General features: G+C 33.8%; 1 protein-coding gene across 1 annotated transcript; it reads left to right on the plus strand.

Annotated features, from left to right (window-relative positions):
* The first annotated feature begins 30613 nt into the window (after positions 1-30613).
* On the plus strand, positions 30614-47112 carry LOC8281226 (protein CHROMATIN REMODELING 24). The gene is made up of 22 exons (XM_015717518.3): positions 30614-31014; positions 31120-31254; positions 31358-32448; positions 32535-32665; positions 32750-32804; positions 33414-33542; positions 34436-34543; positions 34650-34705; positions 34790-34880; positions 36728-36862; positions 36959-37036; positions 37922-38128; positions 38226-38297; positions 41462-41542; positions 41633-41751; positions 43802-43913; positions 44364-44432; positions 44528-44622; positions 44798-44926; positions 45322-45384; positions 45477-45609; positions 46682-47112. The coding sequence occupies exons 1-22, from the start codon at positions 30906-30908 to the stop codon at positions 46841-46843; spliced, it is 3360 nt and encodes a 1119-aa protein (XP_015573004.2). The 5' UTR covers positions 30614-30905; the 3' UTR covers positions 46844-47112.
* The last annotated feature ends 24977 nt before the right edge of the window (positions 47113-72089 follow it).

Genomic DNA, 72089 nt, shown 5'->3' on the forward strand with positions numbered 1-72089 from the left:
TTGGCTTCTAGATCCATATTTGGATTTATGATGTAAGCTTCCTTATGGAGTCGAGAAACGTCACTCATTAGTAAAAGTGTCCCGGTGAATTACCTAGTTAGCGATTCACATCTCTGCGCTAGTTTTTGTGACTAGTTAGCGTGTTCCCGGTTAGGTTGAAAAACCTTACAGTGCCTAGTTGCTAAAGACACTTGGGTGGCACACCTGAAACTGTCGCCCACAGTGGCGACTCCATTGGGAATAAGAGAAGTTAATTTCAATAGATGTTTGTCTTTAATTTTATCATTTAAAAATTGGTTCTTACATCAGTACACTATTATTACACATTGTGCACTTTGGTCTCTATAGCCTCAATGGCGTCGGTTAGTGGTTCTTTGGTTCCACTCGTACCTTGCAATTGTGACACTGGCCAACCATCACCTACGAGTAATGAGTGAATTTTCTTCATCACATGGAGTCTTAAGTAGGGAGATGAGACAAGAAAGAATACTTTTTCCTTGTGGGAGCCTTTTATTCTTACTAAAGACTCAGCTCACGCTAATGACAGTAACAATATCTCTTAAGAACCCTATTGCTTGCTATTTGAGATGTTTCTCCTTATAAATACCCAAAGCCTACATATTGGACAGCCTCGGCCTAAGAATATGTACAATCAGGCCCTATATCTAAAATATGCAAGCTTCATACTTATACTAAGAAACATTGCATTGTCTGTTTTATTTTGCTTTGAGAGTTTATGGCATGCGCGTCGAGCCTACTATTCATACTATTAGAAAGCCCAAACCTAAAATTCTAGGAAGAAAGAATCACCACGAACTCTGTGCGGGAGTAATAAGGTTGGAAGGATGCTTTGTATATTAATGTGTGTGTTAACCCTTTTCTCTTTTGTCTTTGTGCATAGCACGTGCATTATGCATCTCATGCATTGTATGCGTCATACTAACCCTTTTATTTTTAGACATATAGATATTCCTTTGGGTTGGAGAAGATAAGATAGTGGAAGGCTGGAGAGGATACCAATCTCATCGAGAATCCAAATTGTGTTAGAGCTCCTTGAAAAGCATAGAGAATTTCATAAGCGAGACTAAAGCTACATCTGCATAGCCAACGAAAGAGCTAACAAACAGGATGTTGAGATTTTTAAGAATGTCGCCATTGATAATTTGATAAGTATGATTCGAGAGAAACTTCAATAGCTTTTAGATCAGATGGTTGCAAATCAAGCCCCACAAGTTGCTCTGATTACACCAATTAATCCCCCTGCTGCTATTGACCCAATTGTAATTGTAACTGAAATTGCTACTACAACAGTTATCGCCACTGCTATTGCTCTCAATGCTAATGCCGAAGACCCTCCTAAAAGGAGAATGCCTTGGAATTTTTAGGATTTTGATGAGTATATAATGGACCAAGCTAAAAGAGAGACAACCCTTGCAACTAATGAAGCTATAAGTGGTTTGAGCACCAAGCTTGACGAGATGTAAGGTATGCTGGGAATTAAAAGATTAGACCCGATCTATGATTTTAAGGAATTAGTATGACATGTGAAGACAAGTTGCCTGCAAAGTTCAGGATGCTCGAGATGAACAAGTTCAACGAGAATGGTGATCTGAAGGTTCATCTAAAGCAATTTATATTGTCAAACTATTTATATTGTCACTAGAAGGACTTGCTATAAAGTGGTATCATGGTATGGAAAAATTTTGCCAAAGTTGAATGATGTGATTTATATAACTCATTTTTAAGCCATATGACTATAATACTTAGTTACAAGTCTCAATTAGCTCATAAAGAACCTTCACAGAGCTGGGGGCACCACTATCCATGGTGTTCCATCACCTAAAATGGAGCAGGAAACTCAAGCCCCAATCACCTAAGAATAGTCATAAACCTCACAATGGTAAGCATTGTGATTATCACAAGGCTTTCGGGCATGTGACAGACCAGTCCAACCATCTCAAGATGAGATTCAGGACTTGATTGATTGTAGGGAATGGCAAATTGAGCAACTTCCTTGGTATGGATGTGAAGATCTATTGGGACAGCCTTCAAGCAAATTTTATTTTAAGGTCCGCTATTTAAAGCCTCATTTGACTAACATCTAAATTGAGGATCTTATGCCAAGTGGTTGAGGGTTAGATGATGATTAAGCGGCTTATGAGCCTTGTCTTCTAGAGGTTTGGAAGGAAGGAGAAAAGAAGTTGGTCATGGCCATAGACATCTAGTACAGTTCTTGAGATAAGTGTAAGGACCAAGATGTTAGGGTAAAGGATATTTAGGCAGAAAGTCACTCAGATAAAGAAACTGAGTCAGTGGGTAAAAATACAAGGGTTCAAGAACTTAAGTAGGTCGAGAAAGCTCTTGAAGGGAATAATGGATTATTATAGCAATTGAAGAAAGAAAAAAGACAGTCCACATCTGGAAGCTGCTGATGCACTCATCGAATCATAGAAAGGCTTTAATCGAAGCCTTGTCTATTATAAGCATTAGCACAGTGGCTGCCCTTGAGGAAATTATCAAAACGGTAATTGACAAGACCACCAGGATGATCATTTTTCGGATGAGGACTTACCACTCGAGGAAAGAGACAACAATAAAGCTCTCTATATATTAGTAGAGGTCAAAGGGAAGGGGACTAAATATATGATGGTAGATGATGGGCTAGCCATCAATGTGTGTCAAACTTACATACTCCTTAAGCTAGGGCTGAACAAATATGGTGATAAGAGCTTATGACGAGACAAAGAGAGACATGGAAGGAACATTCTTAACACTAGTAAAGACGGGTCTTGTAGAATCCTAGATGGAATTCACTGTCTTGGACATCCTAGTAACTTTTGTACTATTATTGGGAAGGCCATGGTTCCATGCTCTAAGAGGAGTTCCTTCCTCTATGCATCAAAAGATCAAGTTCCCTCATGAAGGTGAATAATAACCATTAACGTCGAAGGTGGTAAGATTGTCTCGGCCATTCAAGAAGTTTTGAAGGAGCTAGAAGCCCTTACCAGATTCCAAGTTATCATTCTACGAGGACTATATGGATCCTAAAGCAACCAGCATGTTCAAAAAGATAGATTTCATGTCTGGACTAGGACTAAGAAAGAACTAGCAAGGTATTACAGAGTTGCCAGAATTCAAAGGTTAGAAAACTCAGCACGGGCTAGATTACTATAAGGATGAAGATGAGGGCAAACTAAAGGGTGAGACTCTAAAAAACGTATTTATCCAAGAGTATAAGACTTACTTTAAGGAGCTCGAACCTATTACAATAGCTGGGACTAAGGTGCAGGGATTTAAGATATTTAAAAATCTGATTGTCGACAAGATGGTCTAGTTAAGCATCAAGAAAGTCCATGAGAATGTCACCACCAAGATTGAGGAGCTGAAGCTGGAAGAATTCACCGCTCTGCCTGAGAAGCTGAATCAATAAGAGCTAGCTGCCCTGATAGAGGAGCATATCATTGATGTATTTTATGATTATATAATAATGTCCGATCTTTATGAGGATGATGTTTTTTATTCCTAAGATCAATTGTATGAATAATAACAATGCTTACTTGTGCAATGTTTTTCCTTATGGTAGTGTGCATTTTGATAATCATGACATGTGTATGTTTAATATCAATTCCATACAAAATTGATTCATTTAATTTAGGCACAAATGAAAATCCAAGGAGCATTGCGATAACTCATGATATAACTCCTGAATAAATGAGAGAATTAGAAAAAAAAGAGGTATTTGCTTGGTCCTACGACGACATGTCAAGGTTGTATAGAAAGATAGCAGAGCACCAGATCCTAATCTATCCACACATCAAGCCAATCAAGTATAAAATAAGAAGACTAAGGCCAGAATAGGCAAAGAGAATTTGAGAAAAAGTTATTAAATAGGTAAAAAGCTAATTTTCTCGACGTAGTTGACTATCCAGAATGGTTGGGGAATATCATCCCAGTCCCAAAGAAGGATGGTAAAGTTAGAATGTGTCTAGATTATCAAGACTTAAACAAGGCATGCCCTAACGATGATTTTTCTCTTCCTCAAATAGACGTGATAATTGACAGTGTCGCTTCAAGTACAGTGCATTTCTTCTCTGATGGTTTCTTTAGGTACAACCACATCATGATGGTTGTTATCACCGAACTTTTCAAGTTAAAATTTTTTATAAGCCTAATAATGAGACATTTTAGTTGATGAATGCTCTTGAATAAATAACGCGCTTCAAACTTATGGAAACCGCCTCGAGGATCACCCTTAAAGCCCTATGACCCAAAAAAACTACACTTTTAGAAAGCTGCCAGGCTAAGCTCACGCGCGCTCAGACTTAAGCTCGTGCGCGCTCAAGCCTAAGCTTGCGCGTGCTCAGGCTAAGCTAGCGTGAGTCGGGCCAAACCTATATAAACCCCTCTCCATCTGCACTTTCAATAAATTTTCCACATATCCAAACCCCGAACTATCTCTCTAATCCCCTCATCTCTTCCTAACCTCTCTTTACACATACTTTACACACCAAAATCTTTCTCTCTCTTTACACATAAAAAAAGCTCTCTCTATGCTCCTCCTCCAAATACAAAAAATCAACCTAACTCTATTTACTTCTAAAAAGGTCCTAGAAAGTATTTTCAAAGGTTTTACACTCATTTTTTTATTTAAAAATAATCATTTTGATTTTACATTCAACTCCATCACTTGAGGGTCAAATTTAATTTTATTTGATACTCGGTATATATTTAGTTTTTTTAAATTTTGCTCTCCACTTTTACAAGTGCAAGACTAATTTGCTCTCCTCTTTGTAAATTGAACACGCTTGGGCTCAACTCTATACTCGTGCGGGTTCAACCTAAACCCTTCGGATCTAAATCATTATCATAAAACACAATCGTTTTGGCACTCTTAGGCTTTTAGAAGCTTGAACCCGCTCGGGCTTAGCCCATGCTAGCGCGGGTTTGACTTTAATAGTCTTGTGCATCATTATTTTTTATTTTATAATTACATACTTTATTTATTATTTTTAGCTCTTTATTCAACTGTTTTGAGGCCCTAAAGGCGATGGTTTGTAAAAAATTTCCTTAAGCGCTCTCATCTCTCTAATCTCTTTCTATGTATGTTTAATTTTATGCTTATGATCACCTTATGATGTGCGTAAAATATACACATCTAAGTGGGGTTTTTAAGATTGATTTTATGGACATTTGGATTTGAATTGGTCCCAACACTCACCCTATGCGTCTGTTTGTGTGCATTAGGTTCAAAAGAAGTCAAAGAATGATAAAGGGAAGAATTGGAGCATAATTGGACATCAAAGCTGCCAAAATAAGCTAAGTATGCGCATGAGGAAGCTGAACATGGCCGTGTTGGTTTCAACACTGGACGTGTTCCCAACATGGGCACCAACACGGCCGTGTTGGGTGCATCAAACATAAAAGAAAAAGAAGTTTTTAGGGAGCATGGCCATAGAGAGTAACACGGGCATAAACACCAGCCCGTGTTGGGAACATGTGAATGAACACGGCCGTGTTGGAGGCGACAGGGGGAATTAATTAAAAGAAAGAAGAGAGGAAAGAAAGAAAAGAGAGCGGGGGAGAACGTCCCAAACCCTAATATTTCTCTCTCTAAGGGTTTTCTGAGCTGGAACCAAGGGAAAAGGAGACTTGGATTAAGGTTTTAATCGGATTCCCTTCAAAGATTGAAGACTAGGCGAGGTTCGTTGATTGGTTTTCAAATCGTGCAAGAGGAACAAGAATCGATTCAATTCGAGCAAGAGGAATTGGAGCTGTTTACTCTCATCAAAGGGTGTAATCAGGTTTCTCTACCTTTACTTATTGTTGTAATTGAATTCTTGTAGATTTTGATAATGAACATGATTAGCTAGATTGATTAAATCCATTGGGATTTCTTTATTATGTTGGCTTGATATTATATTATTGGATTGTTTGGGTTAGTTTTATATTCTTCTTGCTTTCAGTACTAATAAGATAATACATTATTCATGAGACGTTGTGAATTGTGTGTTCAGATTGCTTTATGTGATTGAGAAGTCTATTTGGCAATTGGAATTTTGAAAAGCAATAACTGATTAATAATCCCTTAAAGATAAGGATAATTAACTAGTCGGATTAAGAATTAACAAAGCTTAATAGAGGCGGATTAAAGCTTAATGCTAATTTAAGAATCAATCGTTAGGAAGACATTCCAACTTTAGGTTATTAGATTTAGGAATTCGGTTATCTCAAGAGAGAAACTAAATTCGGTTAAGAATTCGTCCACGAGTAGCATAATTAGACTCATCAATCCTTTATCATTTGTTTGATTGCCAACTAGTTTAGGTTCCTTTTGGGTTTGCTTTCTTGTCTTGGTTATCAACAGGAATGCACAGTTGATGATGCTAAGTTACAGTTAGAGGAATTTTTGGTGGATTTTCCACAAGTCCCTTCGACCATAGAAGATGAGCATGAGTTATCCAATGAAGAAGTCTTGGAGGAGCTCGAGCTTCTTCTAGCAAGTGAACCAAGCCAAGGACTGGAGAAAACCATCGACGTTCCTGAAGAAATTGTCCAACCGTCGATCCTTCCAATTGGTGAAACTTCAGCTTTCAAATTGGAAGAGCCCCTAGAGCATCATGACTACGTGCAATTATACGAGGAGCGAGTTTTGCCCATCATACTGGCAGCTTGCTTGATAGTCGGTAAGAGGAAATTGACGATTATCCCTTTAAGCGGATACTTGAAGACATTTTCTTGAAAGAAGGATGGATGGTCATCAATCTCCACCGTTTGCTTTTCACCATGAGTCCAACTAAGAAGACTCATCACATCAAAAAGAAGCGCTTTTGGGAGGCACCCCAAATTCTATTTTTCAATTTTAATACTTTACCCTTTCATTGTGAACTTAGTTTGATTAGATTTTACAGTTTGTTTTTATTAAGTTTTATTTATGTTGAGTGTATGAGTTGAGGACTTATTGGTTGTGCAGGTGAGAAAGAGTGAGAAAGTGCTGAGAATCGCAAGTTTTGCATTTTTTTGGAGTGCAACACATGCGTGTTCAAGACCGTGTTCATTAATATGGACCGTGTTCTAATTGAAGAAAATCAAATTAAGATGAAGACGTTCACGGAAGGAAACACGGGCATTTATGCCCGACCGTGTCCCCAACACGTTCCCGTGTTCCAGAAACACGGGCGTGTTCTAAGAAGTTAGTAAGTCAGCACGTTTAAATCTGCTTAACACGGCCCGATATCCATACCGTGTTCATGAACACAGCCCCTATTTGTGAACACGGGCGTGTTCCGTACACTACTTATATATACCACTTCATTTCGAAATGGCCAAAAATCTTGCTCTCTCCCTTTAGAATTGCTATTTCACTTCTTATTTCTCATCTTGAAGGCTTTGGATATTGCGTTTGTCAAGTAAGTACCCTCCAATTTCATTTTCCATTTTTTTTATTTTGATATTAGTTCGAATTTATGTTTTCTTTGTGTTCGAATTTGTGTTTCAATTTTTTTAGTTTATTTCCTTATTTTATTATTTGGTGCATGCATTTACATTCATGTTTGTGCTTAATTTTCTTTTGTTTTCTTTAATTTAGTTTATATACCTAACTTGCTCATATTTTCCGTTTTTCTTTTCTACCATTATTCATGATTGTGATTAATTCTTTATTTTCCTCTTTATTATTATTGTTGGCAGCTAAACAATAGGCTTTGTCATATATAGTCGACTCTGTTGTATCTGTTTTATATTAGCATGTTGGTTTGCCTTGTGATGGTTTATGGCGAAGTTAAACTCCATGTGGATGAATTGAAAATTTAATTGGTTAGGATTAGTTAGTAGTGTTGTGGATTGAATTTTCTTTACAGGACATTAAGCGATTTAATTTTATCAAGTTAAATCGTTCGGTTTGTCCATTTTATGCCGTTATGTTGCCAGAATTTCGTTAATCCTTAGTACTAAAAATTTCTTTTTTAAGTACCATGTCCACCAGACGAGGATCATGAGTTTACAAAAGAAGGCGGACCGATGGTTCCTCTTCCTCTCGATCGTCAAGCACTGCGCCGACTAGTTCAGGCCAAATTAGACCACCACAGCGCCATCGATTCCTACTTTTCCAAGGGTAGCCCACCTTTGAGCAGAGATATCAATCAATGAGGCACACAGATTTGGGAAAGGGGCGAGAATAGGATCGGCCAAGACTGGAGACCGCTTGACTTGCACCGCAATCACCGATATCTTCGAGACGCCCCATTTCAAAGATTTCTTTGAGATAGTTGAACCAACATATAAGGAGTTGACTGTGGAGTTTGCCAAGACTTTCTTTCTGCAGAGCGCTATGGACTTCTAACAACCGGATGCGATCGCCAGACTAGCAGAGGACTTTCACAATGAGTGTGCAGTTTAGGGTACACTTGGGCTTATGGTCCGACGAGGGTGCGGCTAGGAGGTTTACAGTCAGATACACACTGGTGTGTCATATCGCCAGATGTGGTCGAGATTCGATGACACCGAGGGTACAAAGGCCACCTCCAAGGCATCTAACTTGCCTAAGGGACTACTTGCATGCATTCTTTGGCTAGGACCATCATTGGCGGGGGAGATAGCGGTGGTGTAGTTACCCAACCGGACTGTTTATACTTTGCATGAGATATTTGTTGGCTAGACAGATCAATGCCTTCTGCAACAACTCAAAGAAGGTATTTTTCTGTTTTGGGACTTAGATTACTCGACTGGCTAGGAGCTTAGGAGTTTTGGAGGAGGCAATACCACATTTGACAGAGCTGGGGGTGATGGAGACTTTGGGACATCCCCAATTGATTAGTATGGGGATGGTGACTCGTAGGCAGGGTCCGCTAGGACCAGAGTATAGATTGAGGAATGCTCTCTTGGTAGCACTCAGAGAGGAGCGACTGCCCCACGAGCCCATAGTACACAGGATGTCCCACCTTCTTCTGATATTCCGGAGTCTTCTGATGTGTGCTAATTGTGTTAGCTACAATCTAAGGCAGTGTACCTATCGATGCAGTCTAGTACTAATGGCGAGTATCAATGTCGTATTCCTCGAGAAAGTGAAAGCCCAAAGTTACTCCTTTATTCTTTGTTATATTAACCTCAAATTAGTGATGAATAATTTCTAAACTAACTAATAGCTACAAGCTAAGTTCTAAGGGAGATGCATGAGTAATTGATAACTAAAATAACCAAGACAAGAAAGCAAACCCAAAGGGAACCTAAACTAGTTGGCAATCAAACAAATGATAAAGGATTGGTGGGTCTAATTATGCTACCCGTGGATGAATTCTTAACCGAATTCGGTTTCTCTCTCGAGATAAACGAATTCTTAAACCTAATAACCTAAAGTTGGAATCTCTTCCTAACGATTGATTCTTAAATTAGCATTAAGCTTTAATCCACCTCTATTAAGCTTTGTTAATTCTTAATCCGGCTAGTTAATTATCCTTATCTCTAAGCGATTATTAACCAGTTCTTGCTATTCAAAATTCCAATTGCCAAATGGACTTCACAATCACACAAAGCAATCTAAACACACAATTCACAACGTCTCATAAACAATGCATTATCTTATTAATACTGAAAGCAAGAAGAATACAAAACTAACCCAAACAATCCAACAATATAATACTAAGCCAACATAGTAAAGAAATCCCGATGGATTTAATCAATCTAGCTAATCATGTTCATTATCAAAATCCACAAGAATTCAATTATGATGCAACCAAAGATGCATCTAAGTCAACTAGCATGGATCCACTAGCCTATGGAGGACCGATGACACGAGCAAGGAGTAAAAGGTTCAAGCAAGCCTTAAATTCTTACTTGGAGCATGTTTTGAAGATGGCTAATGATGGTGCTTTTAATGAAGATAACAACGCCTTGAAGATAGTGACATTAATTGCTATTAATGAAGCTTAAACTTCTGGTCATGGAACAAGGTCAAGGTCAAAGATCAGGGATCAAAGTCAACAGGCTTTCCTAGGGTTTCTAGAAGCATTGGGCCGCACATTAGGGTTTCTAGAAGCATTGGGCCGCACATTAGGGTTTCTAGAAGCATTGGAGGTCTCACTTTAACCCTAGGGCAGCCACCACTTATGCTTAGAGAAGGAGGCAACCGCATTAGAAGTCTTTTAGGGTTTGATTCTTTATTGCTTATCTCTTAGTCCTTTTTAGGGTTAGAATCATTTCAAAACTCTATAAATAGAGCTATGTATTTCGGCTAAAGGACATAAGATCAATATACATTTCCGAATGAAGTTTAATTTGAGTTGTTAACTCTTATTCCTTAAGGTGTTCCTTATTGAATTTCTTGAGATTAAATTAACTTGTTTGATTTAGTTTCACATCTACATGTTTGATCAATCAATTAACTTTTTATTAGTTTCTTGAGTTGTTTGAACATTCTTCATCTATTTATAACTAAAGGGCTTAGTAGTTCTATTGCTAAGTTTGTTAGTTCCATAATCAATTGCAAACTTTCAAGTTAGATCTTGGGGCGAAAAATTCGAACTTATTGGTAAGGGTGCTTCCCTCTTAAATAGGGAGAGCGTTTATCGTTTGATTTTCTCACCATTACTTATCTTGGTGTTTGAACGACCGGCTCGAGTTCGTATCATTTGGTATCGGAGCCAAACTTGTTAGTTGGTTCATTTTTTTCAATTAAAGAGTCTGGCTCTTCTATTTCATCTCAATTTCGCTCGCATCATTATTAAAAAAAAAGTATACTATTTTCATTTCACGCCCGCATACCAAGGCAGATTTCCAAAAAAAAAAAAAAAAAGAAAGGGAAGGAACGGAAAACTAACCCTAACCATTTGTGTTGGGTAGTTCTCGAAGAATTGACTCTTGATTGATTCATTCGCAATTCCTTTTAATTAATTGGAGTCATTTCTTCATTCTTATAATTCCGATTTGGGTAATTTTGTTTGTTTTCTCTTAAAAAGCTTTTCTTTTGGGTTAATTGAGTCTTGTTCGATTAGTTGTAAGCTTGTTTTGTTCACACGCTTATAATTCGTTTTATTGATTCACGAGTGTTCTATTGAACTTCAGAATTAATAAACGTTAAGAGGTTGTGAAAAACTTGTTCTTGTGATTGCTAGAACAATTTGATTTAATTTCTATAAGGAATTCAATTCTTTGTGAGTGAAACACGTGAGGGAGTGATCTTTTCTTGTTTTTGCCTTTAACTATAAGAAGCCTCCAGAGTATAACACTTGATCACGTCCTTTTTTTTCTTAGTCTTTTGGTTTAACCATGTCATCTGAACCATCATTGACTTTGGAAAATTTAGCTTATACATTGAGAGATGTAGTAGAACATATGACAAAACAATTTCAAAAACAAGATGACAAATTAACTAGGTTATTGAATGATATGCCTAAAACGTCTAAAGGGGATGGTTCTGATAATGACCAAGAAAGTGAGTCTAAAGGGTCTAGACATAATCTCCAACCCAAAATTGACACTAATTTGGGTAGCATTAAGATGAAAATACCATCTTTCATGGTAAGAGTGACCTCAAGTTTATTTGGAGTGGGAAAAGAAGGTTGAAAGGGTTTTTGAATGTCATAACTATAGTGAGTCTAAAAAGGTTAAACTTACTTTGTTGAATTTTGTGATTATACGCCATTTGGTGGGATCAATTGGTGAGTGGTCGTAGGCGTCATGGGAACACGAAGTTGGTTCATGGGATGAGGTTAAACGCATTATGCGTAAAAGGTTTGTGCCATCGCACTACCAAAGGGATTTGTACAACAAGTTACAAAATCTAGTACAAGGTAGTAAGAGTGTTGAGGAGTATTGGCAATCTATGGAGATAGCTATGATTAGAGCCAATATAGATGAGGATAGGGAAGCCACAATGGCAAGATTTTTGCATGGTTTGAATCGTGATATTGCTAACATAATTGAATTGCGGCATTATGTAGAGATGGAGGATATGTTGCACATGGCCATAAAGGTGGAAAAACAATTAAAAACCAAGAGCGGAAGTGCCGCCCCTAGCTCAAAATGGAGTAATGCATGGAAAGGGAGCAACCAGCCCCCTAACAAGGGTCGTGAGGCATCAAAGGACATCAAGCCAGCCCCTAAATTTGATGTTAACACTAAACCAACGACGCGAAAGTGACCTCAAATCAAAGAAAGTGCAATGCTTCAAGTGTTTGGGGTATGGACATATATCTTCCCAATGTCCAAACAAGCGAACCATGGCAATTCGAGGTGGTGAAGTGGTCTTTGAGAGTGATGAAGAATCCGAACCAGGTGAGGAGGATTACCTATACATGCCCGAGTTGGAAGAATGTGATGATGTGCAATTGGGTGAGGTTAGTAATGTACTTATAACTTTTAGAGCTCTTAATTTACAACCTATCGATGATGACGCTCAAAGGGAAAACATATTCCATACTACATGTAAAGTACAAAACCATGATGCTAATTGTAGTTTAATCATTGATGGGGGTAGTTGTACTAATGTAGCCAGTGCTATGATGGTTGATAAACTTAGACTTCCAACTATTAAGCATCCTAAGCCATACACCTTGCAATGGCTTAATGATCAAAGTGGGATTAGAGTTACTAAGCAAGTACGGATTGCATTTAGTGTAAAGAAGTATAATGATGAGGTATTATGTGATGTTGTTCCCATGCAAGCATGTCATATGTTGCTAGGTAGACCATGGTTATATGATAGATCCTGTAATTCATAATGGTCGAACCAATGCATATTCTCTTGTAATGGATGGAAAACAGTATGTTTTGGCACCATTAAGTCCTAAAGAAGTTTGTGAATTACAAAAGTTGTAAAGGACCGAATGGAAGCATATGAGAAAGAAAAAAGAAAGTGTGAGAGTGCATATGAAAAAGAAAAGGTGCACAAGCAAAAGGGGAGTTGTGTGGAAAATAATAAGGGGGGAGAGCAACGAGTGGTAAAAGGAGAGTTTAGCGAGGGTTTGCGCAAGAATGTGAGCAAAAGAACGAGTAAGACGCAAGAAAAAGGGGAGGCAAGCGAGAAAAAGTGAGTTTCTTAGTTAGAGAGCGAGACATGAGAAAGGCTTTGAGTGAAAATAGGCAAGTACTTGTACTTATGTACAAGGAGACTTTATTTAACACTAATAATCTTAACTCTTCTCTTCCTAGTGTGTTTGTAAGTGTTTTGCGGAATATGACGATGTGTTTCCCGAGGGAGTTACCTAGTGGGTTGCCACCACTAAGGGGGATAGAGCACCAAATTGACTTTGTACGGGGTCATCCATTCCAAATAGACCAGCCTATAGAGTCAATCCGGAGGGAGACCAAAGAGCCGCAACGCCAAGTTGAGGAACTACTAAGTAAAGGTTATGTTAGGGAAAGTCTTAGCCCATGTGTCGCTCCTGTTTTATTAGTCCCTAAGAAAGATGGGTCTTGGCGTATGTGTATTGATTGTCGTGCAATTAACAAGATTACCATTAAATATCGTCATCCTATTCCTAGGTTAGATGATATGTTAGATGAATTGCATGGAAGTGTTATCTTTACTAAAATTGATTTGAGAAGTGGCTATCACCAAATTAGAATGAATATAGGTGATGAGTGGAAAACAGCATTCAAAACTAAATTTGGTTTGTATGAGTGGTTGGTCATGCCTTTTGGCTTAACTAACGCACCAAGTACTTTTATGAGACTAATGAACCATGTTTTGCGTGCGTATATTGGTAAATTTGTGGTAGTATACTTTGATGATATTTTGATTTATAGTAAGAGCTTTAGTGAGCATGTTGAACATGTTCGGATGGTGTTGATGGTTTTGCGTGAGAATTCTTTATATGCTAACCTTGCTAAGTGTGATTTTTGCACAAACAAACTTGTGTTTCTTGGTTTTGTTGTTAGTAAAAATGGAATTCAGGTCGATGAAGATAAGGTAAAAGCAATTAAGGAGTGGCCAACACCAAAGAATGTTAGTGATGTGAGGAGCTTTCATGGGCTTGCAAGCTTCTATAGGAGGTTTGTCAAGGACTTGATACTCTTGCCGCACCACTTAACGAGCTTGTAAAGAAGAACGTGAAGTTTCATTGGGGAGAACAACAAGAAAACGCATTTAATATGCTAAAGGACAAACTTACTTCATCTCCCATTCTTTCACTTCCGGATTTTTTCAAAACTTTTGAAATTGATTGTGATGCTTCCCGTGTAGGTATTGGAGTCATTTTAATGTAAGATGGGAAGCCAATAGCCTATTTTAGTGAAAAGTTGAATGGAGCTAGCTTGAAATATCCAACTTATGACAAGAAATTGTATGCTCTTGCATGCGTGCACTCAATGTTTGGCAGCATTATTTGCTACCTAAGGAGTTTGTGATTCACACGGATCATGAAGCATTAAAGCACTTGAAGGGACAGAACAAGTTGAATAAGCGCCATGCTAAATGGAGTGAATTCATTGAAGCATTTCCTATGTCATTAAGTACAAGCAAGGTAAAGAAAATGTAGTAGCCGATGCACTATCTAGAAGGTATGCTTTACTTGCTTCTCTAGAAACAAAATTGCTTGGTTTTGAGTATATCAAAGACTTGTATGTTGATGACCACGATTTTGGTTCTATTTTTCATGCTTGTGAACATGGTGCTATTGATAAATTTTACGGACATGATGGATTTTTGTTCAAAGAAAAACGTCTATGCATTCCTATGTGTTCTATGCGTGAATTGCTTGTGAGAGAATCACATGAAGGTGGTTTGATGGGACACTTTGGTGTTCAAAAGACTTTAGATGTTTTGCATGATCATTTCTATTGGCCTAAAATGAAATCCGATGTGAATAGATTATGTGCTAATCAGATTGTATGCAAGCAAGCTAAGTCTAAATCACAACCTAATGGGTTATACATGCCTTTGCCCATACCTAATTCTCCTTGGATTGACATATCTATGGATTTTGTGCTTGGATTACCTAGGTCTAAACATGGGCATGATAGTATTTTTGTTGTGGTGGATAGGTTTTCAAAGATGTCACACTTTATTGCATGTAGGAAAACCGATGATGCACAACATGTTGCTGAATTGTTCTTTAGAGAAATTGTACGTTTACATGGTATGCCTAGAACTATTGTCGTTGATAGGGACACCAAGTTTTGAGCTATTTTGGAAGACCTTATGGGGTAAACTGGGAACTAAATTACTTTTTTCTACTACATGTCATCCCCAAACCGATGGTCAAACTGAGGTAGTAAATAGAACTTTGTCACAATTACTTAGGACCATGGTTAAACGAACTTGAGAACATGGGAAAATTGTTTGCCGCATGTTGAATTTGCATATAATCGTAGTATGCATTCTTCTACTCAATTTTGCCCATTTGAGATTGTTTATGGCTTTATTCCTTTGAGTCCTTTAGATTTGATTGCTTTACCTTTGAGTGAACAAGTGAATTTAGATGGTGCAAAGAAGGCTGAATTTGTGTTGAAGTTGCATGAGCAAGTGCGTGCAAATTTGGAAAGACGCAATGAACAAATCACCAAACAACGTAATAAGGGCCGCAAAAGGATGGTATTTGAAGTTGGTGATTGGGTTTGGGTGCACTTCAGGAAGGAAAGGTTTCCCAATCAAAGAAAATCAAAGTTGATGCCACGTGGTGATGGTCCATTTGAAGTAATAGAGCGCATCAACGATAATGCATATAAAGTTGACTTACCTGGTGAGTATAATGTTAGTGCTACTTTTAATGTTGCTGATTTGTCTCCTTTTGATTTTAATGAAGGCGTTGATTCGAGGTGGGGAATGATGCAACCAAAGATGCATCTAAGTCAACTAGCATGGATCCACTAGCCTATGGAGGACCGATGACACGAGCAAGGAGTAAAAGGTTCAAGCAAGCCTTAAATTCTTACTTGGAGCATGTTTTGAAGATGGCTAATGATGGTGCTTTTAATGAAGATAACAACGCCTTGAAGATAGTGACATTAATTGCTATTAATGAAGCTTAAACTTCCGGGTCATGGAACAAGGTCAAGGTCAAAGATCGGGGATCAAAGTCAACAAAGGCTTTCCTAGGGTTTCTAGAAGCATTGGGCCGCACATTAGGGTTTCTAGAAGCATTGGGCCGCACATTAGGGTTTCTAGAAGCATTGGAGGTCTCACCTAACCCTAGGGCAGCCACCACTTATGCTTAGAGAAGGAGGCGCCGACATTAGAAGTCTTTTAGGGTTTGATTCTTTATTGCTTATCTCTTAGTCCTTTTTAGGGTTAGAATCATTTCAAAACTCTATAAATAGAGCTATGTATTTCGGCTAAAGGACATAAGATCAATATACATTTCTGAATGAAGTTTAATTTGAGTTGTTAACTCTTATTCCTTAAGGTGTTCCTTATTGAATTTCTTGAGATTAAATTAACTTGTTTGATTTAGTTTCACATCTACATGTTTGATCAATCAATTAACTTTTTATTAGTTTCTTGAGTTGTTTGAACATTCTTCATCTATTTATAACTAAAGGGCTTAGTAGTTCTATTGCTAAGTTTGTTAGTTCCATAATCAATTGCAAACTTTCAAGTTAGATCTTGGGGCGACAAATTCGAACTTATTGGTAAGGGTGCTTCCTCTTAAATAGGGAGAGCGTTTATCAGTTTGATTTTCTCACCATTACTTATCTTGGTGTTTGAACGTATCCGGTTCGAGTTTGTATCAAATTATAACAATGAGTAAAGGTAGAGAAACCCGATTAAACCCTTGGATGAGAGTAAACAGCCCCAATTCCTCTTGCTCGAATTAAATCGATTCTTGTTCCTCTTGCTCGATTTGAAAACCAATCAACAAACCTCGCCCAATCTTCAATCTTTGAAGGGAATCCGATTAAAACCTTGATCCAAGTCTCCTTTTTTCTTGGTTCCAGCTCAGAAAACCCTTAGAGTGAGAAATATTAGGGTTTGGGACGTTCTCCCCCGCGCTTCCTTTCTTTCTTTCCTCTCTTTTTTCTTTTATTTAATTCCCCATGTCGCCTCCAACACAGCCGTCTTCATTCTCATGTTCCTAACACGAGCTGGTGTTTATGCCCGTGTTACTCTCTATGGCCGTGCTCCCTAAAATCTTCTTTTTTTCTTTGATGTTTGATGCACCCAACACGGCCGTGTTTGTGCCCGTGTTGGGAACACGACCAGTTTTGAAATCAACACGGCCATGTTCAGCTTCCTCATGCGCATACTTAGCTTGTTTCAGCAGCTTTGACGTCCAATTATGCTTCAATTCTTCCCTTTATCATTCTTTGACTTCTTTTGAACCTAATGCACACAAACAGACGCATAGGGTAAGTGTTGGGACCAATTCATATCCCAATGTCCATAAAATCAATCTTAAAAACCCCATTTAGATGTGTGTATTTTACGCACATCAAATAACCCCACACTTAGCTCATTGCTTGTCCTCAAGCAATCAAAAGTAAAATAAGGAAAATAAACCACTAAGGAACGACACTTAAATTGACGGACAAGCGAGAGAGCTCCTGCACATATCCTTAACAAGTGTAAGTCAAACAAAAAGAAACGAAGCAATCAATTCAAGTATCACAACCAAGATGCCAATAATTCACAAAATACTGTCTCAACAAAATTATTCAGAACCAACTCCTCACCAGATTCATTCTAAATCACTCAAAGTGTTTAAAGGGTAGTGTTTGATCGCTCAATGCATCAACTACTGCCTTACTTACTATATGCTTGCTCTTTATCCTACTCCTACCACTTATGGAGAGTCAACAACCATGTCAAGAGGTCTTTATTAGGGTTGTAATAGGGATTAGGTAGGGGTAGGTTAATTTGGTCAGAGTTGAACCTATGGTGTTCTGCAATGAAATACATGACCTGCACACAAGCCATAATGATCATAAGGGGTAAACAATGGACAGTAGTCCAAGGTGGGAAATAGGAATCAAGTCAAAATGTAAACTCCGAAAAGCAATTAAACAATTAGCTTACTTACTTTCTTTCTTTTCATCACCCTTCCCTCTTATTCTTCTTATTATATTTTTTTCTTCTTTTTTTTTCATAAGGGAAGAACATGTTCTTTTGGATTGAAATAAGCTACTACAAGATTCCAACGCTATTCCCAAGATAAATATTCCTAATAAAAACAACTCATGTGCAGAATCATAACCCAAAGCAGAATAAAACTAAGTGGCAATGAAATATGATAAAAAATGGTGAAAGAGGGGGTTATCTACAGAATCAATAAACGAATGAAGGCTATTTGGCTAGAATGAAAAACCTAAGTGCCTCTATCATACCAAAGTGTTAAACTCTCCTTGTGGCCCTCATAAGCATTACCGAGCAAGTTCTAAAAGTAAAGACAGTAATTGGCACTCTCAACAAGAAATAAATACAACCATATAAAGTGTATGCTTACAATTTAGGCTCAATTTCTCACAAGTGTGCTTTTAAGTAGGTTCCAAACAAAAATCATCAAAACAGAATTAGATAAACCAAAGCAACTTAGTACAAAACTCAAACTAATTATCTTACATTCTTCCGCAAGACTCAACACTATCGGTTTTACCCGATCACATGGACATAAAACAGGATTTCCAAAAGCAAGTCAACAGTAAAAGTATCGAAACAAAGTGAAAAAATTTCAAAATTTTACAAAAAATTGCATAAAGAATAAACAAATAACTGAGATGGGATAAATGAAATGCGATATATACACTAGAAAAGGATCTGAATTTCATACAAAACAATAAAAACACGAAAACAAGTGTATATAAATATCACCACCCCACACTTGAAGGACACACTGTCCTCAGTGTACAAAATATAAGAAATGAAAAAGGAAAAAGAAACTAATACTTCCTTGACTATAGCTCCAGAGTGAAAAGAGGTGCATCAGCAAGTATATCAGGGCGCTGGCTGGTCTGTGGTGGAGGAGTGGCTGCTCTGGGCTTTCACTTTCCCGAGGAATACGACCTTGATACTCGCTATTAGTGCTAGACTGCATCGATAGGTACACTGCCTTAGATTGTAGCTAACACAAATAGCACACATCACCTTACATGTAAATAAAGAATAAAATTGGTCTTAGTAAATGATGTGATCACCCCACTTACAAAGATAATAAAATGGAAGCTTGCCATAGTAAGCCCCCACGTCTCACATGCTTTCACCTCAAATGCTAAGGCTAAAATGAACTTGTCACTTAGTTTAGGACAATAAAAATTGCAAATAATGTGGACACTATGACATGCCAAGAAAAAACCTAAGGCACCCAAAGTGTCTCTCATCTAGGACTAGTTGAGGTACCAAAGCACCTCTGCCTTAGGCTAAATTCTTGGTTCCTCATCTTATATGCTAAGAAAGATAAAAAAGCTTGATGAATAAAATGAATATATGGTAAATCTAGGCTAAGATAATTTATTAGGATCGATAAAGGCTCCTCTACTCTATTGGAGGCTAGGCTTCACCGCCTAGTCGGATAAGGGTGCTTTCAAAGAACCTTCCCTATTCGTACCTAACTTTCTAAACCTAGAACCTATGATTTTAGGGAGGGGGAAACTTAGGCTCTCTATGAGGGGTACGAAGCCATCATCCTTGCTCCTAAACTATCCCAATCTCATCGGGTGGCGACTCCTTGTTTGAATGGTCTTAAGGCCATTTCATAATCCTTTAGGGCCCTCAACCGAATGGCTCACTTTGAAATAGGCCTTGTACAAAGAGCGGACCTCAGAGCAGCAGTGAAAACCCACAAAAAGGTCAATTGCTCATAGTGGCGACTCCATTGGGGACTCGAGAACTTGACTCCAAGGAGTGGATAAGCTTTTTCCTTTTCTAACATTATTAACTTAGCCTTGCATTGCATTTGCATTAGAATTAAGGAAGGCCCTATATTCTTAGTGGCTTCAGTGTAAGGGATATCCATGTTCTACTAGAACATTAGGTGACTTGCATTAATGATGATCGCCACCCTTGGCCCGTACTAAGGAGGTACAAATTTGTTCTGTTGAGTAGCACCAACACAATTCCTTGCTAACTGCAAAAGGGATAAGTTTCTCTAATGTATAAAAAAGGTACTCCTTACCAAGGGAAACTCAACCTTATCACCTATGCCAAAGCTCATATAGTAAGATCTAGTTCTTTCCTCTAGGATTTACCATATTATATGCTTGTATGATGGTCAAAATATTGATAGAAGACGTTAAGATTAGCCATAATACCCACCCGCTTAAATTGAGAATCTCTGGTTTTTGTATGACCCTAAATCGACATCTTCTATGGGGAAACCTGAGGAGACTTATCATAAAGTAGGTGAGTATGCGGCTAATCCTCTGATTTTCTCTCAAGGTTCTAGGTTTTTTTCGATGCTCGATCATTCAATTATTTCGAAATAATTGATCCTCTTCCAAGTAATCAACATGGGGCTTTATTAACTCCTCGTCGGATGTCAAGGAATCAGATCATTTATTTTTGAAGAAAGTTGTCGTGCAACGGCGAGAAAAGAGTGGGTATTGCTATCCCTAGTTGATAATTATGCCAAAACTAAAAATCATAGGAAAGAATGACACCTCGACGTGAATATCAAAGTGAGGGAGTTTTGTATGTAAATACTTAATAAAATTTTTATTCTCTTGTAAAATCCTATCTAATGCTTTAAATTTTTGTATATCCTGACTAACCCCCTCTCTTAATTTAATGTTTCCTCTCCTTTGCAAACCATTATACATGCATTTGCATTTACACTCCATGCACACCTTTTTAATCCCTTGTGGTTGTAGTTACATCATCATCGCTTGGATTAGAAGGGAAGGGTGACCAATACGTAAACAAATAGAAATTGCAGGAAGTAGCTCTACTAATGTGCGAACACTACGAGACGAGATGGCTGCAGTTAAGGATCAAATGAAGAACCTAATGGAAATGATCAAACAACAGTTAAATCTCTTAAAACTGGTCATGATCAGCAAAAAATGCAACCATCAATAGTGTTGTTATGGTCAACATTAATAATGCCAACAACGATGAACAATCGCCCATTACTTTGGACTTTACTACTCCTATCATGGAAAAGGATAGAGGAAATGGCAATAATTTTGATGAACGTGTGGACGGTGATGATGAGGTGCAAATCCTTCTAGCATCCTCACCAAGGCTCATTAGTATTCCTCCTGAAAACCCCGAGTTGGAGGAGATGAGAAGGTGGCTGGATAGAATGATTGCTCAAGCTAAAAGGATGGGAAGCCATTAAAGACATCAATGATCCCGTGCTGAACACCTCCAAAAGAAAGATGAATCTCCCTGACCTGCCGAAATTTGATGGGTCTAGTTATCCTCAAGCCTTCTTGAATACATACAGAGTTGACATGTCTACTTGTTCCAACATAACGAGGGACAAATCGTTCAGTACTTTGGTCTCTATTTAACTAGAGCCGTAGCCTAATGGTACTGGCAATTGGACGAGAAAGTCAAGCAGGACTGGAAAGATATGGCCGAGAGATATGTGGGCCAATATGAGTACAATAATGAGGTCAAAATAAGCACCCAGGACTTGGAAGCTACCTAATAGCTTTTCGATGAAATTGCACCGGACTACATCTTGCGATTCCGCACTAAAGTGGCAAAGATGACCACTCGGCCAACAAAAATGGATTAATTGTGCTTTGCCATAAAGGGTTCATTGCCTCACCTCTATGATAAGCTGGCTCCCTATCTTATCAAGAATTTTGAGGATTTGAGTATTGTGCTACAAATATTGAAAAGGCTGATCTCAATAAGAGGATCTACGGACTGAACAATACAAGCAGTCTTGTTTATTTGTACAAGCATTTTGCATATTGTTAATCAAGCATTTTTATGATGATTCTATTTGCACATTACTTTTCTATGCCCCAACATTCATTTGATTCAGCATAACTAAGATTGCATTCATAACCTAGCTTAACTCCCGAGGGAAGGGTGAGAAAAGACAAAGAAAAGAGAAGAAGAAAAAAGAAAAAAAAAAAGAGAAAAGAAAAGAAAAGAAAAATATGGGATTAAGAGAGAAAGTTGTCCTACCTGAATCCTCAAAAAACATACCTAGCCTAAAACCTCAACCTGTGCCCTACACCAAGCCAGTCAAGCTCGAAAATAGGCTAAACCCAAAAGCAAAATAGGACAAATGACTAGGCCAACCAATATGGCTCTGAACCTTAAGAAAAGAAAAGAAAGAAAAAAAGAAGAAAATAAGATAGAATACCCAATGCAAACATGACACTCCGCTCACCAACTCAAAACCTTTCCCTGGCTCATAACAAGGCCAATAGGTTATACAAGGGTACAAGTCCATTAAAATCCACCAAGTCAGACAAGATAACACCAATCTAAAGATTAATAAAAAAAATAGAATAAAAAGAAAAGCCTGCTAGGCTCAAAAATCCAACAAAAGAGACTTAAGCAAAAGTTAGGGCATCCTAAAGAAAATAGTCAGATAGAAAATCTGAAAAAGGCTGGCTGACAACAGGATTTCGGCTAGGCACATGAACTCAGCAATAATTATGCTTGCATCAAATGATATGATGACATCATATTGAATGGCAATATGCTTACAAGATAATCTTCAGAATGCTCAATTAATAAAAGTGTAAAATGTCTCAGAAGTAGGCAGGACTGGAAGCAACAACGCACATCAATAGTCAACAAGTCATCATCGTTAGAAGTAGTGGGGGGGCAAGTAACTCCCGCTTCTTATGCAGCCATATTCTCAAAAAATGAAAAATAAAAATAAAAACAGAAAATCACAAAAAAGATGCGTGCTAAGTTGAAAACCCCTAAGTGCAGCTTAGGCAAAAGTTAAGGCTAACCTGCTAGGTTGAAAACCCAAAAAGGGCGGCCTAAGCAACAATTAAGGCAAAATGGCTCACCAAATTGAAAATCTAAAAAGGGCAGTCTAGGAAAAAATTAGAGCAAGCAAAAGAAAAAGATAAAGAAAGGAAGAACGAGAGCATGGCTCGGAAGAAGGCTCTACAAAAGGCATCTCCCCATCTTTTCCTTGGGTGGACTCAAAAGATAAAACTTGCAAAGCAAGAGCATTGTCTCTAGACTCATCAAATCGAAAGCCAATATAAGAAGCAGGATTCAACTACATCTCATCTACATACATCAACAAATTCATAACATTTACCGCTAGAGTACTAGTGCCAAAACACCAAAAGTAGTGAGAATCCGACCAAAGTATTTGGAAGTCGCAACGAGGAAAAACTGTGTAACATCAAGTCTGCATCAAGCACCCAATAGCACCAGATCATGCACATTCCTAGAAATCCTCACAGCCTTGACGTGATGGCATCCTCCCTCCTACCATAACGCAAGCATATCATCCATAAATTAGAATAAACCCATGCATACATGAATAAGCTTGTCGATACAGGATATCAAGCTGGAATGCTCAAACGATCCTTGTGGCTTGCATACAGGCTTCGACCCATACAAGTAAAAATACGGCCTAAATAAGCATCCCATGTATGATTCTTTCACCCTGCCATTCAATATAGAATACTAACCACAAGCTATTATCCTTTTCAGGTATAACACACAACTTGTCGGCCTCCCAGACACTAATCACCTTCAATAAAAGACCTGGACATCGCGCCTGACGCACCCTCAAAAGACATGGGCATTGCGCCCCAAGCACCCTTAAAAGACCACGTCATCGCGCTTGTGGCATCTTCAATAAAAGATTATGACATCATGCCCGTGACACCCTCAAAAGACCTCAACACCTTGCTCGAGGCACCCTCAAAAGACCTAGGCATCGCACTTTAGGCATCCTCAAAAGACCACGGCATCGCGCCCCAAGCACCCTCAAAAGACTACAGCATCACACTCGTGGCACCCTCAAAAGACCTCAGCGTCGTGCTTGAGGCACCCTCAAAGGACCACGACATCGAGCTCGAGGCACCCTCATAAAGACCTGGGCATCGAGCCCTAGGCATCTTTCCAATACCTCAGTATTGTGCCCAGGGAACCCTAAAAAAGACCTCGGCATTGCGTCTGGGGCACCTTCAAAAAAATCTCAGTATTGCGCCAAGGGCACCCTCAAAAAGACCTTGGCATCATGCCCGTGTCACCTTCAACCAAAGACCTTGGCATCGTGCCCCAGTCACCCTCAAGAAGATGACAGTATTGCACTAATGCACAACCAAAACAACGGTACTGCATCGACACGTCATAATAATAAAGATACGCACTTAGCCAACCCTACCCCTAAATTCTTGCTTTGTTTTAATTCATGCTTTCCATAAATGCTTTTCAACACAAAAGTCATTTTTTTAAGCATTCTTCCTCCAAAGCAGGGGGACAAACTGTTATCACCAAATTTTTCATTTTTTATAAGCCCGATGATGAGACATTTTAGTTGGTGGAATGCTCTTGAATGAATAACGCCTGTCAAACCTGTGGAAACCACCTCGAGGATCGCCCCTAAAGCCCTAAGACCCAAAAAACCACACTTTTGCAAAGCTGCCAGGTTAAGCTAGCGCGAGCTCAAGCCAAACATATATAAATTCCCTCCACCTTCACTTTCAATAAAACACACATTCCACATATCCAAAACCCACACACTCTCTCTAATCCCCTCACCTCTCTCTAACCTCTCTCTCCATACACTCTACATATCAAAACCTTTCTCTCTATATACTCCTCCAAATGCAAAAAGTCAACCCAACTCTATTCACTCACAAACAGGTGAGTATCAAGGTCGTATTCCTCGGGAAAGTGAAAGCCCAGAGTTACTTCTTTGTTCTTTGTTATATTAACCTAAAATGAGTGATGAATAATTTCTAAACTAACTAATAGCTACAAGCTAAGTTCTAAGGGAGATGCAGGAGTAAATGATAAATAAAGTAACCAAGATAGGAAAGCAAACCTAAACTAGTTGGCAATCAAACAAAAGATAAAGGATTGGTGAGTCTAATTATGCTACCCGTGGACGAATTCTTAACCGAATTCCTAAACCTAATAACCTAAAGTTGGAATCTCTTCCTAACGATTGATTCTTAAATTAGCATTAAGCTTTAATCTGCCTCTATTAAGCTTTGTTAATTCTTAATCCGGCTAGTTAATTATCCTTATCTCTAAGCGATTATTAACCAGTTCTTGCTATTCAAAATTTCAATTGCCAAATGGACTTCTCAATCACACAAAGCAATGTAAACACCACAATTCACAACGTCTCATGAACAATGCATTATCTTATTAATACTAAAAGCAAGAAGAATACAAAACTAACCCAAACAATCTAACAATATAATACTAAGCCAACATAGTAAAGAAATTCCAATGGATTTAATCAATCTAGCTAATCATGTTCATTATCAAAATTCACAAGAATTCAATTATAACAATGAGTAAAGGTAGAGAAACCCGATTAAACCCTTGGATGAGAGTAAACAGCCCCAATTCCTCTTGCTCGAATTAAATCGATTCTTGTTCCTCTTACTCGATTTGAAAACCAATCAACGAACCTCGCCCAATCTTCAATCTTTGAAGGGAATCCGATTGAAACCTTGATCCAAGTCTCCTTTTTTCTTGGTTCCAGCTCAGAAAACCCTTAGAGTGAGAAATATTAGGGTTTGGGACGTTCTCCCCCGCGCTTCCTTTCTTTCTTTCCTCTCTTTTTTCTTTTAATTAATTCCCCCTGTCGCCTCCAACACAGCCATCTCCATTCTCATGTTCCTAACATGGGCTGGTGTTTATGCCCGTGTTACTCTCTATGGCCGTGCTCCCTAAAATCTTATTTTTTTTCTTTGATGTTTGATGCACCCAACACGGCCGTGTTTATGCCCGTGTTGGGAACACGACCAGTTTTGAAATCAACACGACCATGTTCAGCTTCCTCATGCGCATACTTAGCTTATTTCAGCAGCTTTGACGTCCAATTATGCTCCAATTCTTCCCTTTATCATTCTTTGACTTCTTTTGAACCTAATGCACACAAACAGACGCATAGGGTAAGTGTTGGGACCAATTCACATCCAAATGTCCATAAAATCAATCTTAAAAACTCCATTTAGATGTGTGTATTTTACGCACATCAAATAACCCCACACTTAGCTCATTGCTTGTCCTCAAGCAATCAAAAGTAAAATAAGGAATCTGATTCTTGTTCCTCTTGCTCGATTTGAAAACCAATCAACGAACCTCGCCCAATCTTCAATCTTTGAAGGGAATCTGATTGAAACCTTGATCCAAGTCTCCTTTTCCAGTGGTTCCAGCTCAGAAAACCCTTAGAGAGAGAAATATTAGGGTTTGAGACGTTCTCCCTCGCTCTCTTTTTTCTTTTCCTCTCTTCTTTCTTTTAATTAATTCCCCCTGTCGCCAGCCAATACGGCCGTGTTCCTGGACGTGTTGGGAACACGGTTTGGTGTTACTGGCTGTGTTACTCTCTATGGCCGTGTTCCCTAAGAACTTATTTTTCTTTGATGTTTGATGCACCCAACACGGCCATATTGGTGCTCGTGTTGGTGACACGGCCAGTGTTGAAACCAACACAGCCATGTTCAGCTTCCTCATGCTCGTACTTAGCTTATTTCGGCAGCTTCAGCGTCCAATTATGCTCAAATTCTTCCCTTTATCATCCTTTGACTTCTTTTGGACCTAATGCACACAAACAGACTCATAGGGTGAGTGTTGGGACCAATTCACATCCAAATGTCCATAAAATCAATCTTAAAAATCCCATTTAGATGTGCGTATTTTACGCACATCAGTTTTACACTCATTTTTTATTTAAAAGAAAATCATTTTGATTTTACATTCAAATCCGTCACTTGAGGGTCAAATTAAATCTTATTTGATATTCAGTATATATTTAGTTTTTTTAAATTTTGCTCTCCACTTTTATTTTTAGGGGTGCAAGACCTATTTTCTCTCCTTTTTGTGAATTGAACACGCGCGGGCTCAACCTTATACTCGCGTTGGTTCAACCCATACCCTTCGAATATAACTAATTATTATAAAACGCAATTGTTTTTTGGCACTCTTAGGCTTCTAGAAGCTTCAACCAGTGGGGGCTTAGCCTATGCTTGCGCGGGTTCGACCTTAATAGCCTTGTCTCTATTTTATAATTCATACTTTATTTATAATTTGTAGCTCTTTATTCAACTATTTTGAGGCCCTAAAGGCCGTAGTTTATAATAATTTTTCCAAAGCACTCTGATCTCTCTAATCCCTTTCTATGTTTAATTTTATGCTTAGGATCACCTCACATTGTAAATAAAAGATAAAATTGGACGTAATAAATGATGTGACCATCCCACATGAAAAGATAATAAAATGGAAGCTTATCAAAGTAAGCCCCCCACGTCTCTCATGCTTTCACTTCAAACGCTAAAGCTAACATGAATCTGTCACCTAGATTAGGATAATAAAAATTGCAAATAATATGGACACCATGGCATGCCAAGATAAAACCTAACCTACCAAATTGCCTCCCGACTAGGATTAGTAAAGGCACCATTATGCCTCCCATCTAGGACTAGTTGAGGTACCAAAGTATCCCGCTTTAGGCTGGATTCTTGGTTGCTCATCTCACATTCTAAGAAAGATAAAAGAGGTTGATGAATAAAATGAATATAGGGTAAACCTAGGCTAAGATAATTTTATTAGGATCGATAAAGGCTCATCTACTCTAGTGGAGACTAGGCTTCACCGCTTAGGCGAATAGGGGTGCTTTCAAAGAACCTTCCCTATTCGTACTTATCTTTCAAAACCTAGAATCTCTGATTTTAGGGAGGGAGAAACTTAAGCTTTCTGTAAGGGGTACAAAGTCGTCATCCTCACTTCCGAACTGTCTGATCTCATTGGGTGGCGACTCCTTCTCAAAATGGTCTTACGACCATTTCATAATCCTTTAGGGCCCTCGACTGAATGGCTCACTTCAAAATGGGCCTAGTACGAAGAGCAGACTACACCAGTAATGGAAACCCACGAAAAATTCAGCTGCTCATAATGGCAGTAGTAGAAGAGTTGAAGACGTCATTCATCACCGAATAAGAGACATACTGCTATAAGGTTATACCTTTTGGACTAAATAATGTGGGGGCAACTTATTAGAGAGTAGCCACTACCTTGTTTCACGACATAATGCATAAGGAGGTAGAGATATATGTAGATGATATGATGGTAAAGTCTAAGATAAGAGAAGGACATTTCCAAGCTCTTGATAAGTTCCTAAGATGGGTGGAAAGGTATAACTTGAGGCTCAATCTGAAGAAGAGTGTATTCGGAGTAACATCAAGAAAACTGTTGGGGCATATAGTGAGTTAATGGGGAATAAAGATTGATTCAGACAAGGTTAAGGCTATTTAAGAGATCCCAACACCAAATATAAAGAAAGCAGTCAGAGATTTCTTAAGACGCCTATAATACATTAGCAGGTTCATTTCCAAGATCACAATGGTTTGTGATCCTATATTCAGACTCTTAAGGAAACACCAACCTATTGTATGGAATGAACACTGTCAGAAAGCTTTTGACAGGATTAAAGAGTATCTAATGAAGCTGCCAGTGTTAAAGCCATCGAAGAATGAAAACTGTTGATTCTACACTTAGCCTTAGAAGAGGACGTCATAGAGGCAATGGTACCGCAATATGGGCCAAATGACGTAGAGCATGCGGTCTATTATTTCAATAAGAAGTTGCTGCCTTATAAGTCGAAGTATAATCTTGTAGAGAAGATGTGTTTAGCCATGATATGAGCTACGAGGAAGTTACTATTTCCAATCTTACAGGTGTAAGCAATTTTGAAAATAAACCTGCTGAAGTACCTATTCGAAGCTCTGTCTCTCACAAGGAAACTAGCTAGATGGTTAGTGCTCCTAAAGGAATTCAACATTGAGTACGTCACTAAGAAGGTAGTTTAAGGCTGTAGCAGAGTTTTTAGCTTAGAATGCGATTGAATGAGATGATCCTTGGAATCTAGAGTTCCCCAATGAGAATCTAGAGGTAATCAAAATTCAAGAGTGGAAGATGTACTTCGATAGAGCTGTAAATGCAAGAGATGCAAGATTAGGATAGTTCTGATTATGCTAGAAGGAAAAATGCTACCAATGGCTAAAAGATTGGATTTTAAGGTGACCAATAATATGGCAGAGTATGAAGCCTGTTTATTTGGATTAAGAGCGGCTGTGATAGCAGGAGCGAAGCAGTTAATGGTCTATAGTGATTCTATACTAGTGATTCAATAAGCCATCGAGGAGTGGGATGTGAAATAAGAAAGATTGAAGCCATATGTCAATTACCTCAAGACTTTGGTTTTTAGTTTTTCTAAGTATTTTTCCATACACTTGCCTTGAGATGAGAATTAGATGGTGGATGCTCTAGCTACCTTGTCGTCGATGTGGGATAATCCTCAGAACTTCCAATAAGCAGTCGGTGATGGTGAAGGCAGGAGCACCTTGTTATTAGGGAGACCGAATAATACAAGTTCATATGAGACTAGAAGAAAAGCCTTAGTTTTACGATTTAAAAAGGTTTGTAGAAGACAAGGTATAACCTAAGGAAGCAACTACAAAGGAAAGGTATATAATGCAGGTACATGCCATAAATTACCTCAGCCGTGAAGCAGTGTTGTATAGAAGAATGACTTCAGGCGTCCAACTCCAATGTGTTACTAAGTAAGAAGCGCAACTAGTGATAGACGAGATGCACAAAGGAGAGTGTGGCCTCATATGAATGGCATAGTGATAACCAGATAGATTATGAGTCAAGATCATTACTAAATAATGGAAAATAATTGTAAGAAAATGTCGTGAGTGCCAGCTTTATAGCGATTTAAGTCATGCACCTCCGACTGAGTTACATAACTTGACATTCCTATGGCCTTTTGTAGCTTGGGGAATCAACATTCCTTTGAATGGTCACAGATACATTGTAATGGTGATCAATTATTCCTTTAAATGGATTGAAGTTGAGTTATTTACTACTGTGGGGACAAGACAAATGACTAGATTTATAGAAAGGAATCTGATATACAGATATGGAATCCCATATCCTATTGTGACAGATAATAGGGTGTAGTTCATGAGTGAAACAACAGATTTATTAGCAGAATACAGGATCGAGCATTACAGATCTTCTTCGTATAAACTTCAAGCGAATGGAGCAGTGAAAGTAGCCAAGAAGTACTTAAAAAAAAACTCTTGAACATGGAATCATAAAAATTAGTTGTTTCGATACCATTAAAATATAATTAATATGCTATATTTTAGGACAGAGTTATTATCATTATTTGATTAGAAAATTATTTATTAGTTAATATAATATTAAAATATAATAAATATATTATTTTTTAAAATAAGAGTGAGGGTTTAATTAGGAGTATAACTTTTCAATCAATTAATTAAAAAAAGAATTATAAAAATTACATATAAATTTAAATTTTATGTTTCAAAAGTAAATACACATGTCAAAATAAAAATTTTATATATCAAAACTAAATATACATATAAAAAAATTTTAAATTTTAAAAATTAATATATATAAATTAAATAACAATAATAATTCTATAACGTGCTAATTTTATTATATATAGGAAATTATTAGAGCATGAATTTAAAGAGATATTAGTATAGAACTAAAAAGAAAACCAAATTAGACAAAGAAGCAGGCCATCATTGCTTTTTTTTTTTTTCTTTTTAAATTTTCTTTTCGCTAAGGAAACATGTATCATATATAATATAATAGATCAACAACCAATACAAAAATCAAAAATCAAAAATCAAAAATCAAAATTTAAAAATCCCCCAACCAAGCGGGAAAAAACAAAAATCGAAGCCAGGGCGATTGTGTTCCCTCATCGAACAAATTCCCCACCCAGCAACACCATATAAATTAAAACTTAATTCTGTTTATCCATTTCTTTTCTACATTATTTGTTCTTATTTCTCTCAATTGATTGAGAAATACACGAGAAATGGGCGATGAGAAGAGAAGTCACAGGAAACCAGTAAGCTTAAACGATAGCCACAATCGTCTTCTCCAAGAATTTTCTGCTCCTCCTAAACCAGAACCATCCTCCTTCGGTCTCTCTCTTTTATTTAATTTCTTTTTCTTTTATCTATTGCCAATTTCTTTATGATATTAGGTTTTAATTTTTTTTAATTAATCAATAAGTTTATGTGATACAGATGAAGAAGGAGAAGAAGGTAAGCCATCCAAGATAAAACTCGAAGGACTACGGCGTCTCTGCAAAGCATCGGCCGTGGATGATGATCATAACATCCCTCGGTTCTTTGGAGTCACTGATTTTGATTCTTCTTCTGGTATGTTATCTTCATGTGCAATTGGGTAAAGTTATGTTTTTTTTGATGTGATGCATATATGCTAAAAGATTACTTGCTTTATGCGGGGAATGAATTCCTGAAGAAGAAAAGACAACAAAGGTTAGGATTGAAGGGAGACGTCGTCTTTGCAAACTCTCATCTCGAGACAAGGAAAATGCTGGGAGTGTAACAGCTGTTGATGAACCTAGTTTTGCTGATATTACTGACTTTGATTCGCCTCTGCCATCCAAAGCTATGGCTGGTGGTAAGAGTAACAAGGATGCCAATGAAATCATGGATATTCTTGATGACTTGAGCTCCAGGCTTGACCTTTTGTCCATTGAGAAAAAGAGAGGTGTTGACAAGGCGCCTGATGGTCCTTCCGAATTGCTTCCTGGACGAGATGGAGAGAAAAAAACTGATATGCCTGAATATGCAAGTGCTGGCTCTTCATTTTCCGATATATATGATTCATCTGATTCTTCATCTGTTTTGAGTAATAGTATTGATGGAGGCCCTGAGAGTTTTGTGGATAAATATGATGAGAGTCAATTTTTGAGTAAGTCTAGATGTGATCATTTTGCTGATAATGTGCATGAGAACAACAAGAATAGTAGAGGGCTAAATATGGAGAATAAATATCGAGGGGTGGATGACAAATTAGTAGCTGTGGGAAACTCTTTCGTATCAAACATCGAAGAAGAAGAAGATGAAACTAATCTGAGAAGTGAGTCTGAGTGTGAAAGCCGTGTAACTAGAGAGAGGGAAACTAATAAAGGTACTCATAGGCTGAAGGACAATGATTCCAAAAGGGTGCATGAGAGATCACGAGTTGCAGGACGATCTTCTGTGTCTATTCTTAGAAATGAAGAGGATGATGATGAGGAGGATTGCTTGGTTTTAAGCCGAAAAAAGGTGGTTGAAGAAGCTGGGAAGCTTGGTGGTAAGAACAAGGAGCCATGTAATCTCTCTAGTCCAATAGATTTGTTGGACGACGATACAGATGATTCAGTTTTGGATGATGGGGGTTCCATTACTTTGTCTGGTCCAAGATCTACATTTGAACTTCCAAGCAAAATTGCAACAATGTTGTATCCCCATCAACGTGATGGGTTAAAGTGGTTATGGTCCTTGCACTGTTTGGGTAAGGGGGGAATCTTAGGAGATGATATGGGTCTGGGGAAGACAATGCAGGTAAGAAAATTAATCAAAGTTGATGTAGATGCTGTGTGGTTAGATTTCTTATACAATTGATAGATTTTGATTTGTTCTCTTTGTAGATTTGTGGCTTTCTAGCTGGACTGTTCCATTCAAGGTTAATTAAGAGGGCATTGGTGGTAGCCCCTAAAACACTACTAGCTCATTGGATCAAAGAACTAGCCGCTGTGGGGCTTTCTAGGAAAACTAGGGAGTATGGCTGTTAGACTGAAGCTCTAATGTTGTGGAACAAATTGTCTGTTAATACATACTGATTGTCTATATACTTCCATTGCAGATACTTTGGGACCTCTTTGAAAGCTCGACAATATGAACTGCAGTATATACTTCAGGTTGCTAGATGCTTCAATGCATTCCTTGTTGATATGATTGTTACCTGGTTTACTGTCCATGCATTTCATTAAGCATAATACAGACAGAAATTAGATGCAATAAACAAATCTAGATTTGAAACTTTATGTTGAACTAGGGACTTACAAGGTTCTATCCTATGGAAGAGACGACCTTATGAACTGAAATTTAGTGCTGAAACTGTTTTAGTTTTGAAGTTCAATTGATATGTCTATTCTTTTGGAAGTTCTTTCCTATGAAGTTTCTTTGTCCATGTTTTGTGATCTTGGTTGAGAGAATTGGAAATTCTGGTTTGACTACCTTTCTTTGGTTGTGTATTACATGCATCTAGTTAAGTTTCTCTTTCTTCATTTAAAGAAAAAAGAAAGAAAAAAAAGCATTTGTACCCTTCTAACTTGTCATAGATGTTGTATATTAAATAGGATTGTATATAGCAATTAGAAGATTGGTTTAATTAGGAGTCCTAAAATAATTAGGATTGTATATATGAGTGTAATGCTATTGATTAATTTAATTTCGAATCCTTCAGTCAAATTACATAACTCAAGTTGGATACTTTCAAATAGCTCACAAATGATGTCACTTTGCAGGACAAAGGCATTCTCCTTACAACTTATGATATAGTACGGAATAACTCAAAATCATTAAGAGGAGATGACTACTTTGCTGATGAGGAAAGTGAGGATGGTTACACATGGGATTACATGATTCTTGATGAGGTACATAACTACATATTTGAATACGAGGACAATATTTTGCAATGCATCTTCTTCTTGCCTTGTCAAATATAGAAAAACTATAGTGTAAGACATTATTTACTTTTTCTTCAGGCTTCTGCTTTAAAAGGATTGGTAAATTTGTGTAACCATATGTGAGAATGGTGCATGTTTGTGTTAGTTGATAATGATTATGTATTTATAATTGGGAATGAAATCTCGAATGCTCTTTCTCTTCTCGTTTATGTCTCATAAGTCATTGGCTTTGATGACAAAAGTACATTCAGTCCTAAGTATAATTGAGTTGGAACCAAAACTATATTATGATAATCTAATTTCCTTAAGAGAGACCTTAAATTTTGATTTTTCTATAGTAGTAGCTCTCTTTTTCTTGAGTAACAATACAAGACTGAAATTTGAGATTGCTTTCAGATGATTTTTGTTCATTTCAATTGTAAATGATATGGTATTGAACTCATAGGCTTATAAATATTATTAAAAGTAATTTTATTATATAAACAAAACTTTAGAAGTTGTTAGATATTCTTACATTGCGCTTTGTTTCCTTCCTTTACCAGCCAAGGAACCCACCATTCTGCTGGTTGCAGCCTTTGCTTGCTGCTGTACAGAGCCTTGCATATACAATTATTCATATCCATATTGAACCAGAACTCAATCACCCTTCAGTTTAAACTGTAATTTATGTTCTTTTTAGTAAGGTAGAGAGACATTTTACACGCAGTTATGCTAACGGTTTGACATGGAGAAGTAAAGTGGGGCTTGTAGAAAAACTTTAGGAAGGATCAATAGATATTAGCTTTTTGGTCCTATAATTAAACCAAATTTTTTCTTTTAGTTCACCATTTAATTCTTTCAATTGCATTTTGTTTTTGTAGGGGCATCTCATTAAAAATCCTAGCACGCAGAGGGCAAAAAGTTTGCTTGAGATACCAAGTGCTCATCGTATTATCATTAGTGGGACCCCAATTCAAAACAATCTTAAGGTATTATCTTTGAGAATTGTACTTGACTGACATTTATTTTTTCATCTTCTCTCATAAGAAGCAAGCTCTAAATGTAAGATACTGTACTTGTGTCACTTTAAAATAGGAATTGTGGACTTTGTTCAACTTTTCTTGTCCTAATCTGCTTGGTGACTACAATGGGTATTTCTCTTCTTCATGCTCTAATGGGTTTTTTTTCGGTAAAATTTTCTACTCTTTATGAAATGAAGCTTGATAATTACTCAGGTTTAAGAAGAAGTATGAGCATCCCATCCTTCGTGGGAATGAAAAGAATGCTTCTGCTAGGGAGAAACATGTTGGTTCAACAATTGCAAAGGTGATGCATTTGTATGTACTGGCTTAAAAGCTCGTATTTTTTGACTATTTTTATGAGATTATGATATTTAGAAGCAAATTATTATGTATGTTACAATTTGAACAGTAAATGAGAAGGAACATCATTATTTATCAATCATTTTGGTTTTTATTCCTCAAAGCTATAAATTTTATTTTGGATCCTTCATCAAGTTAAATTTTGTATTAGAATATTTTTGCTGAAAAAGATATTGTTAATTTCAAAACTAGAAGGATGCTGTTGCAACCGCAATCTTACAAGTTTTTGGGGCATATGTTATAATTACAAAGAGGTACACTAAACAAAATGTCCTATAGTTTGAGGATTAACTATATGTTTCCACTTATTAGCTTTTAGCATGGTAATTGTTACTAATAAGTTTTAAGACATTCTTCGCGTTAACTTATTATTGTGAACTACTCCTTTAATTAAAATATTGGCACGTAGATATGTGGCGACTTTGATGACAGTTTTGAAGTTCTTAATCCTTTTATTGGTCTTTTAAAAGGAAGTAACATGCTTAGTCATGAGTCATTTCCAAAATTTGTTTTGATTTCTTTGAATTTTAAATTTCTTATTTTGGAAGCAAAAATATATTAAAACATTTACAATATTTAGGTTGACTGAAATTCTTTGTGGGAATTACATCGAAGTCCTTGAGGTTTATCCTGAAAAAAAACCCTAGTCCCTTTTTTTTAAATGTTATGTATAGTCCTTGGTATAGTGATATTTAAATACATTTAAGCATTTTTTCGTGATCGAATGCAATGAACTAATTAGATTAATAATGTGAGAGTAAAGAATTAGTAGATTGAAAAAGGATAGTTTCTATAAAGGACATGCAATAATAAAAGTAGAGTGTAAAAAAACAAACATAGTTGAATGCAAAGCTTGAACTAAAAGTAGAGGGACTTAATTGTTTGTCATTTTATAAACATAGGGAATAAAGTATTTATTGTTTGATAAACATATAGTAGTTAAGTTTATCTAATTTTTGAATAATTAATTGACACATTAAGGAAAGACTAAATTGTCTTGTGGTACTTAAATGTTAGGGACTACGGATAGCATTTAGTAAGGATGAAAGTGTTTTTAAGGGTAAACCACAAGGATTTTGATGTAATTTCTTTTTCTTTTGTTTTTGTTAATTCATGAAGCCTACGACTATTGTAGTTGTTGCATTTTAATTTCTCCTTATTTTTGCGATTAATGTTATAATGCAATTTAATTGGAACTAATATGAAGAGAAACCTTATTTTATGAATTAATGATTGATGTTGCTGCTTGATAGTATTTTTATTCTTACTCTTAATAGCAAGTTTAAATATTTGCTTATGCAGAACCAGTAATTCAATTTAGTATCAGAAGTTTCCCCCTCCAATATGTTGCTAAGTGATCTAGTTAATTGAATACAAATAGAATATTTGGAAAGACATCAAATTTTAATTTAGTTAACTGTAAGCCTATACATGCAAAGTTAACTTGTCAAAATAACGAAAGTCACATGAAGTAATGAATATGTCATTCAAAATAAGCCAAGTTAGATATATGGAAAATGGGTGTTGACTACTTTGATGTAATTTATAGAATTAAATTTGTGATAATAAAAAATGCACCCCTGTTCTTCTACATCAAAACAGTGTCCTTGGATGCATATAAAGAACATCTATTTAATAATCCTTAGAATAATTATAATATCTAAAAAATGACTTAAAAGACTATTAGAAATTGAAGTATAAGCCACGTGGTAAATCTGTTTCTTTAGTAATGGTTGAGTCAATCAAGTGCCATAAAACTCATTTGCAACTTCTTTGATATTTGTTGTATAGGAACTAAGAGAGCGCATTCAACCATATTTCTTGCGTCGCTTGAAGAATGAAGTGTTCAAGGAGGATGATCTTACAACTGCCACACTTTCCAAGAAGAATGAGATGATTGTGTGGCTAAGGCTTACTAGTTGTCAGGTGTGGTTTGATTGCATGGTCTACATTTCAGCTTGTTTTCCATTGTGTCTATAGAATATTTTATAATCTTGTAATGACTTTTGTTATTTGGTGCAGCGAGAACTGTATCGAGCGTTTTTGCAGAGTGAGCTGGTGTTATCAGCTTTTGATGGTTCACCATTGGCTGCATTGACGGTACTTTTATTTAGTTTGACATTTGTTTCCCATTTAATCGTATATATCTGCGCATTTACATATATGAAGTAAAATCTCTAGCGTCTGGATACATCACGGAGTCTTGTTTTTAAGGCAGTTGATGATGGTGATAAGCAGTAGCTTGTCAATTAAGAACTCAATATTTTTGCTAATGTTTTTGGTACAGTTCAAACAAAAAAATGGAATATCTAAGCAATGATATGAGCATGGGATGATGAATCATATTTTATGATTTTCTGAATTTATAATATTAAGGTTTTGTGAGTTAATTGGAGATAACAACAGACACATTTGGGTAAAGTATTGTAAATGTACAATGGTTGTGTCTTAATTGTTTTGCTAGTGTAGTTTCTTTAGAGATTTAGACTTTCAAGTTTATATTTGAATGTCCTTTACCACTTAAAGTTGTAACAAATGAGTGTTTTTCCATGATTAGTGTGATTAAAATCCTGTGATATATCTTTTTGTTTTTATTTTTGTATTGCTTGGGCAGAGTTTAGGTTATTGTGCTAATCGACTGGTTCTTATTGAGATGGTTTGCATGTTAATTTAGTTGCAAAACCAAACTTATCAAAAGGTAAAAACAATATAACATTTTCATGTGTACCTATATGAAAGGGACATTTAGTCTTCATATTTTTGGAAGCTTCCATTTCGACTTTTTTCCTCGACAATTCTCTCTCTCTCTCTCTCTCTCTCTCTCTCTCTCTCTCTCTCTCTCTCTCTCCGTTTGGTTGTTCTGTAGTGGAATCTTTTCAATAATTTTTCTTGTCTTAATTAGTTGCCATGCACGATTTTGCTTTACAACTTTTCTTTTGATGCTTAGACTGTGTATGTGATCAATAACCAATTGCCTTGAAGCAGATTCTAAAGAAAATATGTGATCACCCACTTCTCTTGACAAAAAGAGCTGCTGAGGATGTTCTGGAAGGAATGGATTTTATAAGTCCAGAAGATGCTGGTTTAGCAGAGAAATTGGCTTTGCATGTCGCTGATGTAGCTGAAAAAGCTGAATTTCAAGAGAAGCATGACAACATCTCTTGCAAGATATCATTTATAATGTCACTCTTGGTTAGATATGCTTAGGATTATTATAAACTGATTTTGATGAGGGCTTTGATTTCAAATTCTTATGTCTCGTCTTTAATGAATGTGTTGTTTTTAACAGGATAACTTAATTCCAGAGGGGCATAATGTTCTCATCTTCTCCCAAAGTCGCAAAATGCTTAATCTTATTCAGGTGTGCTTAAGGCTATCAGTTCCAGCATACTTCCTTTGTTTGCAATATAACTTTTGGTAACCCTTAAAGTGCATAAATCACTGGAATTCTTTAATCATGGGAATTTGGTATGCAAATATAGTTACCGTGTTGATACTTTTCGATTGAAAAATTCTATACTTCGGTTAATTTCAAATTAATCATTCTGAGTTTCTTCAAGCCTTTGTAAGTTCTTACTGCATAATTTGTGTTGCTGGAGTTGGATAGTTTTCTTCTATCAAGTGCTTATGGTATTATTTGGACAGTAATTTCTTTTTTAAATTGTAGAGTTAAAGATACCTATCCCAATTTAAGCAGATTTTCTTCTGTTGGATCATTTTCAGATTCTGACAAAAGACATTCAAAGCTGCATGTTTTGTGTAATGTTTACTGAAGGTGGCAATAATTATAGTTCCAGATTAGCTATGGAAAACATGACACCTATAGTTCCATATGCAATCACACAATTAAAATTTAGGCAATTTTTAGAATTGATTAAGAATAATAAAGAGTCCAACTGGTCAAGTAAACAAATTCACAAGTCAATATGTAAGGGATGAATAATTGTCTTAAGAGTTGTGGGGATTTCCTGTAGACATTCTTTTCTCTCTTAATATATATCCATGAACTTGCATAGGAAACATGAATCAATGCTTTGTGGGAACTGATCCTATATAATTGTTTGCCAAACTCTGCATTTTTCTTTTTCTTTTTCCTAGATATTTATACTAGACAAAGCTCTAAAGGATTAACATTTTTTCATATCTAAGCCACATGCATTAAAAATTAAATAGCATTAGCTTTCAGAATGAAATTCAACAAATTTGTAACTTAAGTTAATGTGAAACAAAGTCTGATAAACTGGTGGAAGTTCTCTGTATGTCCTGTTATTTGATGTATTTTTTGTTTACTTTGTGTTCAGTTTATTGGGCTCAAATCCATGTATTAATATTGACAGAACATGTTAGTTCCTCGGTTTCCTTGTTGGGACTAATTCTATATCTGTGTGATCCATCTTGATTATTGTAGCTAAATTTTTTTCTTTGTTATTCCATATTAGTATCTTAATTAATTGATGTACATTTATTTTCTTATTTTTTTTATGGGCTGTCACTTGGAATTATGATATATTATCTACCATGAGGTCTATTGGAAAGTCAGTTTGCTTCCTTGTGTTTGAAGAATTTACTAATAAGTAGTTAATTGAAGCTATGCGGTAGGTTTGGGACTTAAATGATATGAAAGAAGATTATTATCAGGCCTAGCCGTAATTTAGTAGATTAGATACCAGAGTTTGATCGGCATAAGGGTATTGAAAGTCCAGAAGTTAATTGCTGGAGGATGCCTTATTGCCATGGTTTACTGTTTTTTTTCCTCATTTCTTCTATTTTCTGTTTATAGAAAGTAAATACATAAGTCAGCTGCTGCAGTTTTTCGGTAGAAATTTGATGAGCTAATTCCCTCTAAGTTGGGGATCATGCAATTGAGATGACTGGAGAGTGGTTTTAGTAGGTTAAGATTAAAGCTGAAATATCATATCTAATAGCTGGTTTGTGGTAAATTTGCAACTATTTTGTCTGTGATTGAAGGAAAAAAGAAAAGCGTTGATATTAAAAAAGAATAATAAAGAAGGTTGGTGCCAAACAGAGAAATCTGAGGGAGTGAGTCTAGAGAAGTCCTCAAAGATCTTATTCTTCAATTTCCATGCCTCCATTAAAATATTACAACAATGTAAATTGATTTTGAACCCCCAAAAATGAGGGAAGTTCTTTATCTAGAAACACAACTTCAGTAAAATTGGCTCAAGAGCCTCATTAGAGTTGTCTAAAGACTAAAATGCACTAGACTTGTTCACTTCTGTATTAATTTGAACAGCCCTTCCATGAACTATAGTACAATTGTTCTGTTGCTGTTGCTATTGCAATCAAAGTCCATGATGATTTCGGGAATAATAATTTATAAATATTTTAAAGTAGAGGATTCCAAGGGATAGCACACTAAGATAGCTATTTAACCAAAAGCTCAATGCTCCTTTTTGTTTGTTTATCAGAGACCGATTTGATTGGGAGCCACATTCCATCAAATCCCTCATCCTAGAATACTGTCTTCTGCTGGATGCTCCACTTTTTGCATCTTCAAGATTGTTTTCGTACTTCAACAGCCTTGAAATTTTGTGAGTTGTATGTTTAGGTAGCTAACTATCATGGTGGACCTTGTCTTTCTCCTTTAGTGGAATACTGGTTTTAACTTAACAAATTATTTCTGATAGATTATAAAATTGTAATTTTGGTTCTTTTTCTTTTTCCATATGAAAGGAAGCAATTGCAAAATTCCAATTTTTTCCTGATGTCTTCAGCCATTTGAAGCAAATTTGGTTTCGAATAAGATAGCTATTTAACCAAAAGCTCCATGCTCCTTTTTGTTAGTTTACTAGAGACCGATTTGATTGGGAGCCACATTCCATCAAATTCCTCATCTTAGAATACTGTCTTGTGCTGGATGCTCCACTTTTTGCATCTTCAAGATTGTTTTCGTACTTCAACAGCCTTGAAATTTTGTGAGTTGTATGTTTAGGTAGGTTATTATCATGGTTGACCCCGTCTTTCTCCTGTAATGGAATACTGGTTTTAACTTAATAAATTATTTCTGATAGATTATAAACTTGTAATTTTGGTTCTTTTTCTTTTTCCATATGAAAGGAAGTAATTGCAAAATTCTAATTTTTTTCTGATGTCTTCAGCCATTTGAAGCAAATTTGGTTTTGATGGACAAATATAATATGCATCTTTGTACTATAGATGTACTAGGCTTGTTCACCTTGGATGTGTGTCTAATGCATTTATATTTTCTTTGAGCTGCATCTAATGGATCTTTTGAAATCTGATACAATATGATTATTGTAGCTATTGTTCCATAAGAGCAGCATTCTTTCCTTTTGTCTTTTAGTGTTATATAGATATTGATGATCAAAGATATGGTAAATGTTTTGATGTATCTATTTAAACAATTTTAGTGCTTTTCATTTTATGTATTATTTTATGTTGCAAGTCTAACCTATTTGTGTCTTTTCTACTTGGATTGTTATTTTGGTTCAGTATGCTAAATTTGTAAAGAATGTGGTTTATGGATTGTCTTTGGTTTTGTAGGACTCCCTAGCATCCAACGGTTACGAGTTTTTACGCATTGATGGTACCACTAAAGCCAGTGATAGAGTGAAGATTGTTAATGTTAAGTGTCTTGATAAGATGCAATGATTAGCTCAAGCATATTATTTATGGAGCTCTTCTTTAAAATTTTAAATTGATTTTTATACTTAGGATTTTCAAGAAGGTGTTGGCGCCCCTATATTCCTCTTGACATCTCAAGTTGGTGGTCTTGGCCTCACACTCACAAAAGCAGACCGTGTCATTGTGGTTGATCCTGCATGGAATCCAAGGTGCTTTTGCTTTTTGTTCATTTAGATTTTTTGCTTTGTAAGTCTTGCTGGAAATATAAATATTTAATTATTTAAATTAGAATATAATATCATATCATAAATATGTAAAAGTGCGAAGGGATGGGGGACATGCAAATTTACCAAAAGACCTTACTAATTTTTTATTAATTGGGTTAATTTGGTATTATATTCATTTAATTTAATAATTATTTTAATTAAGCTTAATTGTCGTTGGGGCGGGAGGAAGTTGAGGTGCTGGTTGTGAGGGAGAAGATGCATGGTTCAAGTGATGATTATCATTATCATGAGATAAAGGGTGTAAAGTAGCAGTAGATGAGGAGTGGATAAATTGATTGTATCTTTTTATATATTAATATAGAAAGTAAAATATATTTTAATTTATTATAATATTTTTATGATAAAAAAAATTTTATATAAAAAATAAGCTGAAAAGAAACACAGATTAAAAATTAAAATCTAAATAATAAATATTATAAATTAAAAATTTAGCTACAAAAATGATATTTTCAAAATAATAAATATTAATTTATTAAATAAATTACCATATTAATTTTTATTTAAAATCATTGTAATTTATTAGTATGTGAATAATAACGAGTCAAATTACTATAATAAATAACTATTCTTAACACTAAACAAAGAAACAATAACACTAACTTGTTATATAAATATAAAATTTAGTTACCCAGAGCAATTACAATTAGACTCATGTGCTAAACAAATAAACAAATAATTGTTACTTAATTTAATAGTGTTTTATTAATAACTAACTATCAATAAGTGCTCTATGGTTAATATTTTCTATTTCTATATCACTAACATATATATGAAATTGCAAAAGGAGGGGGACAGAGAAGTTTATTAATAGGATCTTACTAATTTTTAGTTCATTAGCTTAATTTGGTCATTAATTAATTTAGTTTAATAATATATAATATCTACAATTAATAATTCATTTAGTACAAATCTAATTTTAAAAATCCAACTCGATTAGGTTTTAAATCAAGAATGATTCTAATTCTAGAAAATAGCATTTAATTATATTATAATATTATATTAACTATACTTTTAATACTAAGTATATATTTAATCTAACGTCAATATAATAAGCAAAGAATTAAAATAATATACTAAAATGACAGTAATAATAAATAAAAAAAGATATTGTACAAGAGAAATAACCTGCACAATCTTTATATGTAAAGGAAATCATTTTCCTTGGAAGTAACTTAAAGCCTTTGACTAAATAACATTTCTTTTCTTCTGACCAATTTCCCAAACACAGAAAATACAAATATTGCTTCTGTAGAAAAAGCTGATGCTGCAATTTTAAGTAGCATTGTCAGATTTGTATTGGCGTTCACCTGCATTTCCTAAATGACTCGTGTCATTTAGTATATGCCTACAAATATTTCTGGCAAAGTGCTGAATTGTGTTAAATAATGTGGATTCCAGATTCCTCTTTACATATACAAACTACCAGTTCTTTGCTCTTTTGACTGCCATGATTAGGCAATATTCAGTGTTGGGTAAATGTTCTTTACTGAAAAATCACTGGGAAAAGTATTTTGGGATCACAAAGTAGATGGCGGACATACTTCTAAATCTTGTTTAGGCTAATAAACTTTCTTGTTTACATATATTCCTAATTATATTACTTCCAAATTGCATTTGAGTAGATACTGTAATCTTTATATAAACAAGTAATAGACTTGTGAAAGTGGATTTCTTTTCCCAAACAAATTGAAGAGGGTGTGTTTAGTATTGCACCTTTTCGGACATTGTTCCTGCTGTCTGTCTCCGTCCCTTTTTGGACATTGTACCTCCTGTCTGTCTCCGTCCCTCTTTGGACATTGTACCTCCTGTCTGCCTCCGTCCCTTGCCCACGTGATATTCCTTTTATCTGTTTTAGTTATAGATCCAGGGTAATGCACAAAATATATGGTTTATGAAATACTTTCAATATTATGCTCTGTAAGGAAGTTCATCTTAGTAATCCGAAACTTCACCGAGTTCTCTCTGTTTGCAGCACGGATAACCAAAGTGTTGATCGTGCATATCGAATTGGCCAGAGGAAAGACGTCCTTGTGTATAGATTAATGACATGTGGAACAGTTGAAGAAAAGATATACAGAAAGCAGGTGAAGTATTTGATCCCCCTTTTGCTTATTGTCAGAATGTGTAAATTATATAAAGCATACCAATTTGCATAGCCAGCTGTTGAGATTGTCAGTAGGACATGTTTTAATATATAGCACAAGTGGTTGAAATAGTGTGTTTCTTGAACATCGTTTAAATTCAATCGAGTTGCTCGGTATAGTTTAGGGCCTCAAGGCTTTCAAGATTCATCTTTCTGTTGTTCAATTTATGCTGTAGTTGCATTTGATTTGGTTGAAATTGTGAGGGGCAGCACATGTTACCAGTGGTAATGTTGAAAAGATTCTTTTTATTTTTTCTCCATATCCTGTGTGTTAGTAATATTTTTAATCTGCTTTTCATGTCTAGTCATTGATTGAATATGGGGATTTTACCATGCATCAATAAAGATGTCATCTAGTATAATGATGTCATTTTGTCTCTTTTTGGTTTAGATATTTAAAGGGGGATTGTTTAAAACTGCAACAGAACACAAGGAACAGATTCGGTACTTTAGCCAGCAGGTGAAGGCCTAAGAGATTTTCTTTGCTGCTTCGCTAGTGTAATTTTGAGATACTGTTTCTTGGATCCTGTCTTTTAATTTAATTGATGCTTTCAGGATCTTAGGGAATTATTCAGCCTTCCAAAGCAGGGATTTGATATATCCCTTACGCAACAGCAACTACATGAGGAGCATGACCACCAGCACAAGATGTACTGTTTCTATTACAAACAATTACTACATTCACTAATTTACCTTTACTCTTGTGGCTTGAATCAAATCATATACATCAGTCTTTTTTTGGATTCACATGTATGTTTGGACTTTTGGTGCCTGCCTTTTGAATTTTGTTTGATATTAACTAATTGTTCTTATTGTTTCCTATAGGGATGAGTCTCTCGAAACCCATGTCAATTTTCTGGAGACTCTAGGTATTGCAGGGGTTAGTCACCACAGCTTACTGTTCTCCAAAACAGCACCTGTACAAGTTGTAAATATAGAAGAGGAAGAGATGAGGTGAGACTCCTGGCTTATCTTGTTTCTTCTTTTTGGTTAAACAGAATATGTAGATAATTTTTTTTTTCTTAATAGATTTGTAGTTGGCTAGTTGCCCTTTTTGTTCTGTATGTTTCTTTGTGGTTACTGCATATCTTCAGCTGTTGGATACCTTAGATATTTACAGAGACTTGTAATCACAAGATTTTAGAAGTATTAGTTTTGGAGTTGTTAACAAGTAAACTCAAAACTGCAATTGAACCAAGGAGTATAAGCTCATATTTGCATTAAAATCGGGTACTGTATTTTTATAAGTATAACCTCATATTTGCATTAAATTGAGTACTGTATTTTTATATGTTGGAAGTTTTTATCTTTATAAATATATTGTGGTTGGCACCTCATTCTGGTTGCAGGGATAAAGTAACTGCTTTTGTTGGCAATTCATCACGTACAACAGTTGAGCGCAACGTTGATGGGTATGGCCTATCAGAGTCACTATATATCTTCAATTAATGCTCTACATGGTGTAGAATTTTATGGTAACTAGTTGCTGACTATTTTTTGATAGGGCTGTGTATGCTTTAAATCCAAAGGATGTAAAACTCAACAAGAAAAGCTGTTCCCCGGAAAATGTTGGCAAACTGACAGAATCTGAAATCAAAGAGAGGATCAGTCGGTTGTCACAATTACTTGGAAATATGGTATGATTTATAATCAGTCAGAAGCTACATAAATGTGTTGCTTGAATGAATGTAGACTGCAATTTAATATGCTTAAATCATGAGGCACTTACAAAACTGTGAGCATAGTGGTCAGGGATAGCTACTTGGACAAATTTTTCCCTACTTTTTTGTTTACTCCATGGACATTGTGATGCTTGTTTCTTACTGAATTAATGGCATAAACTTTTGTTTCTCTTTTATTTACCCTTTTATCATCTTGTATAAATGTCAATCTTTTGTTGCCGTTGGGATGATTATGAATTTATGAGTCATCCTGTCATCCAAACACTAAGTTTATATCACAGACATGTATACCTACTCAAAACAGTATCTTTAAACTTTCTGCAACTGTTTCATTTTAACCCACAACCCTGATTGATGTATGGAGACTGATTCTATGCTTAAAGTGATAAAGATGTTGGTTGTTGTTTATGGCGAAGAGAGTTGATGGGTTTATGCTGAAGATTCCAGAGTTCAGCACATGTCAGGTCAAGGTATTGCAGGACAAAAATAACTGCAATGGTTTTCTTTGGCAAGTTTTAGTGGGGACTTGGTATGTGAAATTGGAGATGACTATAGTGGGAGGGTCCATGTTGGCTTTGTGCAGTATGGTGGCATGAAACTGGTGTACCATTGCAGTTTTTTTCTGCGAGTGAGTACATCAGCCTGAATTTGTACACAACTTGAAAGGAAATTTTTCTTTCAGGAAGAGGCATACCTAGTATGATCATACTAACCCTCACGAGTAGCATAAGTTGCAGCATTGAAAAATGTGGCATATTTCCTTGGAAGGAAATTTTTCTTTCAGAAAGAGGCATACCTAGTATGATCATACTAAACCTCACGAGTAGCATAAGTTGCAGCATTGAAAAATGTGGCATTTTTCCTTTTTATTTATTTATTTATGTTTTCTGTTAAGAAAACATGTGGCACATCTACAACTGCCCTTTATTTAACTGCTCTTTGTTACTCATTTTTGCTTTTGAAGCCTAACTGCCCTTTAGTCAACAGCTCCTTGTTACCCATTTTTGCTTTTGAAACCTTTTGACAGGCTACAGTTTCGAGATTACCAGACCGAGGAGCAAAGCTGCAAAAGCAGATTTCAGATTTGAACTTGGAGCTCGACAAGATCAACATGGAAAAATCAACTAAGGAAGAAGTAATTGATCTCGATGATCTAACTGGGGAGCTTCAAAGGGCGTTGAATGTATAGAGCATAGACCATCAACAGTGAAGCAAATGTCTTTTGAAAAGAGGTTGACAGCATAATTAGCTGGCTATGTTGGCAGTGGTTGATTTCAACATGCAAGTTCTTTTGTACCATACTGGTATCTGTAAAAATATATGCTTTTATGATTTGCACTAGCTTGAAGTGCAAATTAATCTATTCACAGTTGCCTACAAAATATTGTTTTAGATCTAGCATGTTATTATTCCAAAAAGTGAGAAAAGCAAAGGGAAATCAGTCGTTTTGTTTTTTAATCATTGCATTGCCATCCCTTTGGTTCGCTGCAAAACTAGGTCAACAATGGAGAAGTGAAATCATGAAGTGTAAAATTTGGACAAGTTTACTAAACCCTTCTGAGGCGAGGATTAACGTGTTAAGTTATTTAGCGATGGCGGTTGAAGTTCGAGATACTGATTTGAAGTTTTGAGATTAAAATTCTCTTTTCAATTATAATGATTTATTTTTCATTTTATAGAAAAAATTCCTTCTCTATCACACTAATTATTAACATAATTGTTTCCTATGTTAGGAGAAGGGTGAAACATGTGTTGATATATTCTTTTTTTTTTTTTTTTATATATATATAAGAAAAATGTGTTAACGAATATACTAGGTTATCATTTTATTTAAAGGCTGATTATCTTCCATTAGTAATAAGTTTTACACTGTCATCATCGCATACCATATCCTCCACCTTTTCTTCTCTAAAGGGAAGGGTTAACATTTAACCTTCTTTATTTGGTATTTTATTAAAGAAATTCTTAAAAATATAAATTATACAAATATATTATGCAAACATAATTTCTGTATGTTATGCAAATAGAAATCTTGACAAATTAATTAAAAAACCATTTCAGTTAATAAAAATTTACACAAGTTAATAAAAATTGATATTTATGTTATTTATTTATTTATTATAGAATTTATATCATATGCTGCATAAAATTACTAATTTTATAAAGTTAAGAAAATGAGTTATATAATTTAGTTAAAAGTTTATTAAATCAATTGTATTTTACATAAAAAATATTTTTATGTAATATTTATGCTCATTATATAATTTTGTATTATATAAAGTAATTTATTATATATTTTGTGCAAATAGAAACTTTAAACAAATTAATTGAACAAATCATATAATTTGATGAAAATTTATACAAGTTAGTAAAAATTTATAAGAAGATATTATTATGTAAATATAATGCTATTTATGTTATTTTTTATTTTTTATTAATTTATACCACATGGTCTACAAAATTACCAATTTTATGAAGTTAAGGAAATGAGTTATATAATTTAGTTAAAATTTTATTAAATTAGTTGTATTTGCATAAAGAATATTTTTATGTAATATTTATGCTCATTATAATTTTTTTTTATTTTATATTGTGCAAAAAGAAATTTTAGACAAGTTAATTAAAAAATAACTTAATTTAGTGAAAAGTTACACAAGTTAGTAGCAATTTATAAAAAGATATTACTATGTAAATATAATGCTATTTATATTTTTTATTTATTATATAATTTATACCATATGGTATGTAAAATTACTAATTTTTTGAAGTTAATAGAATAAGTTATATAGTTTAGTTAGAAGTTTATTAAATCAGTTATATTTTACATAAAAAAAAATTTCATATAATATTTGTGCTCATTATATAATTTTTTATTATATAAAGTAATCTATATAAAGTAATCTATTATATATATTGTGCAAATAGATTTAGACAAATAAATTGAAGAATCACTTAATTTTATGAAAGTTTAAATAAGCTAGTAAAAATTTATAAAAAGATATTATTATGTAAATATAATGTTATTTATGTTATTCTTTTTTATTTGTTATATAATTTATACCTGGTGTATAAAATTATTAATTTTATGAAGTTAAGAAAATGAGTTATATAACTTGGTTAAAAATTTATTAAATCAGTTGTATTTTACATTAAAATATTTTATGTGATATTTATGTAGATTATATAACTTTTTATTATATAGAGTAATTAATTCTATATATTGTACAAATATAAAATTTTTGACAAGTTGACTGAAAAAAAACTTAATTTGATGAAAAGTTATACAAATTAGTAAAAAATATACATAAAGATATTATTATGTAAATATAATTATAGTTATATTATTTTTTCATTTATTATATAATTTATATCATTATGTGTACAAAATTATTAATTTTATGAAATTAAGGAAATGAGTTACATAGTTTGGTTAAAAATTTATTAAATCAGTTGCATTTTACATAAAAACACTTTTATGTAATATTTATGATGATTATATAAGTTTTTATTATATAAAGTAATTTATTATGTATATTGTGCAAATAGAAGTTTTTGACAAGTTATTTAAAAAAATCACTTAATTTGATAAAAAATTATACAAACTAGTAAATATTTACAAAAAGATATTATTATATAAATATAATGCTATTTATGTTATCTTTCATTTATTATATAACTTACACCATATGGTATACAAAATTACTAATTTTATAAACGTAAGAAAATGAGTTATATAGTTTGGTTAAAAATTTATTAAATCAGTTGCATTTTACATAAAAAGTATTTTTATGCAATATAATGCTGATTATATAATTTTTTATTATATAAAATATTTTATTTTATAAATAGTAAAAATAAATTTTTTAAATTAATTAAAAAGTCACTTAATTTGATAAGAACTTACATAAGTTAGTAAAATTGATATTATTATATAAATATAATGCTATTTATATTATCTTTCATTTATTATATAATATATACCATATATTATATAAAATAATTTTATGAAAGAAACAAGTTACATAGTTTGGTTAAAAATTTATTAAAATTAGTTATATTTTGTATAAAAAAAGTAGGTTATATGCAATAAACAACTATTGTTTAAAATAGATCTAACAAAATGAGAATAAACATTAAAGTTGGTTATGAAATCAACCAATATTATGGGAGCACAATAATAGGTCATGTCTAATAACCAACTATTCATTTTAATAAACTTTAACTATATTTGAAAGGCATTCAACTATCTCTGTCACTAAATAAACAATTGTTTGATTGCATTACAATTTTAAGTAAGTTAAAATTTAAATAGTTCTAATTCACACAATATTTATATTACAACAAATAATATTATCTCAAAAAATTTGACCTAATACAAAAGAGGGGCAAAAAAGTAATTAAGTTAGAAAAATATACAAAATATGACAACTTAAAAACTATGAAATTAGAATATATAAAATATATATTAAACCTTTTAAGCCAATCTAAATCTAAGATTTAAACAAAACATGCATATTTTTTAACAATCTCAATTGTTATTCTAAAATAAACATATATTGCTTTAAACTGAACTAGTAGGATACTTAAATATAAAAGAAATTATCAATAACTGATTGAACAAGCTAATATTTTTAATTTAACTGCAGCTGATGAAATATATGATTAATGATTTCAGAAAAGAAAAGAAACATATAATATAATAAAAAAATGTAATACCTATTTTAATTTTTAAAATATTAAAAAAAGGTAACTTGTATTACTAGTTATAGATTAATAAGTAAAAATATAAAAAAATTAAATTTTATAAAAATATTAATGGTCAAAATTAGTTTTATATAATCTAAAGATAAATAACTAATTACGGTATTCTAATTACAATACCTTGAAGGCACTTTAGAATTCACCTAACATTTAACCTTCTTTATTTGGTAATTTATTAAAGAATTAACTGTTAAATATAATGGTTAGTTTCTTTTTTTTTTTTAATATCTTTGCTAGCCTCCTCCCTTCAAAACTAAATTTTTATAATTTTATATGATTACTAATCATTTAAAAAGTCTTAATTTATTAATAAATAGATTTTATTCCAATATTTATAAAAAATTTCTATATCAATAATATTTAGCTACTAACACAATCATTATTCCTAATTTCATAAATAATACTAGATAAGGAGTTATTACTATTAGGTTCATCCATTTTACCATATTATATTAGTTAATTCTTAACAATTAAGAATTATATTTTGTCACTTTTTATTTTGTAATTTTATACTAGAATTTTTTTCTTTTAATTAAATAATTATTAACTAATTTTATTTTATACTACGCGCCCTTTTTATTTTCTACTGTAATATACGAATTGCCCCTTACAGTTTATTTATTATATTAATCCTTTGTCTTTTAGTAAAATTAACATTTACATTTTTCATTCAAAGTCACAACAATTAAAAGACTAAATTGATAAAAGAAATTTCAACTTAACCATTAAATCTTTTACTTGCTATATTTTTTAGCATCATTTAGTTTTAGTAAAACTTAAATATTTTAAAAGCACTTATAATTAATAAAATATTGAAAACTCATATAATTTAACTTCATATTATCATAAAATAAATATTATTTTTATTGTTAATTTTGTTATACTAGAATTATAACTTTGATAAGAAGTTTAATGATCAAATTATATTTTTTAAATTAATTAATTTCTTTAATTATATTGATTTTCAAAATGCATGAAATTTTAGTAAATAAACAAAATAGAGGGTTCAACTTATATATTACTCAAAAAATCAGAGGACAAATAGTAAAAACCAAATCTAGTTAACGATTGTTTAATAGAAGTCTTAACGGAATGAATTTTTAATATAAAATTATAAAAATAGAAAGATCGAAAAATATAATTTTTAAATATTAAGGGATGACTAGTATAATATGGTAAAGTGTTGGAGGAGAATAGTAATTACCCCATAGGACTAATAACTTAATAATTACATGTTTAATCATTATATATTTAAACTACTATTCATGTAATTATTAACAGAAAATTACATGACCTATCTTTTTTTCTTTTTTCATATTGTTTACTTTTATACCCTGCATTTTGAAAGTTTATTTTTTTGCTAATCTAATTTTATATTTTTACGCTTTTTAGATTTTTTTTTCTGACTTTTATATGCTTTTTGGAAATTTTTTAAAACTTTTGTACGTTTTTAGAAATTTTTCCTTTTTTTTTTTATGCTTTTTAGACTTTTTCTTACGTTTTGTAAGTTTTTTTTAACTCTCTTTTCTTATTTCTTTATGCTTTTTAGATTTTTTTTAATTTTTATATGCTTTTTATGCTTTTTTATAGCATATATTGTTTAATATATAATATATTCATAACATACCCATAATATATTTGTTGACACCCTTCGTATACTCAAGATAAAGTCGGTGCATATTATATACTCATAACATATTTGGAGTATACTATATATACAGTTAACTATGAGGTTTGAAAAGTTGATTTTTTTTTGTCAAAATCTATATATCTCATATTTTTTCTCAATGTTCATTGTGGTGAAGAAAAAAAGTATTTTGTTTAAATATGTATAAAAATGTGGAAAAGATATTTTTAAAATTTAAATAGAGAAAATTCAATAAGAATCAGAGTATCATATACTTAAAATATACTTGTTGTATGCTTATTATATACTATTTACTATACTTATTTGGATCAATATTAGTAATTAAGCAACATAATATTGTTAAATAACTAAAGAGAAATAGATGAGATATCAATAATTGAACCCTACAAGTATGGTGCCTATCCTAGAAGATTTTTTATGGTAGTCCACTTCAAGTTGAAAATTATTGCATTGATACGTACTAAAATGGAGAGGTTGAGGACATTATAACAATGTTGGCAATTGCTTACATATAAAGTATCATAGCTGAAATTATTAAATTAATTTAGTCCAAGACATCAGTAAGAATAGGTAAAAAGCATAATTGGGCCGCTAAATTTGTCATCTTTTTGTATACAGGTCTCTCATGTTCAAAATCATAGATCGAAGCCTTCTGACTTTATTATCTAGTGTCATGACCCCCTACTTAAACTAATCTAATAAAAAATTATTCTTTCATTTAATACCGTTAAGTTTAATAATAAAAAATAAAGGGAAAGACACATTTAAATAAAAGAAAAAATTGAATTTTAGGGTTACGGTTATTTTTAAAAACAACTTAAGAAATAAAAGAGTTTCTTTTATAGAAATTGGAAATCTCCCTAGCACAGCAAAGCAAAATAAAAAAATCTTAAAATTTTCTTTAGAATTGAAGCTGTTTTTGTTAGTATTTTGTATTATTGTTGTTGTTTGTTTGTTTAATTGATTGTATAAGAAGAAGAAGAAAAGAAGAAGAAGAAGAATAATGACAAATGGAAAAGACAAAAACAAGAGCAAAATGTTATATCAAGTATCGGGATTGAATAAAGAATGCACTGCATTATGCATTATGCATTATGACACCAAAACATAAAGTAAGAGGATCCCCAATTCCATCATTTCAAATATGAGGGGCTTAATTACAAAAAGTTAAAGTTTAGGAGCTCAATTATACCTTTTGCAATCCTATTATTATTATTATTATTTTATTAATAAATAAGTATTTATATGTAATTTTATCAGCGCTTATAAAACACGCACAAACGTTTATTAATCTAAAGGCTTGATGACACCAAATTGTAAAGAAGAGCCCAATTCTACTATTTTAAACATGAGGTGTTTAATTACAAAAAATATTAGAGTTCAAGGGTCCAATTATGGTTTTTTCCATAAAAATAATATCAAAAGAATTTCTTGATTTTGTTCATATAGACATTTTGAAAAATATCTAAACTATAATATTTGTTTCAATAAAACCAATTACAAATTCCCATGATTTTTCGTTTAAAATAATATCCCAAAAGATGTTAACATACCTAGAGGCCATAAAAAACCCCAAAAAGCACGTAGTAAAAGCTTTCACTATAGGTAAAACAACAATTTGATAGTTCCAATCAATGACCATTCTACTACTTTGATTGTACATGGATACTACTCTGATAGTTCCAATCTTTAATTGCAAACAGTTTTAGTTCTCCAAGCATTCAACTAAGTCTGCATCAACAACAGAAATTCTTGCTGCTAAGAAAAAGAATTAATCAATTTATCATTAATTAAATAAAAAAATCATGACTGTTTCAAAAGTAGAAAAATTTGGTACTAGAGGAAGTTAATAGAAAATTATCAAAAAAAATATAAAATTAACACAATAGATATTAATAGCTTGTTAACTTTTTAAATTAAAACAATATTTAAAACTCTTCTCTGATAAATTTTTTTATCTATATTTATCTATACAATTATATAAAAGAAAAATGAAAATCTTTCTGGATTGTGAACAACTAGAATATAGGAAAAACGTAAAAACACATAAAAATACATAAATAATGACTATAAATCAAACCTAAATTGAGAAATGATCAAAAGCAACACAACTGAATCGACATCAAGTTCACAGGAACTTTATTTAAACATGATTGAGAGTTCCAAATAAAAATGACCTTTCCGACAAAAAGTTATTTAATTAAAGAAAAAGCCATGATGGTTGTTTATGAAAAAACAGAAATGGAAGATATGTTTGAAACGATTATGTAGCACTAACTGATGATCTTAGAAGGGTTGCTAAAGAGAAGGCAAAAGCTAAAGGAGATGTGCATTCTTTTATTCTTAGTATATAGAAATTTGATTGTTTGGTTTTAAAATAATTTTGTAAGATTTTAAAGATGAAAATATTAAAGTAAATTGTTCTAGTTTTTTAGGCATTTATATAGAAATTTTAATTATTAACTTTGTCACGATTCGATCTGTGGGCCCGTGATCGACACTAGGAAATGGGTAGGTGTAAGGCCACTGAATCCCGTAGTAAGTCTGACCATACACTAAATTAAATCTTATCTAATATCACCGATGTCACAATTTATCTTAACAATTTAAATTCTACATATTTAATTCGGTCTGCCAGTAGAATTAGGCAAGACCCGAAACTACATAAAATTACAACTGATAAGTCTATTACTTCTACTGCGGATAATCTAAAATTTTACAAGTCAAACATACCAAATCAAATACATCACCCGATGATGAAGGAGTTGGGTTGCTAGATAAGAGCCGTGGGAGGACTAACAATTACAGATATGAAAAATAGTAAAATTGAGACCGCCAGTCTCGAGAGTGAGTTAAAATTATATATCCAAAAACAGTTACAACTACTTCAATAACATATTTATTTAATTGAATAAATATTAAGTCATAAAAAAATATAAACGTGTTATGCCATGCTTAAATAAAAAAAAAATACTTTCATATACTATAGGACGGAATACCTCAGCAGAACCCTAATCTCAACACTAACATCTCGACTTTCTCATTCTAACAGAACTGGTGCCCAGAGAGCGAAGCTCGACCAGGGTCCTTAAATCCAGTTCAGTCACTTAATTATCACTAACTCTCTTAGCCTTTCGGCTCTCTTACTCCAATAAGACTGGCGCCCAGAGAGCGAAGCTCGACCAAGGTCCTTAAATCCAGTCCTATCACTTAAGTTTCCAAATAAGCCGGCGCCCAAAGAGCAATGCTCGACCAGGGACCTTTACTTCGGCAAACACACCCTACTAAGCCTAGAGAGCAATGCTCGACTAGGGCAAGTCCTAAATTTACCTTTTAAAATTTACTCTTTTACCCCTTTGCTATCAGTCTCGGATTCATACCGGTGCACTCATCAAATAGCATGTTCAACAGCTGTCCCACCCCGAGTCAACGCGAAACAATAGAATCATAATGCAAAAAAAGAAACTTATATAAATAGCGATTAAAATAACTGATTGAAATATTAAATCATGTAATCAGGATTATTTCGTAAAATCTCAGCATAACACATGTAAACAGACATATGACTTGAACTCACAGCTTTGACGACCTCCTAGCTCTGCTCCGATGCCTTGGGTGGAGCGAGCCGAACTGACGGATTATGTAATCACAAAAAACAATTAATCATAACGTTGAAACATTTGATAATTAACCCTAGGTCTAAAAACTCGACTCGGGTAAATTCTACCGAAAATTCGGCAGAACCTCCCCTAAAATACAGACATTTACCCTCCGTAAAATGGGTCCAGGACCTGCTAGAAAACACTTGAAATATTCAACCATTTATTTTAACGGGAGTCGGGTCCCCAAGACTTTACTATTTTTTCTGACTTCGCCACACATCACAAATCACGACCTAAGGCAGACAGTCCGAAAAATAATTATTTTAACTCACAATATTTTCTAATGCTTAACACAAATTCATAAATACATAAATTTTACCAATAAATTCTAAAATCAACGGGCCAGATTACCAAGATGCTTGATCCAGCCACTAAAGTCGACGCCTCCACTCCCAAAAGAAAGCCTTAAACTCACAAATCATTTTGAGACCAAAATCACTGCCAAAGGATGCTGGAAACGGCAACAAGAAAACTATTGCCATTTCTCGCACTCTCTTGCCGATCGCCGCTGGGCCGCCCTCGCCGGCCTCCAGCGCCTCCGGCCGCCACACCTCTGAGCTCGCCACCACCGACCATGGCGATGCAGCTCCCTTCCTCTTCTTCTTCCTCCTCCTTTCTTCTTTTTCTTCTTCCTCTTTCTTTTCTTTCCTTTTCCTTTCATATCGACTTTTGGTCCCTGCACTTTTCTTCCTTACCATTTGGTCCCTCAACTTTTTTAATTACAACAATTTTGTCCTGCAAAATTTCCAATTAACCCTTAAACTTTTCTTTAGCTTTTCAATTAAGCCCCTAACTATTTAATTTGGGCCAAACTAGAATTATTGAAAATTTACAATTACATATTTACCCTTACTTTTAAATGTAAAATTATCAAAAAGCCCTTGCTGACATATTTAATTACAAAAATACCAAACATACAAATTTTCATTAAAACCCCATATTAATAAAATTATACTTTTAATTAATCAATTGCTAAATATTTTCTAATTAAAATTAACACCATTTGCTAATTAAAATTTATCATTTCCCGCTAATTCTTTTATAAAAATATAATTTACTAATTCTTTCATAACTCTCAAATATAAAATTTAATTTATATATATTCATTTGGGAAAAAATTTGAATAACCAAAAATATGATTTATTTCTTAAAGAATTTACTTAATTAATTTCTTAAAAATCAAACTAACTGGATATAGAAAATAACTCCCTTATTTGTCTAGCATAAAAATCCAAAATTCCATTTAAATCATTCCAATTTAAACCAAGTAAAATAAAGTAAAATTTGTTTAAATAAAAACTCATTTATTAATTATTATTAATGTTATCATTATTAAAGGAAAATTCCAGGTATTACATTCTCCCCCCCTTAACAAAAATTTGTCCTCGAATTTTAAAAAAAAAGGGGGGGTTCACACTAAGATTGAAACTAAAGAGATCATCTCCAGCTCGGCTTCTTGGTACTTTCTCGACAGAATATTATTTTAGAATTTTTTTTCCTAAACTAGGTGCATGTTTGAATTTATACAATAAATCAATAGATGATTGAAATATATTTATTAGTTTTTAATAATTGAGTATGTTTCAATAATTCCATGTTAGAGTGTAAAATACTCATTCATATGTGTCATTTCTCTATTCATTGTAGTGTATACATTTAGTATAAATAAGAATGGATTATTGTTTCTATTTAGCTGTAAATTTCTTGCTATGAATATGCTACATGTGTGAGGTATACAAATCATTGAAATTGAATTACGCCTTTTGACTTTTATAATCAGTTTGATTCTTTACCATAATTTTCTTAAATCCTAATGAAATACTGATGTAATTGGTATGTTTGATGTAGAAAAATAAATTGAGAATAAAAACTAAAGGTGTTAATTAAAAGAAAATTTGATTATATTAATGATAATATAAGAATTTGAAATTGAAATGCTTGAATTTAAATAACAAGGGTGTTTAAAGAGTATTGAAATTGCAATTAACAAAGCTCGATGAAGTAAAAAACGCTTGAAGAATTGTTGTAGATTCTGAGATATTGTTAATGAAATACTGATGTAATTGGTATGTTTGATGTAGAAAAATAAATTGAGAATAAAAACTAAAGGTGTTAATTAAAAGAAAATTTGATTATATTAATGATAATATAAGAATTTGAAATTGAAATGCTTGAATTTAAATAACAAGGGTGTTTAAAGAGTATTGAAATTGCAATTAACAAAGCTCGATGAAGTAAAAAACGCTTGAAGAATTGTTGTAGATTCTGAGATGTTGTTAATGAAATACTGATGTAATTGGTATGTTTGATGTAGAAAAATAAATTGAGAATAAAAACTAAAGGTGTTAATTAAAAGAAAATTTGATTATATTAATGATAATATAAGAATTTGAAATTGAAATGCTTGAATTTAAATAACAAGGGTGTTTAAAGAGTATTGAAATTGCAATTAACAAAGCTCGATGAAGTAAAAAACACTTGAAGAATTGTTGTAGATTCTGAGATGTTGTTGTTGAGTTTGAGTGTTTGTGATGAAGAATAGAGTGGTCCAGCTAACCAAATGGATCCATTAACCAATTTTGAAGAACCTTTGACTCTTTCTGGGCTAAAAAAGTTAAAGAAACTTTGTCAACATTCATTCAAAATATTAGCTCAAGGATAGCTCATAGAAAAGAACTCAAAGCTCATGATGGTCTAGCCTTAGTTAACTTGGTTCAAGTCATTGCAAGGCAAGAGAAGAGTTTGGCTCAAAAGGAGCATTCAACCCATTCTATCATTTTAAAGATTTACAATGAAGAAAAAGATTATATTAATTCAAATAGGATATTACATATATGATAATGTAGTATCCAATCAAAACGAAGGTTATGGTTTTCAAATCATTAAAAGGAGAAATTATGCTTATGAAAATAGCATTAAACATTTGAGGTTACATTTGTAGTGTTAATGCCTTAATTATGTAAATTATTTAAACTTTGCTAAGATGCCCTTGACTTTTTTCTATAAATAGGTAAGACATTTGCATGTGTAACACATCATTGAGTTGAATACAAAGATCTTTTCTCTTTAAATGAGAATTTGTTCTTTAGAGTTCTTGTTTGGTACTTAGGAACTTATCAAATTTTTAGTTTGTAGTATTGAAAACCCAAACACCTTATACTATAGCTTTCTAGCTCTATATAGCTAAAAGGATTATAGTTCATATACTTAAAGTCTTTAGCCACTATAGCTAAAAGGTATTGAGTCTTCTTTCTTTAAACTCAGAATCTTGATTGATAGATATCACACTTCAAGGAATTGCTATTGGAATTTTTGGATTGTTCATCTATATTTTCTTTTGGTTCAATATAACCATTAGGTTTGTATTGGTATTATTAGCCTAGATGATTTATTATAAGGCTAAAATCTCTAATTTTTTTTATCATGGCACTCAAATTGAGTCTAGAATTGATGACCTATTTAGTGTTGTTTTTATAGCAAAGATCATAGTTCAAAATCCAAGTCTATTTAAAAATCAATAACCCCAGCTCTCAAAGCACAACTGCGAAAAGCTCAAGTTTTAAGACATAAGCTATTGACTTTTTCAGGATGAAAAATCACAGCCACACCCATGGAAGTACAACTGCAAAAAATAAGAGTTTTGAGGCAGATGCTATTGGCTTTCTACAGTTGGAAATCGCGATCGCTATCCTTACAAGCGTGACCGAAAATCATGAAGAGTTGTGACCTTTGTAAACCGCCAATAGTTACATTCGAAGCAACTAATGTCTTTATGCCACGTCAAATAGCTGCTAAGGACATTTTAAGAAGCGCAATCGTGATTTGCACTCTCACAGTGCATTTAATGCATTGCCTTAAAGCAAAACATTGAATGTTTTAGGAAAATACTTGTAATAACTCTTGGAGGTTTGTAAGCTATAAAGAAACCTCAAAAGGTATTAATTGGTTGATCAACAACCTCTTAAAGCCTAGAAAATATTATGCATTAATTTTCTTTCTTTTTGCAATCAATTTCCACAATCTTTGGTTGTTGTAAGAGCTTGAATGCTCTTATAAAGTTTGGATTTTAGCCTAGAAAAACTCTAATAATGGTTGTGTATGAGCCATAAAATACAAGTGTAAAAGGTTTTTTTGAACCCAAAACACTAAGTTTGCAGTGAGCTTAGAAAAACTCCTTTTGTAATTGATTAAGTGTATAGTAAATACGTAATTAAAGATTGGAGAGTAGATGTAAGGTTGACTAGTATCGAACCACTATAAATTGTATTTTGTTCTTTCTTCTCTTTTACTTTTTGTAATCAAATTTTAATTTCTAACCATCCTACTATTCACCAATTCAACCCTCATTTCTTGGTTAATAAGGGCAAACAAGTGGTATCAAAGCAAGAACTCTTCATCCAGCTTAAGTGCAAGAGTTAAAAGATCAAGATGGCCAACAAAGGGATACACCATCTTAGACCATATTTCTTTTCTTTTGAAAGGACCTTAGACCATATTTTGATGGGTCCAATTATGCGCATTGGAAGCACAAGATGGAGATTCATTTGGATAATAATATGGTGCATGTATGAGATTGTGTTAGAAAGGAATGGAGACCACCAATAAAGCAAAAAGAGGGTATATACATTCCTCTAGATAAATATGAATGGATGGATGCTCATGGAAAAGAAAATGGCAAAAATAAAAGGGCCATGATCATCCTCCTTAGCTCACTATCTAGAGAGGGATGTGAAAGAGTTCAACATCTTCCTATAGCCTACAAGATTTAGAAGACCTTGGAGAATTACCATAAGGGTACCAAGCAAGTCAAATCTAAGAAAATCTAACTTTTGTTTGACGGAGTATGAGCTTTTCAAAATGAAGCCCTGTGTGAGTATCACAGGCTTCTCACTATCATTAACAATCTAAGCAAGTTAAGTAAGCACTATGAACTTATTGATATCAACAACAAGATCCTCAAGACTTTACCACTCAAGGATTATGGTTCAAGGGTGGCAAGTAATGAAAAAGCAAATAAGGATTTGGGGAAGGTGTCGGCTGATGAGCTTATTGCAAGCTCTTTATCCATGAGATAACTCTTAAGAAAGAGGAAGAGCAACAAAAAGAAAGAGATGTAAAGAGGAAGCTCTTGCCTCTCAAAAGCTCTATGGGAAATAAGACAATGATAGCTCTAGTGCATTTGAATCTAGTGAAGATAAGGATGAAGAATTAGCTATGCTCTCAAGGGGGGTTAATAAAATAATGAAGAATAGAAAAAAAGGAGAAGAGGCCCTTCAAGGAACCATCCTCCAACTCTAACTCAAGCTTTAGGGATAACAAGGAGAAGAAGAGTGACCTCAGTTGCTATGGATGTGGGAAGCAAGGGCATATCGAAGCTAATTGCTTCAAGAACACAAATAAGAAAAATTTGAGAAGGACAAAGAAAAGAGGAATGCCTTCAAGGCTACATGGGATGACTCTTCATCCATTGAGGATGAAGGAGAAGAAGTGGCCAGTCTATGCTTCATGGCATATGAAGATGACTCCAATCAGATATGTTCCACATCCCACTCTTCTGATGACTTTGATTGTGAAAATGACATTCATTGTATGGATGATGACGAGCTACTTGAAGCCATGTATTTAAAATGTAAAAAATATCATTTGAAAAAGAAGATTTATAAAGAAAAGTGCTTAAATTTTGAGCAAGATTTAAATGAGCTTTAAAAACAAGCTTCTTTACTAACTTTTACAAATGATAAGTTAAAAAAATCCTTGAGTTAGCTTTCATCTCAAACGTCATCCTTAAAATCTCTTTTAAAGAGAATGATTCTTTAAAATTGGAAATTGAGGAGTTGAGAAGCTCCATTTTGAGATTTTATAAAAGAAAGGAAGCATTGGATACACTAATTGTGTCTCAAAGGCCTCCTTTGATCGAATATATGTTAGGCTTTAATGGTGCATCATCATCTACCTTATCCCCTTTAATATCTAAATTTATGAAGGTTTCAACACCATAAACCTCTTCAATTAAGGGTGTTGAAAGGAAGGCAAAGACACACACTAAAGCTCCCATTCCTAAAAAGAAAGAAAAAGATCTACATGTTTCAAAGGCTAAGCCTAGAGAAAGCAATCATGCATATATGTATAAGAAACATGTTCTTAATCACACATATAAAACATTTGTGTGCATGATAAAGCTAAGGGTGTGTTGAGACCTAAACCTCAAGCAAAGAGGCATGTGAATGTAAATAAAATTTAAGCTCAATGTTCAATGCCACTATTACATGAAGTTTGGGCACATAAATGTGTTTTTTCCATATAAGGAAGGCACATCTCCAATTAGGAGACACCTCCATGACTAACCCTCAAGGACCCAAAATGGTTTTCGGCCCATCCAAGGAGTGCTGCTTGCTTTGTTGATTCTTGATTCTTCAAGGATGATTGATGCATTTCAATTCTACTCAAATAACCGGCCTCTTTTGGTGATCCACACAAGCTTCTAAGAAAATATCTCTAAAATAACTTTTAATAGATTAAGAAGAGATGTAGGGTGACTAAATACTAGTTCCTAGCAAGGGGGTTGGATCAATTAATTTTATTTATTGATTCAACTAAGGATTCTTCTCAAGAAAATATTTTACTCATCAAGGAAATCCACCAATGCGCTCCATGCATCTCTTTCTATATATATATGACCTTTTAATCAAAGTCCTTAAAGGTTTAGGATTTCTATAAAACCCTAGCTTACTATAAGTTGGGCTTTGTTTTTTTGAATGAACTTTAATTAATATAAGAACTAATCTATGGATAAAAAACCCATCATTAGGTCATTAGCTCTTAATTAATTAACATTTAATTAGGACCAATATATATAAGTTTAAGCCCAAAGCTTAAGCCTCATTTTAACCCTCACTTAAAAGCCTATTTGAGTGTGATCCAAAATATTCCTAACATTGTTGGCAATGAATATGGATTATGATTAAACTCCTTTAATTTAATGTTAATTCTCTAATTTAACTTAATCCATATTCATAGATCAAGATTGGAATCTAGTAATGCATTATGACCGCCAAATGTGTAGGAATGATTAAAGTGCTTTAATCAATCTTTGTAATGGACAATCTTACAATGTAATTCAATCCTTTCATCGTACTTTTATCCCAATTGATTCATAGAGTATGGGTGCAAGTGTCAACTCTATAATTGAACCAATCATATTTATTCTTGATAATCGCATATAACATCTTGAATAAGATATATGAAACACTTCTCATAATCTTTATTCATACAATCTTGGCAAAAAAATTTCATGTTAAAGCATATCAAGAATCATCAAGATAAGGTGCCATGATATATTACCTTGGGCAATGAATTCCTTATTGATAATTTATTATCTTCATATGAGTATTACTATATTCAATAACTGTCCCTTGAGCACTTTGTGGGTAGCAGGACATAAGATAGTATCAAAGTATAGTAATCCTCAGATAAGATAATATGATGTTATATAAAGTCTAAGGATCACGTATTATATGATTATCATAAAAGTATTATCCATAGACACTTAGGAGTAAATTCCATATGGACTACTCAGTAGGGTCATGTTTAATGAACTTGTTCTTGTAACAAGCACCTATATGCTTATTTCGAAATCCATATTCCTCAACCTCATGAGACAAATTGCTTACTTCACAAGTAAGTGATAACACATTATACTAGTCTCAAGCATTTGATCAATATCCAATGGTCAATATCTAATATTTGATCAAACATTGACTATGAATAAAGTTTAGGAAAGTATGTGATGAGAACCTCGTCATTATCAACTAACTTTATAATTTCTTTTACATTTGTGTTAACATTCCATGGTATTCATCTCTAACGGTTTGGATTAGTCTTTGATAATACCTCGACTACTCATACCATTAAGAAGCTGAATAATGTCTTTGGTATAATTGTATGCTATCGATTATGATGTATAAATTAACATAAATCATCTAACAACTCCTTGTCTTTAGGGCATACACTGACTATCTCCCACTTGTACTGAAGTACAATCAAAGCCAATTATCATGGTATCTAATACCAAACTCTTTCATATGATGATCATGTTCTTGCTAGGTCAAATAACTTTGTTAGAGGATCAATTTCGTTATTCTCAATGGGTATTTATTTTATCTTTATATTCTATTAATAAGTCATTTATTAGTAATATTTCAATACAATATTTTGGATTATAGATGATATGTTGGTTCTTTAAAAATTGCTCTCTTGTCTGTCTAACTTGTAGATCAACAATACTTAAGAATCATAACTAATTCTTAAAAAGAATATTATAGATCCAAATGTGTCTCATATATTGCCTCAAATATAATGAGATATGTTGAGCTTAAGTTGAAAGAATAATCTTTTGGAACTCTTTCCAAAACCTAATGCTTTCCTTTTAAGATGAATTGTATCTGTTTAATGAGTTTATTCTATGTCAAAATGAATATATAGAATAACCATAAAGTATAATACATAATATGACATATGTATATATAAGAATATTATGCTTTCGCATAAATCATTTTATTAATAACCTATTTCTCAAAGAGTGTTTATAGAACATATATTTGGAAAGATATATGTCATGAGACATCGCAAAGAATATTCTTATGGTTCTTTCATGTTAACCCTTTTTAACATATATGTCTATGTACTCGAAGTTTAGAATATTTATGTAGTTTGAAGCATTTGTCCCTATAGATCTCTGTAAGCACCCATTTTTTGGATCTAATTATCGAAGGAATTACAGAAAACCATATGATGAAAGTTGCTGCTTCTCTTGGGTCTCGAGGAGTTGAGTACGCTCAAATCCCAAATAAGATTACGAGTAATTGAACTTAAAATTATTTTTTGAAATCATTTGGAATGAATTGATAAAAAATTAAATTTTCGAGTTGAAATTAAAAATTGGAAGGTTCAGGGACAAAACTGTACAAAATCCTAAAAGTTTCCAACCTAAAGCCAATTGGCTCTGTATATAGCTAGTTGGCTGTACCCAGAGCTAATATGCTTTAGACAGTCTTAATTGGCACAAAATACAAATTTTTATGTCGTTTTGGATATTTTATGACTCCAAATGTCAATATACATATTTTAGAAGGCCTTATTAATAATTTAAATCTAAACATTTTTATAATTTATTCAATATTTATCAATATTCTTTGTTCAAAAAAGTTTTCATAAATCCAAATAATTATTAATAATTATCAACAATTAAAAGAAACGTATATCATGGCTTCTAGGATTTTCTCCTTCATTCTCTATAAATAGAAAAGGAAATCCTAGGCTAAGGGGTTAGTAACCATCAATAGAGAATGATAATAAGTTTTGAAGGAACGTACTTGTCAGCATCCATTTTTTGGATCTAGATATCGAGGGAATTACAGGCAATCCTATAATGAAAGTTATTGCTTTTCTCGAGTTTCAGAGATTAAAGGTGGGAAAATTCGATATTAGGATTGAGAATAATTGGACTTAAAATCACTATTCTAAAATCAATTTAGATTTGATTATAAAAAAAAATTAAGTTTAAGGAGTGAAACGATAGTTTCTGCAAGATCAAGGACTTAAGTGAAAAACTTTCAAATTTCTTGCTCTCTAGAGCCAATGGGCTCTCTGTAGAGCTAAATCGGCTCTGTGCAGAGCCCATCGGCTCGACACAATGCTAATTGGCAACCCTTTGCAATCCAACATCGCCTTATGTATATTTTGACTATTAAACGTCCAAAATGAGTTTCTAAAAGGTATTTTATGATAATTATTGAGAACTTTAAATAGTTTATTGGATATTATCAACTGATATTAAGAAAATCTTTGAATAGAAGTAAAACTTATCGTTCTGTCTCTTAACCCTAGCTCTATATACATCATTAACTCTTAGGTATAAGATTATCGATTAATAGTAATTAATTAGAAAACACTAGCCACCTAAGAATTGTTCTAAAATAGAGCTAAAAACCATACGTTCAAGAAAGGCACATGAGGTTTCTTTTGGGAGTCACTAAGAAAGAACTATACAATTTCGGAACGTCAGTAGTTTTTTAAAATCTTAAGCAGCACTAGATTCTCCACCCATCTTCGATTCAATCGTATCATCTTCTCCTGAGGCTCACAGAACAACCATCAACGGTGATAATTTGAGAGTTCTCACACATCCAGCATTATCAACGTCATCTTTCCTATTAAACTGGTGCTTATGTTCTTTTGTGATTTTAGAAACATGATTAGAGTTTGTTTATTGTCTTTTATGTGTTTTAAATGATTAGAATGAGATTTCTTACGAATTGATTGTTAGAAAAACACATGCAGGGCGCAGCGAAAGCTCTAAAAATTTCACATCTGATGGGAATTAAGGTTACAAGTTGTAATTGAGGATTTAAGTTGAGAAACAGAAATAACTTTTCTTTTATGAACATGAAGAACAGAAAAAAAAAAAACTACAACCTTTGAAGAGCAGAATTCGATTCTTGATTGTTAATGATGTTTCTGTTAGAGAATCAAATAGAGATTCACAATTGCAAGTCCTCTAGATTATCTCACACAATTAACCTCGAGCAAAGCTATTCAATCCTTAAAGATGAAGAACTCCTTCTCCACTCTCAAGTTTCCTACTATGATAATCTTATTATGATAGTAAGTATGTCGATTATCTCTATTCCTCTTATGATAATAGGAGTAAGAAACTCTCTTATATAGTGTTAAGGATTCATAATCCTTAATACAGTTGTACAAACACATGTCATTATAAAACTCTTTTGTGATGACATGTGTTAAGCTGCTTTCTTAACAAATGTCATCATAAAACCCTTTTGGTGATGACACATGTCAAGCTACTTTCTTAACACATGGCATCATAAAACCCTTTTGGTGAAGACACGTGTTTAGATGCTTTCTTTACACATGTCATTATAAACCCTTTATGATGACATGTATTAATGACACGTGTCATCATAAAACCCTTTTGTGATGACATGTGTCTCGTGCGATCTCATGGCGCAACCATCATTATGTCGGGTCTGCCTGCGGTTAAAGAATCGCCCACTAAGCTACTTCATGACACGTGTCATCATAAAACCCTTTTATGATGACACGTGCCAAGCTGCTGTACAAATACATATCATTACAAACTCTTTTATAATGAAATGTGTCAAGCTCCTTCAATATATAACACTTATATATTATACATTATCATTAGTTAGACATTTATAGACTTTAACTTCAGAAGATGCTAGTCTTCCTACTCGAGGTACAAGTCAAGTCCATCATCGTGCTTTAGTTAATCTTAATGTGTGTAACTTTTAAGATTCATTATTAATTGGCAATGAAAATTTAATATTAAACTCTTTAATATTAATTAAAACACTTTAATCAACTAAGGGAACAATTAAATAATTGTTCCTCAATGTTCTCATAAATTGTAAGTGACGTCTAACAACATATTATAATTACCCAAATAATAATAATGGCATTGATCATTCATGAACCCTTTATTTATGATTACCATGTAATTAAATCCCTCCATTTAATAATATCCTGATCAAGTGAGGATCATGGAATAGTCAAATCCACTAACTTGATTCTATGGCCAAATCTAGGATATATCTCGACTAAATATGATTAATGTGAAAACCCCTTTTCCATTAGTCATAATTACATCGGCCAAGGATTTTTTAGTCAAGATGTTATCAGATCGCATAGGATATTCTCCTTGTTTACTGAAGGTAATGGATTCCTTATTGATGAACACTTGCCTCCATGTATATGCAATTGGAGCCACTATCTGCAAGTACCCATTCTAGGTATGAACGGATACCTAAAGCATAAGAAAATTCCAATTACATATTCATGAGACAACTCTATCACCTCAGGTTTGAGGATTAATTACACCATCATAACTTAATAATGAATCAGTGACTTAAGTAAATCATCTATGTGATTCATTATTTCTTCAAGTCATGTTCAGTCCACTCGTCTCACAAGTGACTCATAATGATTATATATATATATATATATATATATATATTAGTATCTCATACTAATCATAGGATTAAATGCTTTATGTTGGTCTTCCGAATTAAAGATGTCCAATATTTAATCCTACGACCAAGAACTATTTTATAATATTTATTCTAAAAATCATTCGTCACTCATATTCTCAACTCTTGATAATGAAGTCTTTAATAAATATTATTAGACTCATTCAATAATTATATTAATATAAAAATGAATGATACACAATTGCCATTAAATAAAAAGATATTCATTACATAATAATATCACTGTAATACCCATAATTTTCCTTTAATAATAATAATATTAGTAACAATTAATAAATGAGTTTTTACTTAAATCAATTTTACTTTATTTTTATTTGATTTAATTGGAATGATTTAAATAGAATTTTAATGCTAGACAAAATAAGAGAGTTACTTTGTATATCTAATTTGTTTGATTTTTTTAAGAAATTAATTAAGTAAATTCTTTGGAAAATGGATTATATTTTCGGTCATTCAATTTTTTCCCCAATATGAATATATAAATTAATTTCTATATTGAAAGTTATGAAAGAATTAGTAAAGGATATTTATAAAAGAATTATTGGCGAAATGGCATTTTAATTAGCTAATGGTGTTAATTTTAATTGGAAAATATTTAGCAAATTGATTAATTAAATTAATTGTGTTAGGATTAAATTGAAAATTTATTTTTGAATAAGGATTAAAAATATAATTTTATTAATATGAGGTTTTAATGAAAATTTGTGTGTTTGGTGTTTTTGTAATTAAAAATGTCGGCAATGGCTTTTTGGTAATTTTACATCTAAAATCAAGGGTAAATATGTAATTATATATTTTTAATAATTCTGGTTTGGCCCAAATTAAATAGTTAGGGGCTTAATTGAAAAGCTAAAGATAAGTTGGAGGGTCAATCAGAAATTTTATAGGACGAAATTGTTGTAATTAAAAAAGTTGAGGGACTAAATGGTGATGAAGAAAAAATTCAGGGACCAAATGTCGATATAAAGAAAAAGAAAAAGAAAGGAGAAGGAGGATCGGGGGGAGAAAAGAGAAGTGGGTATCATCGGCTGTCGTTCGTGGCGGGGGAAGAAGGAGGCCCCTCCCGAGTGAGGTGGCGGCGGTTGGAGGTGCTGCTGGCTTTGGCGAGCACGCTAGTAGTGGCGGCGATGGCAGGCGTGGAAATGAGGAAGGCAGCCGCAACTTCCTTGCTGCCGTTCATGGCACTTCCGGCAACCATTGCCGATGGTTATGGGCTCAATTTAATCAGTAACTTCTGGGCTTTCTTTTCCGACCATCGCCACCCCTTGAGGCTGCCAGAATTGCAAGATCCGACGAGGTGAAAAGAATAGGGGCAGTTTGAACTTTTCACTTTTTCGGTCAGTGCCATTGAGCTTCCGAGGATCGGAGGGAATATCCGGACTCTCCTCAGCTCAAGCCTTCCAATGGCACTGGTCTCGTGGCGATCAAACTCCGTTTGAAAATTGACGGTCGAGATCGTCCGTAAATCTCTCCGGATGATAAGGGTTTGAATCGGAAGATCAAAAGTTGGGATCGTCATTACGTGTCGTTTCGAGTCCGTTGGTGCGTTCAGATCATCGATCAGACTCCCGGCCACGGAGGCGTAGTCGACCGAGCGATCGAGCGCCCTTGATTCTCACTTGATTTTAGAATTCATTGGTAAAATTTATGTGTTTATTGAATTGTGTTGAGCATTAGAAAAATATTATGAGTTAAAATAATTATTTGTCGGACTGTCTACCATTATTCGTGATTTGTGATGTGTGGCAGAGTCGGAAAAAATAGTGAAGTCTTGGGGACCCAACTCCCATTAAAATAAATTGTTGAAATATTTGAAGTATTTTCTGGCAGGTCCTGGACCCGTTATACGGGGGGTAAATATCCATAATTTAGGGGAGGTTCTGTCGAATTTTCGATAGGATTCTTCCGAGTCGAGATTCTTGGACAGTCAATCCTAGGAATCTAGACCTAGGGTTAATTGTCAAATGTTTCAATATTATTGATTAAATTATTTTCCGTGATTACATAATCCGTTAGTTCGGCTCGCTCCACTCGATGCATTGGAGCAAAGCTAGGAGGTCGTCAGATCGGTGAGTTAAAGTCATATATTTGTTGACCTGTCATGCTAAGATTTTTACGTGATAGTTCTAATTAAGTAATTTAATATTTTAATTATTTATTTAATCACTATTCGTGTATGTTTCATTTACTGCATTATGGTTTTGTGTTTTCGTGTTGACTTGGGATGGGATTGTTATAGAACATACTATTTGATGAGTTGCATCAGATCGTGTGTGCACTGGTAGGAATTTGAGACAGATAATAAAAAGGGTAAATTTCAAAAGGTAAATTTAGAACTTGCCCTGGTCGAGCATTGCTCTTTGGGCTGAGTTGTAATACCTGAAATTTTTCTTCAATAATGATAATATTAACAATAATTAATAAATGAGTTCTTATTTAAATAAATTTTACCTTATTTTTATTTGGTTTAATTGCAATGATTTAAATGTAATTTTGAATTTTAATGCTAGACAAATAAGGAAGTTATTTTCTATATCCAATTAGTTTGATTTTTAAAAAATTAATTAAGTAAATTCTTTGAGAAATAAATTATATCTTTGGTTATTCAAATTTTTTCCCTAAATGAATATTGTATAAATTAAATTCTATATTCGAGAGTTATGGAAGAATTTGTAAAGGATATTTTATAAAAGAATTTTTGGGGAAAAGGGCATTTTAATTAGCTAATGATATTAAATTTTAATTGGAAAATATTTAGCAAATTGATTAATTAAATTAATTATGTGTTAGGATTAAATTGAAAAATTAATTTGGAATAAGGATTAAAGGTATAATTTTATTAATATGGGGTTTTAATGAAAATTTATATGTTTGGTATTTTTGTAATTAAATATGTCGGCAAGGGCATTTTAATAAATTTACATTTAAAAGCAAGGGTAAATATGTAATTGTGTATTTTCAATAATTCTAATTTGGCCCAAATTAAATAGTTAGAGGCTTAATTGAAAAGCTAAAAAAAAGTTTGAGGGGTAATTGGAAATTTTGCTGGACGAAATTGATAGTAATTAAAAAGTTGAGGGACCAAATGGTAAGAAAGAAAAGTTCAGGGACCCTTTGTTGATGTAGAGAAGAAAGAAAAGAAAAGAAGAAAGGAGGGGATCGGGGGAAGAAGAAGGAGGAGAGGGAGTGTCGTCCAGTCGGTGGTGTCGGGTTCCGGAGGCGCCGCGATGATGCTGGCGTAGGCTTGGCAAGGGCAATGATCGGCGGATGGCGAGGAGCGGCAGAAAGTGCAAGGAAGAAGAGAGGCGGCTGTCGGAGAGTGAGCTTCCTTTTGGCAGCAGCGGCAATGCTTTTGGTGGCCGGAATTAGAGGATAAGGTGGAAAGAGAAAGAAGGGGCAGCCAGGGTTTTCTGGCTTTTTCGGCGAGCTCCGGCGAGCTTTGACCGATCAGAGGACATATCCGGACTCTCCTCAGCTCAAGCTTCGCAATGGCACCAGTTTCATGGCGATCGGACTCCGTTTGCAAATCGACGGCGAAGATCGTTCGTAAATCCCTCTGGATGATTGGGGGTCGGATCGGAAAATCAGAAGCGGGGTTTGTCATCAGCGCGTCATTTCGAGTCCGTTGGTGCGTTCGGATCGTCGATCGGACTCCGGCGGCTGGAGGCGTTTCGACTGAGCGATCAAGCATGATGTGAATCCAAGTTCAAAGCTTAAAGAGATCCAAGATCCATTAATAGTACAAGAAGGCCCAATCACAAGGTCCAAATCCAAGAAGCTTCAACAAGCCATATTGGGTTTAATTAGGGACATTTGGAAAGCCCAAGAACTTCAACCCAATAAGGCATCCATGGAGGCCCAAGGAATAATATTTAACTTGTTTTTATGTTAATAAAAATTAGGGTTACATGTAGCCACCATACAAGTTAATGTGGTAATCAATACCAAGTAATGGCTATCAATGTGGGTAGTGGTTATTAAGAGCCACCATATACAAGTTAATGGGGTAATTAATACCAAGTAATGGCTATTAGTGTGGATAGTGGTTACTAAGGCCATTTAAGAGTAAAAGTAATCCTATGTGTGTGAGTCTATTTTAGTAGTGTGTGCATGGACTTGTACTCTATATAAACAAGTCCTTTTCTCTTTCTTTTAGAGCATGATTGAATTTGATATATGAAATTTTGTTTGAGTTTTATTGTGAGGAATTTTGTCTTTAATTTCTTGCTTGAACTTTGCGACTTATCAAGCTTTATTCTAGCTTGTGGTGTCAAAATC

This window comes from Ricinus communis, chromosome 7 (genome assembly GCF_019578655.1).
Source record: "Ricinus communis isolate WT05 ecotype wild-type chromosome 7, ASM1957865v1, whole genome shotgun sequence".
NCBI classification, from domain to species: Eukaryota; Viridiplantae; Streptophyta; class Magnoliopsida; order Malpighiales; family Euphorbiaceae; genus Ricinus; species Ricinus communis.

Coding starts and splice junctions, on each gene's coding strand:
- LOC8281226 (XM_015717518.3), top strand. CDS start 30,906: ATGGGCGATGAGAAGAGAAGTCACAGGAAACCAGTAAGCTTAAACGAT. Junction 34,881..36,727: donor TTGGTTCAACAATTGCAAAG/GTGATGCATTTG, acceptor TTTGTTGTATAG/GAACTAAGAGAGCGCATTCA. Junction 41,752..43,801: donor GATCCTGCATGGAATCCAAG/GTGCTTTTGCTT, acceptor CTCTGTTTGCAG/CACGGATAACCAAAGTGTTG.